At 36.5% G+C, this 72,089-nt stretch overlaps 3 protein-coding genes across 6 annotated transcripts; all 3 read left to right on the top strand.

The window, feature by feature from the left end:
* Nucleotides 1-18,030: 18,030 nt before the first annotated feature.
* Nucleotides 18,031-30,212, top strand: LOC108958171 (disease resistance protein RPV1-like). 2 transcript variants are annotated; one of them, XR_005549064.1, is made up of 6 exons: nt 18,031-18,745; nt 22,168-22,695; nt 24,100-25,210; nt 25,330-25,620; nt 28,821-29,246; nt 29,624-30,212. XR_005549064.1 is itself a non-coding variant. In XM_039308208.1 (5 exons), exons 1-5 carry the CDS (start codon nt 18,627-18,629, stop codon nt 28,974-28,976), a joined length of 2,205 nt encoding a protein of 734 aa, XP_039164142.1. In that variant the 5' UTR covers nt 18,031-18,626; the 3' UTR covers nt 28,977-29,633. The 2 variants fall into 2 exon arrangements, 1 of the variants encoding a protein (XP_039164142.1); XM_039308208.1 differs by having other exon boundaries at nt 28,821-29,633.
* Nucleotides 30,213-46,974: 16,762 nt separating this feature from the next.
* Nucleotides 46,975-59,496, top strand: LOC120291215 (disease resistance protein RPV1-like). Of its 3 annotated transcripts, none has more exons than XM_039308286.1 (5): nt 46,975-47,344; nt 49,655-49,765; nt 52,302-53,412; nt 53,613-53,888; nt 57,785-59,496. In XM_039308286.1, the coding sequence occupies exons 3-5, from the start codon at nt 52,402-52,404 to the stop codon at nt 59,132-59,134; spliced, it is 2,637 nt and encodes an 878-aa protein (XP_039164220.1). In that variant the 5' UTR covers nt 46,975-47,344; nt 49,655-49,765; nt 52,302-52,401; the 3' UTR covers nt 59,135-59,496. The 3 variants fall into 3 exon arrangements, with proteins under 3 accessions (XP_039164220.1, XP_039164218.1, XP_039164219.1); XM_039308284.1 differs by having other exon boundaries at nt 49,247-49,765; XM_039308285.1 differs by lacking the exon at nt 46,975-47,344 and having other exon boundaries at nt 48,574-49,765.
* A 10,149-nt stretch (nt 59,497-69,645) lies between these two features.
* Nucleotides 69,646-70,962, top strand: LOC120291780 (disease resistance protein RUN1-like). Its single transcript, XM_039309511.1, has 3 exons — nt 69,646-69,978; nt 70,089-70,150; nt 70,290-70,962. The coding sequence occupies exons 1-3, from the start codon at nt 69,646-69,648 to the stop codon at nt 70,960-70,962; spliced, it is 1,068 nt and encodes a 355-aa protein (XP_039165445.1).
* Nucleotides 70,963-72,089: the final 1,127 nt, after the last annotated feature.

The following is a 72,089-nucleotide window of genomic DNA, read 5'->3' as shown; positions in this document are numbered from 1 at the left end:
ATTTGAGATTACCAACATTTTACATTATGTTATTTATCAGTTAATTTTACTTACTTATCAACTTTTTTTACTTGCTTGGGTTAGAAAAGTACCAGCATCTATTTATATTTGTTAGATTACCAACTAGTTAAATAACTTACCTATGTTTATTTTCGTGGCTTACCAATGCCTTGAAAAGTTATCAATTCTTGAACGAAATTACGAAACTTGACTGGTATATCAACATTTGTCACGTTCAATCTTGCTTGGTTTTGAAAAGTATCAATGTTTCCTTATGCTTCTAAGGTTACCAACTACTTTGATAATCTACCAATATCTATCTAATGGTTTACCAATGCCTTTGAATTAGCCAGCTCTTATTTGAAATTATCAATTTTATTTTCATTGTCATACCAACATTCATCACTCTCATGTGGAAAAACAAGGTGCAGCAAAGGGTTAACAAATCAGGAGGATGACAAATTGCATCCTTATAATATATATAATATAAATAACTCAATATGAAAGTCTTGAAAGAGGAACCGCAAAGTTTCTGAAAACTCACCTCAAAAGTCCTGGAGCCAAAGGCCTAAATTTCACGAAGACTCAAAATATTGCCCAAAAAAAAGGAGAGCCAAAACAACAGTGTTTTTTACACTGTCCATGTTTTGACGTTAGAAAGCTAATTTATGCTGTCCCTCTGCATCCGACAATATATATAACTCAATATGAAAGTCTTGAAAGAGGAACCGCAAAGTTTCTGGAAACTCACCTCAAAAGTCCTGGAGCCAAAGGCCTAAATTTCACGAAGACTGAAAATATTGCCCAAAAAAATAAAAGGAGAAGCCAAAACAACAGTGTTTTTGACACTGTCCATGTTTTGACATTAGAAAGCTAACTTATGCCGTCCCTCTGCATCCGACGGTTGCTGCCAAATAATTCAAGACGGTTTGAAGGACTGCAGTTGGGATATTCCGATTATGAAGTTCTTCGAGAAGAGCAGCCATATACCAACCAAGGCTTGGAAAGATTCTCACACTCTTTCATCCATTACTTCACATTGCAATGGGTTAGTGGCAAGTAAAAGATCTGCTGTTTCTTTTAAAATGCGCTGCATGGATTCGTTCAACAATTCCGCCAATATTGCTTCAATCTTAGCATTGAAAATTTGAAAAGATTGGTCCCCCAAAATGAAGCCTCGGCAACTGAAGGCGGAATCGAATCTATGCAATTTCGTCTTTCACCGCCGTCCATTCTAGTGTTGACAAGGCCCTGATTTAACCCATATCATATACCAGCCTCTTTTTCTTTCCTTCCATTTATGCGATTAGTGTTAGCCCATATTTATGGAGAAATTTTTGCGATAAGCACTATAAAACTATAAAAAAAAAAATCATTTTCTTTAACTTATTAAATTTACTATAAAAGGTTGATGATCGCTCTAGAATAAAACTATAAGAAATTGACCATTTTTTTTTTTTTTTTCTTTTTGGGGATGATCGCTTAGAAAAAAACTTTTTGGATTGTGACAATAATGTTTTGGAATTTGTGAGAGAACGTGACAACATTTGTTCATTCCTTTTTTTTCACGGTTTAGGTTATTGAAAGGTCAATAACGAGTTGATTGACGATGCATTTGATTATGTGAAAACAGAGACAACCTTCTTTCTGGTAAATAAGGCATAGCATTTATTATAAATTGTTCATTGTAAAAGCAAATGGTTCGACCAACGTATAATGGACAATTTTTTTTTTTGGTCAGAATAGATAGTGTCTTTCATTCATATAATACGAGACTTACACGGAGATAGTGGGTGCGATTCCGAAAGAAAAATTTATCGCCAATGCTGATTTAGTAATTTGTTTTGCATTTTATAAGATCAGCTGCTTCATTGTAAAAGCAATTGGTTCTGACCAACGTATAATGGACAATTGATTTATAGCTTCAATTTTCATTTCCGCGTTGTGACGATGATTTAGTTGGCCTTTCCTTTATTTATGGACTAAGGCGTATTAAATTCAACTGCTATATGGAGAGCAAATGCCACTATTAATATATCGCGGCATTAATTACGTCACTCTAAGAGGGTCTTCTCGGCATCCATATCTCATCCCTCTTTTAATAATTTTCATCGCTTCAATGAATTCTCAAGTATATAGCAAGTGCAAATCCTGGGTTGATTCTAGCCTGAAAAAACGATTGCCATAAGGGCTTTGTTAAGATAAACTAGACTTTTGCTGATGCGAGATTGTTGAGTCCAAACATTACTTGCACATAGGACTGTCATCCGAGATGCTCACCATCTGTTCGAACATATGCTCAAGTTAAATCGGTGTTATCTGGCTCATTCTTTTGCGTGTGTACAGGTTTGTCAATTGCTAAATGTAGTTGAATCGTTTCTGAAAATGAACCACCGATGAGATAAGTCTTCCCAATTTGAGTAAAGCTATGTCGATTCTCATGATTATTCATTCGTCAAATAGACTTGTTATGCTCTCTGCGTTGAAGTAGATCAGTTCCGTGTTTGTGTCATGGTGCAGCGATTACTGGAAATCTTCCTTCTTGAATGAACAACAGTATTCGTTGAAGATTCATTGAATATGTTGTTAATAATTTATCTGATTCGTGGATGTTTGCTTTGAAATTGTGTTCTATGCATGAACAATGACAGTGTTCGGAAGCGGCTGCCGGAGAGGGAAGGTCAGGAGTTGATATCACAGTTCTTGTGAGTCATGTCCGGTGGTTGAACGTGGTGGAGCCGCCAACCGGAGGTGGTCGATGGTGGAGCGTTTTATTATCGGTTTAAGATAGTTTATGTGGATTGTCGCTGGATTTTTAATGTTCTTGAGTCAATAGGTGATTTTTGGGGTTGGGCTTAGCATAGGTCTGGGCTGATTTCGAGTTTTGATTTTTCCTTTTTTTTTTTCTTTTTTTTCGGTCGAAGGTTTTGGTTTTGAGTTTTGTTAGTCGGTTTAATATGTTTGGTTGGGCTTGTTTTAACAAGCCCAATCTTATTATTGGCCCACGTCTTTCTAATCCAACTGAATAATACATGCAAACTGGGCTCAAGGGGCCCAGTCCTTTATTTTCCAGAATAAAAAAATCGAAAATTTAAAAATTTAAAAATTTAAAAAATTTAAAAAATTTAAAAAATTAAAAAATTTTCCAAAATAAAAAAAAAAAAATTTAAAAAATTTAAAAATTTAAAAAATTAAAAAAATTAAAAAAAAAAAAAAAAAAAAAATCGAAAACTTACAGAAAATAAGAAAATAGTATAGAAGCAGGTTTATTAAGTTGTTTTATTTTAGCGCTACATGTAGCTTAGTTTTTTTTTTGTTTTTTGTTTTTTTTTAGTATGCCTTTAGAGGGTTTTAGTGGTTACCTTTGATATAGCTTAGGTTTATATAGGTTGATTTTTAGGCAACATATTGGACTCAATTTGAACTTAGCTCATGGGGATTGTTGTCCGGGAACTTAGTAACGTGGCTATGTGTGTAATTTGTATGATACTTTATTGGGTTTACTCTTGCACTTTACTTTTATTGTATGGTTTGTGATTTGTCTACTTTTTCTTAATTGCGCACTCATGCATGGACATCATTTAGTGACATAGGTTAATACAATGGTAAAAGATTGTCTAAATCATTTAGGTAACAAATTAATCAAGTCAATTTATTGAAAGTGTAATCAAATCCTCAATCATAGAACTCTAATTATATAGGAAGTAACATATGCTCCCAAACCTCATTTTATTTTTAGCCACTTTTGATAAGGATTTGGGAGAAATAGTTGATAATTTAATTTTTAAAAGGAAATAGTTGATTCCAAATTTCCAGTAAAGGTCATAGAAATGTGATAGTGGATGAATAAAAGCAAGACCATTTGAGATTTGAATGACTGATCTTAAACTTTTCCCTTTTATTGATGATTGGGAAAAATAGTGTGTCTATTCCATTTCAATTGATATGCCAATGAAGGAGATAATCTTTTGAGCATCCTTCCTGGAAATTTCCTCACGGGCTCTAAGAAATTAGTTCCTAAGGCCTATTTTTTTTTTATATATAAAAAAATAGGTTATCAAATTTTCTTTTAAAGGAAATTGTTTATTCTAGATTTCCAAGAAAGGTCATAGAAATGCGAAAATAGATGGGAAAAAGCAAGATCATTTGAGATTCCTTTCATGATTGATCTTAAATGGCAAAGAACACCTAGAGTACCAAAACTTGATATCAAGGGATACTTAGGGCGCGCAATCAGCCAAATAGTGTTTGATTTTGTTCTTTTATTCCTGGGAGTATATTTGGAATATAAATTCGTTTGGTAAATTTTTTTGTCTCAAGAACAAATTAGTTCTCGAAAATAGATTTGGAGTAGAATCGATGAATAAAAAAAAGTTAATTTTTTGTTTTTGGGAAAATTCCATAATCAAACCAATCGAAATTTTTCTTTTCTTTTCTCTTTTCTTTCCTTCTTGTTGTTCTTCCTTTTCTCTTCTTCTTCCACTACCGCCATCGCCACTACCGTCCACCGCTGCCGGTTGCTAGTGACTAGTTAGGTGACTTCCAGCGAGCTCGCTAGAGGCTCGCCAGGCTAGGGCAAGGTCGTGGAGGCTCACCCAGCCATCGACAAGACTCGCCTAGCCAAAGTGAGGCTTGAGCAACGAGGCACAACCTTGCTAGGGGTCAACAACCCTTCGACAAGGTCACCAATCCTTGTATGGTCGATTGCCAATCATCCCAAGGCCGATGACTGGTTGAGGAAAAAGATGAAAGAAAATAAAAAAAGAAATAAAATTATTAAAAAATTATAATACAATGGTTTAGATTAGAAATTTTGATAATAGTGTCAAACACAATTTTATCCCATGAATAAATTTTTTTAAATAGTTATCAAACACCTTTAAATGCTTAGAATTTGTTCTAAGGAACAGAATAAAAAAGAATCATTTTTTATCAGAAATTATTTCAAGGAATAGAATAGTCACTAAACGCACCCTTAAGTGCCAAAAACTACAAAAGCGACACTTAAGTGCCACTTTTTTTAAAAAATAGGACACCTATGTGCCAAGTCCGGCGAAGATGGCCACAAATCTCATGTGATATTTTTAATAATATAACTCACCTACATGGCATATCGAGAGCTGAGTTAGTAATGAAGAACCAAAACGTTGTCATTTTCTTCTTTTTTTTTTTGAATTTTAATATAAATATTAATTAAATTAAAATATTTATATTTTAATAATAAAAAAAAAAAGGAGGAGGATACAAAAGGTGAAGGCTGAGCTCTTGCCGCTACCTCTCCACCATCACTAGGAAGGTTGACGAACCCAGCCAACTAGTGGCAAGGGCCGCAAGCTCTTGTCGCCTACAATCTCCCATCTTTAAAAAAAAAAAGTTTTAAATTCAATTTAATTTATATTTATATTAATTATCTAACCACGTCAACAAAATGACACCGTTTTTGCATTTATCTAGCTATGTCAGCATGCAAAACCACTTATCTTGCCGAAAAATCACCGCATCAGTATTTTAGCCCAATTTTCTCACCATTGACAATTAACTGATCAATTTTATTCCAATTTTGACACTTAAGTATTACATTTTTAATATTTGGCACTTAAGTGTCCCTCCATGCCAAGTTTTGGCATTTCAAAAGTCCAAGTGTGGATCTTAAACTTTTCCTCTTTTGTTGATGGCCGGACAAACTAGTGTTAGTATACGTCGGTGTGCCAACCAAAGAGATAACCTTTTGAGGGTCCTCCTTGAAAATTGCCTTGTGGACTCTAAGAAATTCGTTCCTAACATCTATTTGTCTACCATTTAATTAACATGATTAGAAATTTCAAACCAATACTCGCATAACACATTCATCCAACAAAAGAATTTCGTCTCACAAAACATACTAAACTATTACACTCATAATACATTTATCTAAAACTAATTTCTTTGAAAAACACGTTATTAGCCCTTCTCCTCATCGGGGGCAATCAAACTTCTATTATTAGCAAGTTTTGATCACGTTGTCCCACAAATCAATTAAGCAGTGATTCTTGGCACAAATAATCTTGAGATATGATACTTTAATGCTATGAGCTAGGTCTTCATTTTGGGGATTCCAAGTTTTGTATATGTGTAGAGAAAGTGTTTGACAATCTGGTTTGACTATTTGTATAAAATTTCTAAGGACTAGCTAACCATAAAAACCACACATCATGCTCCCTCACCAACACCTCAATTATTGTAAAATTATTTTATCCAACTAATGAAACTATTTCTCATAAAATTTATTATGAAAGTCACTAATCAAAAACTATAATCAAGTCCAAATTTTTTAAAACTTAAGTATACGAAAGTATAATCAAGTCTTAAAAAGTACCAAGTCCTAAAACTTGTTATCAAAATACAGTTGAATCCCAAAACTTTCAAAAGTGTAATCAATAGAAAAAATTGATTAAACTAATTTGACAAGTTTTAAGATAAGTTTTAAGATTTGATTACACTTTTTGAAGATTTTATGACTCAACTATACTTTTGACAAGTTTATGATTTAATTGCACTTTTTAAAAATTTTGTAACTAAATTGTACTTTCGTGATAAGTTTAGAACTTTCAATACATTTGTCCCAATTCATAATATAGAAGAATTTTTTTAATTTTTTAATTTTTTTTTTGGATCAAGTGATTAGGACTAACTGATGCTTGCGATCACATCAATGCTCAAGTTAAAGCTAGAGTTGATGGTTCTAAATATCAAGCAATTACATGATCCTTTTCATGTATAGTTCAAAAAAAATCACGCAAACTTTAATAAATGTGTGATGACCGAAGTGTTGTCCGAGCCAAAGAGAGAGATTGATTTAAAAGACTGGATTAATTGTCCTCTAGAGTCTATCTTGATCCCCTACGGCATTCTTCAAAGGTGCATTGTCTACAAAGCTACTAGTTAAATCCGTTTTCTTATTTTCTTGTTTTCACTAATGTCAAAAACACATGAAACAAGTAATTCACAGAAGACAAAAAAGTACACCAGCTCACATACTATACACAACCTAATTGTTTGATATAATTTTATAACCAAATTGTTTTGATTAATGAACATCATGTTGCAACTCACAAATTTGAACATTTAGTGGTAAGGTAGAAAAAGAAGAATTTCGACCTATCCATCATAAAACAAATATCGTATTGTTATGATTTATGAAAAGAATTAAAGTTTGATACATACAATGCCGTCGCCTAGATCAAGATCCGTTGAAGATTGAAATCATTGTTAAAGAGGGTACAATAATTGATTTTAGACTCCCAAGAAAGGTTGTAGAAGCACGATATTGGACAAGAAAAAGTAAAGCTCGTCTGCGGTTCCTTCCATGATTGATCTTCAACTTTTCCATTTTGTTTGATGGCTGGGAAGGTAAGTTATAAAAGTCTTTTCCATTTTGCACGGTACACCGAGAGCGTAGATAACGTTTGGAGGGCACTTCTTGGAAAGCTCTTCGTGGGTCTAAGAATAAGTCTTTTTTTATAATTACCAAATTTCTTTCATGACTGATGAACCGATTCTCATATTATTTGCCAGACTTTTTTTTTTTTTAATTGACAACGTCTTACATTATTAATCATATAGAAAATTACCAATAATTATTGGGGGACTTCCCGATTTTTTTTTCCAGATTAAGTAACTCAATGGAAAAGTTAATAAATTAAAAAAAACCAAAAAAAAAAAATTGATAGCTAACTTGAATGAGAGTTGGTAATCAATTGAAAGCTTAATTGAAGAAAAGGTTGACAAATAAGAGTTAGTAAAATTAAGGCATAATAAAGAAAGGTGAATGAAAACTTGATTGAAAAAATAAGAAAAGTTGGTTATTTAAAAAATAAATTTGATAACTAATTTAGATAAGAGTTGGTAACTCAAAACTAATTGATAACTCAAATAGAGAAAAGTAGAAAAGTCACTCAAATTTATAGTTGGTAAAGTTAAGGCATTTTAGAGAAATGCAACTAGAAGTTGGTAGACAATTGAAAAAAATGACAATTAAAGTCTTAAGGCATTGCCCTTTTCATTTTAGTTTTCGAGTGAGGTTAGACTTGCGGCTCCACATGTCTACATTTCTCAGATATTTCATTTAATTCTTGCCCCATACGCCAATTGGTAGTGGGTTTCAGGCCATTTCTTAATCCTTCAATCATATCCTTACTATCTCTCACTTTTCTACCTGATCATTCCTCATTGACCCCTATTCCACATGTAGTTCTTGCAACTTCATTGAAATGTATCATACCGCGTTTTCCATCATCCAAGTCTTGTCAAATCATTATAAAATGTGGTGTGATTTTACATGGTCCAGCCAAGATGAAAAGGAAAAGGAGCTGTTTATGACCACCCTTTTCTTTTCATCTTGCTTGGTTTGGGAAAGTACCAATATCTCTCCATACTTTTCACAAAAACAAAAAGGCCCCACCCAATTTTGGTGCGAAATCTCAGAATAACAATACGTTGTTATACTGATTTTGGACATTGGCTAGAAGTGATTATTTTGTGTGATTTTTATCCTTCCATTACTTAAGCAAGATTTGTGCCAAAAAAAATGCTTAAGGAAGAAAAGGGAGATTTACATCTAACTACTAAAATTAAAAGGATGTCAATCAAATAACTAATTGATCCTCTATGTTGCTTTTCCTTGCACTTCCTCTTTCAAATAAATGATAACTACAAAGAGTCTATCCTTTTTCTTCTTCTTTTTTACGGATAAAAAGTCTATATATAGTTAGCTCTTTTGGTTCAAAATTTAGTTCTTTCAGTTTTTTTCTCGATCTTAATTTTTATTATTGAGTCTAATCTATTATTAATTTAGTTTAATATTAAATTATTTTTGTGGTGTAAAGGCAGGAGGCCTATGTGAAGCTGAAACGTGGCCCTCTCTTCAATTTACACATTTCCCACTTTGATCTTTATTTTTCTTTTCCATATACATAAACTTTAAGTCAATAAAAGATTAAATAAACAAATGATCAAACCTAAATGAAGATAAGTTAACAAGTTTCAAAAAATTATATTTGCCCACTCTTTTTTAGAAATGCATATCTATATAAATATTAAACTGCCTACGTTAGTCACCAATCCAGCTTTTTTAGATTTATTTATCCTGTTGCTTTTGACTAATAATAGTACAATAAAGTAACTCCAAAAAAGCATCACTTTGTTTATGACAGCAAAGATCAGGCCAATCTAATAATCTAAGAGAGCAGGTTTGCTTTTGACGCAATTTGCAACTGAGGAGCAATTCTTTTCATTTTTTTGGGGGGATTGTCATCTTGTCAAGTGTAACATTTTCTCTTTCTTTTCATCGGAAATTTCCATGACAACACGGTGCAAATTCTTTTTGTCTTTACCCCGCGGGTACATGGGTTTTACACAGTTCCCGAAGTTCATTGGCGTGGACATTGATGAGGACTGGCCAACCCACTTACCCATATTTTATAGTTTACTTAGACTTGGTGACTTCTACTAAAATTATGTCCACTTCAGGGTATATATTGGAAAATTTGTGCAAAGACACAAAGCATGCTACCAATTTTCAATCGATGATCGCTCTCTCCAATAAATCATTCCTTAGTTTAATTTCTTCCATAACATGCTTTATAGCTGTACTTAATGAAAAAGACATCATAAGTATTATAATTTTCAAACGAAACTAACCTTAATGCTAAAATTTTTAACTAAATTACTTTAGTGTCACATTGGATAAAAAATGATCGCTCAATTCTAACCCTATTTATGACATACTTACTGAATATAACTAATCCATATAATAACTCAGCCTATCAAATATGAGTTAAGAAATGGTTTTATGACGCATTTTGATATGTCTATGGAGAACCTTTCCTAAATTTAAGTAATAAATTGGACCTTCTATTAACATGTTTCGATCATGTCATCCTACCAATTCGTTGACCAAATTAATTCATGATTTTTGGCATAGATAATCTTAGAATATTGTACTTTACCACTATGAGCCAAGTCTTCAATTCAGGAATTCCAACAATTGTCATATGTATATAAAAAAAGTGTTTAACAAACAAGTTTGACTATTTCACAAAACTAAGATTTTGATTCTATACCTTTCCTCTAGCAGGTTTTAGACTTAGTGAAGTTTAACCCATACACTCATAGAGTCATGTCATAACTTATGCATAATTTAAATATGAGCCTTTGCACACTTAAATAAAATTATTAAGTATTTGGATTAAGTTTTGATATTGTCAAGATCCTTGAGATATTTCTCAACAATTGCGATCTAGCTCCATCGGCCATTGAGAATGTGTTCGCGCCAGAATACACCACCCTTCGTGGGCGAAGGTAGCATTCATCCAAATATATGCCAGCGGAAACTGCCCCTTTTCCTTGCCGCAAATCATCCACCACCAGAACTTCCAAGAACTAGCTACCTCAACCTCATCCAATACTCCACGCGCCCGCACGCACTAGGTCATAGACGACCCGACTGTCCAGATCCATTTTTATGCGATAACGACTTGCCTCGCCTCGATTTGTGTCCCTTCGTGCCACTGGTTAGTCTCTAATATGACCATAGCCAGAGCCACTCCATATCACTGCCATGTTAGCTCCACAGCGGTGCCATGTCAGCGATTGGCCCAAAGTCCACAGCAGTGCCTGAGGTGTTCACGACTCTGGATCGTTCCTTTTCCAATTTCGTCTGATTTCTCGTATATGTTGGCTTTCATAATTTGAGGTTCGTTTTCTGCATATGTCTTATATAAATGACTTTACCTTGGATTTATCTTGGCTGCTTGGTATGCGTATTACGATGGAGAAAATCAGGGACGGATTTGGAAATTTTTATTAGCGGGAAAACCTAACAGATACTAAAAAGTATATAAAATTCATTGATTCAAATAATAAATATAATAGTTTTGTGGTTGAAAGAATAGAATGATGAGTAAATAGATTTTGCTTAAACTTCACACTTAGACCTTCATAAGTATATGCCTACTTACTGCAGTTCTCATTGATGGAGGAAAAATAACGGAATAGTGAGAATATAACTGATTAAAGTGCTTTCTCATCAAATTCGTGAAGGCAATATTGAATTGTAATTTGAGAAATGACATAATATATATTTGTGGACAAGAAAAAGCAAAATCATTTGAAATTCCTTTCATGATCTTAAACTTTTTCTCTTTGTTGATGGCTGGGCTAACAGCGTTTGTCTTTTCCACACGGCGTACCGACCATGGAGATAACCTTTTGAGCATCCTTCTTGGAAATTTCTTCTTGGGCTCTAAGATATTAGTTCCCAATGTCTCTTTGTCTATTGTTTGGTTAATACAATTAGAAATTCCAAAAGTCACTCTCATAACATATTTATTAACAATTAATTTCCATCTCACAAAAAATACTATGTTACACCCACATTTATACAAAACCAGTTTTTTTGAAAAACATTTGCTCGTCCTTCTTCCAATTTGGGCTATCAATCTATAAATCTTGGGGAATTGATAGCTTATTATTTGATAAATATAAAAAATAATCAAGATCCATGAACTACTTTCAAGACCTTTTTAATCTGATAAATATCGAGAAAATATTGAGTGACAAAAATGCTATCCCGGTGTACTTTCAAGAGTTTGTTCTTGGCATTGAAGGTTAATAATCCAGTACTTTTTCACATCACAACATGAAAATAGTTTTAGAGGGACATCGAGAATTTTTAGAGGCTCTCCACATTTACTTTTAATTTGGTTGGTGAAAATTATTTAAATTGAATTAATTTTTTCCACAGCTCATGTCAATGAGTACACTCAAAACATTTGTTAAGCATGTTGAATGAGGGAATAATTCATTTTTCAAAGTAGTGATCACACGTAAAAAGTGAATCACTACACTAAAAAATATAAAATTCCTTTATTTAGTCGGTTAATAAGTGCGCCAAGAGCACATGAGTCATGTACTAGAGATTGTTGTTGTTAGCTGAATATAGGTAGATTAGTATACTTTTTTCCGTCTCGATTTACTCACCTTTTGTTCTTTCCCGATTCCAAAATGCGTTGGCAACTCAATTTTGACAGACAACTTGGTTAGTCTATAAGGGCACGTTTGGTAACGATTGTTCCCGAAAGTAGATTCGATCGGGCGATTCTTTTTTATTCTGTTCCCAGGAACTTATTCTAAGCATTTTAAGCCGTTTAGTAACTATCCAAAATTTCTGATTCTGGAATAGAATTGCGTTTGGTACCGTGCTCATTAATTCTGTTCCAAACCAATTTCTTTTAATTTTTAAATAAATTTTTTCTTTTTTCTTTTCTTTTTCATTTTTTCCTTTTCTTTTTCCTTTTTTTTTTTTTTTTTTTTTTTTTTTCTTTTTTTTTCCCCTTTTTCTCATCTTCTTCTTCTTGAGCCTCGCCGGCAACTAGGCGAGGCCAAGCCTCGCCTAGTGGCCGGGCGGCCTCGCCGGGCCGGGCGAGGCTGTAAGCCACCGGCGGGGCCGGGCGAGCCTCGCCGATGGCTAGGCGAGCCTCGTTGGTGGCCACTTTGGTGGGGCTGGGCAAGCCTCGGGGTGGGCGTCGCGAGGCTTGGCCTCGCCGGCCTCGGAGGCTCGGCCTCGCTAGATCTAGGAGGCCAAGCCTCGGCCCGATGGTGGGCAAGCCTTCGGCGAGCTCGCCGGTGGCTGGGCTTGCCGGCGAGCTCGCGAGATCTCGCCCGTGCAGCGAGCCTCACCGGCTCAGCGGTGGCTAGCGGCGGTGGTGGACGGCGGCGGCGGACGGCAAACGATGGTGAGCGGTGGTGGACGGCAGTCACGAGATGGCCGAAGGGAAGAAGGAGGGTTCTTGATTTTGATTCTCAAATTCGTTAATAATAACAAGAATCAATTTGTTTCAGAACAAAAATTTTTTTTTGTTCTTGATTCTATTTCCAATCTATTCCTAGGAACAAAAAAAATTTTACCAAACGTGATTCTAGGTATTTTACCAACCCAAACCCCTAGAGTGCCAAAATTCCGAGAACAAAGAATTAGAATTTGGCTCTGTTTGGATGGTTACCAAATAGGGCCTAACATTTAGTTAAAATATTAAAAATAATAATTTTAAAATTAAATTTAGTTAAAATATTAAAAAAATAATTTTAAAATTAAATTTAGTTAAAATATTAAAAAATAATTTTAAAATTAAAAGGTATCAATACATTTTGAAAATTACTGACATTTTTGAATTTAATTTTAAAATTATTAATTTTCTAATATTTTAACTAAATCTAATTTTAAATTTTTTTTTATTTTTCCAAAATTACCAATTATTTTAGTAAATCTACCAACATTCATTTTTGTGTGGCTTATCTATTTGTTAAAGTTTCTAACTTTTATAGGGAATTGCCAACTTCAATTTAAGTATTTTACCAACATTCTTGATAAGAAGTTACCAACTAATTTTAGGGTTGCATTTATTATTTGAGTAAGTTATCAATTTTTGCTTGATTTTTTATTATTGAAACTTATTTGTCATAGTTTACAAATATTTATTTTTCTAGACTTACCGATGTGTTAAAGTTACTCACTTCTACACAAAATTTGCAACCGTAACTTAAGCGTTTTACTAACTTATCTCTGACTGATTTGCTGAATAATCTTGGTAATATGAATTCTTTTTGAGTGACATATCAACTTCTATTTAGTTGTTTTGAAAACTATCTTGATCAGATACCATTTTGTATTTGCCGATATTACATAATCGTTCAAGTAACTAACTCTTCTATAGATATATCATCTCTTATCAACTATTCGATTAATATGAAAAGGACATGGGATGTTACAACAAATAAGTTGTCGATCAACTTTATTGTCACTGACAAGATTTTATAGTCATCAACAGTTTCATGAATTTACCGGCACGGAAACAAAATTTCTACCTTTTAACCCACGAGACACGAGTCATCCATATACCAATCGCTGGGAAGTTTCTCATGAGCATCAGTCATGGCTGTCATTGAGCGAAATGTCTGCCACCCGTCAGGAGCTTATGTCCTTTCCTTTTCAAACTCACAAAATAGATTTTGCAGGAGGCGGTTCCATTAGCTACTTTGGTCTCTTCAACCTCCTATAATCCCATTACATTTGCATTTCCGTAGAGACTTACGCTGTTCAAGTCACTAGACTTTAGGTTATATCGGAGTTACAAGATCTAACAACGGTTATCCCCTATTCATCAGGAAAATAAAGGGACTCATTGATAGAAAAGTGTAAAGAATCCTTTAGACAAGACCCGTTTAGATGGCGGTGAAATGAGAATATCGAAGGGGCAGCGAAAAGACTAGATCACGTAACCTGGCTATCTTGGAGTTGGTGTTGAATTTAAAAATAATATGAAATTCTGACAAACATCAATTTGATTCTTTCTTCTTAAGAAACAAAACATTCAGAAAACGCATATCGATGTTCCAGCACAAGAAGCCACAGAGGATGTGCCGTGCTGACAGACGCGCTGTCGGCCTTTCCTGACAGAGGTGAAGTTCCGCGAAGCCTGGCAGCTTCTCTCGAGATTTGCGGTTGAGTCGAGCTTTGCCGGCTTCAAGCCAAAAACAACGCTCGAAAAAAGAGAGTTGGGTAAACAGAGACGAAAGACCCGTTAAATTACAAAATGAAAGGATTAGCACGTGAAATATTTTCCATATGTATGAACATTAAATTCTGTTTAATAAGTATTAAGCATTTTTTATTTTTGTCGTTTGTTTTGGTTTTTTAAGTTAAAAAAAAAGTCCTTAAACCTTTCAAAATGTACAGATTAATAATCAATATATAAAACCATATACTATTTTGTCATAAATTTCTAAAACATAAAAAATATGCTGAGTTTTGGCGGGAAAGTAAATGACTCAATTTCGTATCTTAATTTATCAGAACACACACATATATGTGTGTGTTTATATCTTCATATCTTAAACATGTTAAATATGACATATTGTATAACACGAATGATAAATCGATTTTATATCAACAGTTGATTTATGGCTGTCAATGTATATTAATATTAACAATTCTTTCGGTTGTCAACAACGGCTCACATATTAGTGTCAATAACCATCTATTTCTAAACATGTGTTTATCTGTGTCAACAACTTGGTTAAATTTGGGTGCAAACAAGCATAACAAAGGAAGCTAATCGGAAGTCAGTAAAAAAAAAAGTTGATAATTAAAAAAATACTTGGTAAGAAATGTTGGTAACCTCATACTAGTTGATAACTTAAACATTAAATAGTTTATAAGCCACTCTAAGTAAAGTTGGTTATTTTTAAATAAAGTAAGCAACTTTAAGTCTTTGCATAAATAGAAGTTTGTAAATAACAAGAGATTGTAATTTTGAATGGAAAGAAAACCAACTTCATCTTGTGCTTTGTGTAAGAGTTTTTTACATTAATTGATATTATAATTTACCATATTATGGGTTGGTCTAAGGTGAGATAGGATGTTTCTTAATTAATCTAATATAAAGCTGGCTAGTGTGAGTCAAGTTGAGTCTGACCCGTAATAAGAGAGCCTAATTAGAAACTCTATAAATAGTGTTCAAGTCTCTCATTTAACCCTAATTCTCACAAGTATCATCACAAAAAAAGCGTTTACCTAGCGCTAAAGGGTGAGGGGCCCATCTCATTGAGCTAATAATGCAAGAAGTAATATAGAATAATGATTTGCGCGTAAATTATCGCTTTATTACTTCTACATAAAGAACGGTAGATTCCAAAATAGGTACCTGTGCTATTGTTCTAGTTATGTAGATAACGGGATTACACATTTTGCATCTTTCACTTTGTACATTGAGAATCCCTCATTGAAGAGTGGAAGGAACAACTTCATTTATGTGAGTCTAGGGCTTTGTCTTTGGAAATTTATACATTTATAAGGTTCTAAGGTTCTATTGCTGATTTTGTTTATTCAAGTTGAAAATGTTGTTGGTCTCACCGTGTTGGTTGGGGTGAAATAAATTTTTTGCGTTCCCTCAGGACAAGGTTTGTGTCACGAACTCCAATGCATGTGCTCTCGGATCACCTGCCACTCGAGTATATGTGGGTGAGGGGGTGGGTACTGTGGATGTGAATTTGAGCATTTAGAAAATATCCTTCACAATAGGTTTGCGGTCGCCACAACATGTTTTAGAATGCATGAGACAGACGGTGGCTTAACTCATTTTTGGCGGTTTGTCTAGATGACGGTGCAATGTTACCGCTGTAGAATTCTCTAATTAGAAGGATTTGGTCAACGAGTGCTCTCAATTTAACTTATTAGGTAATTTATTCAAAAAGTATGAATTTAGTGACACAATCAAAATGGTATTACCCTGTTCATTTTTGTTTTTGAGTTAGGTGACATGTGCTACCCCATATGTATAGAGTTATATTTCTTAAACATGTTGCTTTGGAATTTGGTGTTAATATGGTACCTTAAATTGATGGCGATTGAACAACCACTCCCACTTTCCCCAATATTTTGAGACCACTTCTTCTAAATTATCTCAACTTGCGAGGCTTTTCTTAATCATATCTCTGCCATTTCTCATGATCAATGCCGCAACACGATGGAAATGGAAACCGACCCTCACTTTCCTACCATTGCTCGTGGACCCCTATTCCACATGGGGTTCTTGCAAGTTCCTTGAAATGCATCATGCCGCGTTTTCCATCATCCAAGTCTGTAGAGTCACTTTAAAATGTGGTGTAATTTTATGTGTTGTGATTCTCTTTTAGAATTTTAGTAGAAGATGAAAGGAAAAAGGAGTTGTTTATACTTTTTCCTCACACTTGGACTTTATAGGACCATTGTACAAGTGATTTATTTTTGTGAGATTCCTATTTTCCCAACACTTATGTTCCAACAAAAATACTTGCATGCATAAAAAAATCCTAGGTTCCATGGGGTTAATACATTAAAAAAAGGACAACTTTTAGCGAATGGTGCCACTGTAGTTGGTGGCAAACTCGCTTTGGATACATATTTATTAACAGCTTATTTGTTGTTGACTCATAAATTTTGGCAACCCAATTAGTTGTTAATCACATAAAAAAAATTATGAATCAACCCCGATACCTAACAAAAAATCAATTATTGCATTTTGCATATTAGGTTCGTTTGTTTAACATAAAATGAATAATTTGAAAAATATTTTAAAAGGAAAATGATTGCTTGTGTCGTTTGAAATAATTAGTTAGTAAAAATACTTTTGTTGCTGATGACAATTTATGTCTATAAATTTTCACAGGCGATGAAAATATTTTGGTTCGTTTATTTTTGTAAAGTGATTTAGACAATCATTTTTTGGAAAATATGCTTCAAATTATTCGTTTTCTACGAAACAAACGTACCATTAATTACATTTTTTTCATGCATTATTTAGATTTTGGCCAAGCCCAAAGTAAGTGGCCGAAATTTATAAATGGAAGAAATGCCAAGGTGGAAAAATTAAATTTATTAGAGTAAATTCAGGGGGATAAAGACAATATCTTAATAAAATATTTTCCAAGGAAATGTCTTTCACAACCATATCACGGCAAGATTGAAGAAAAGAGGAAGAAGTATCGTGGCCTTGCACATTACATGAAACGACAAAAGAAAATAGTACATTAGGCTTTATTTGTTTAACAAAAAATGAATAATTTTAAAAATATTCATTTGAAAATTTATAATTTCAATCATTTATAAAAATAAATTAATTTTTTTATCATTCACATAATGTTAAGTTATAAATAAATGTCAATAATGAAAATATTTTTTTATTAATTAATTATTTTGAGCAAACTTAGTGATTTTTTAAGAGAATATTTTTTTTAATTTGTTTTAATTTTTTTTTTTGAAACGAAAGAAGTCGGAAAAGATCAGACCCAATCTAGTCGCTCGGTCAACGACGCAGAATATCTGAAGCAAATTCTGGGAGCTTTCCGTGAGGTTTGAGAGGGAAAGGAATATTGATATAATATGTAAACGTGAGATTGATAGCTCAAAAAAAAAGTAAAAGTAAAAGAGAAACCCTATAGAAAGAGATAGGAGCACTGGGACGGCAGCTTCTGCACAACCCTCAGACACGCAACACTTAGAAAGGACGGCTCACAATTTGAGAGACGAGAAGAAAAAGAAAGGCGACTGTTCATCGTTCTTAGGGTTTCTTGTTCAGCCGATTTGGTTTAATTTCTCGGAGTCGTTGCTGCTTTCGTCTGGCGGTCTGGTTTGCTTTCTCGTCGAATTTCTCGAGACCTTGTTTGCCGGTGTTGATCTCTGGCTCCTGTACTCCAACTAACGCTACCGCCGCCGCCCCTCACCAGTCACCGCGCTAGCTACCGGCTTGCCCATCGTCGCGCCTCTACCTCGCTTGCTGGCTCAGCACGTCCTGCTGCAGTCGCGACAGCAGCTTTGCCGACTTATTCTAACGCGACAGCAGCAGTCCCTGGCGGTTTCCGGTGACTCCAGGCGGCATCCCGGCTCCACTTGACGCCACCGCTTGCCGTTTTCTTTCCTCTGCTACGCTTTGATCGAACACACACCGTTGCCGCCAAGCAGAGTCCGGGCGACCCCAGCTTTCCAGTTAGACTGCCCAACACCAACAAACCTTTACCGTTGCATCTTTTGTTCTAGCAAACCTGTCTGCAATATGCCGTGTCCTTACTGGATCGCCATCGTTGCTGCTCTGGTCCCGACGTTCTTCCTCATGGGTCGACGTAAAGCTCCCCGCCCCGGCCCCGATTCTCGGAAACAAATACATGAAACTAGGTAATTTCTCGAACCAATTTAATTGTTTGCAATTCTTGATTATCTAATTTGATATTATTCGATTCTAATCTTGATTTGTTTGAGATTTTTAAGCATCTCCATGTTAGGACATTTTCTATTTCAATAATTTGATCCGGGTTATGGATTGCATAAACAAAATTTAAAATAATAATAATAATAATAATAATAATAATAATTTTAATTTTCCTTATACGTCAATTTTAATTCAATAAAAGATTAAATAAATAAATCATCAAACCTAAATGAATATAAGTTGACAAGGTTTCATAAAATTCTGTTTTCCCAATTTTCTTTTAGAAATGCATGTATAATTAAAATTAATATGCACCTAAAAATTGTCAACAACCAGCGTTTTGAGATTTCTTGTTGCTTTTGACTTGTAATAGCACAATAAAGTAACTCCAAAAAAGCAGCATTTTGTTCAATGACCAAAACGATCAGGCCACTCAGAGCATCCTTGAATAGTAGTAGGTTTGGAATCGAGGTGCAATTTTTTGTCTCTCTTTTTAATTTATTTTTTATATTGTCATCTTGTCAAGTAACTCTTTTCCTTTTTTTATAAATGAGAAATTTTAATCTCAAGTAGGTGCCAATTTTTTTTTTTTTTTTTTGGGTTAATATCCTAAAAAACCTCAAACTGGTACATATGTGACAAATTTATTCCAAACTATTTTTGACCATGAAAAACCCCAAACGGATACACCTGTGACAAATTTACCTCGATTGACCATACAAAAACCTCATTTGATATATTTATGACAATTTTACCCCTAAACTAATTTATTTAACCGCATAAAAAACCTAAAGCTGGTAAATTTGTGATAAATATACCATTCGCTAATTTGGATTAATACCACAAAAAAATCACAAAATTGTAAATTGTGACAAACGAAGTGTAAAATCCCAAATTGGTATACCAGTTAACTATTACGTGTCATTTAACTTAATAATTTGATAAAAAAATTAACGAAAACTAATATAGGGTAAATTTGTCACAAGTATACCAGTTTGGGGTAAATTTGTTAAAAGTATACCAGTTTGGGGTTTTTGGTGGTAAAAAAAAAATAGTTTTGGGTAAATTTGTCATAAATATATCAATTTAGAGTTTTTCAAGGTTTTTTAGATACACGTGCTTCATATTTACATTTTACTTAGACTTCGAACTTCCACTTTATGTTTGATTTGACTCCGATGGGCCCCAAGCCAACGGAAGTGAAAACTTATGTTTTTTTTTTTTTTTTTTTTTTTAATATCGATCTTACTTTATTATTATTTTAACTCTAAATCTTAGACTTTTCTTCTATCTCTTTATAAAATGTGAAAATCGAAATTCATATTTTAAATTAAATCGTTTTCACCTCACTTTTCTCTCAATTCTTTTGATAAATATGGAGATTCGAAACTCTCACTTTTCTCCTTCAAAAGGTTCCTTTTAAAAGGGGAAGAGTGAACGGGCAAACCCAAATGATTTAACTGGTGGCTTTGCTTCACCAACACAATATCTTACCCTTTTTTTTTTTCTGGTCATCTTTCTGGAAAAACAAAAAAGAAGGAAAAAAAAGGGTAAAAGCGAAAAGGTGACACATTCCAATTTCAGGACAATGCCATAGTCCATCACAGATAGTGGATTTCCAGCTTTACCCTTTCAATAGCATAAGGGAAAAAAAGAAAATAACCTAGTTTGGAGCTTGAATTGGTAAATTTTATGTTTTACTGTTTGTTTAATTAACTCTTTATTGCTGACACAATTATACATTTTTTTCCCTTGAAATATATATTTTCAGAACACATGAAAATTGATAAGTAATTTACATATAATTTTCTTATACTTGAATAAACATTTTAAATTTTAACAATAAAGTAAATGGTTTTGCTTTCTTTCTTTTTTTGGGTCAGAACAGTTTTGCTTTCTAAAGAGCACAAACAAATAAGTCTTAAGAAAACTACTCTGTTCATCGGGATTACCTCCTTACATTCTATTTTATTATATGTCATTTGTGAAACCAGAATATGCGTATACTTACGCCTATCAATAATTCCCTCAACATTAACTAGACATATTACTTTACCATAAGCTATCCAAAAAATAAAACTTAATCATCACATTTTATTTAATATAACTTTTATAGAGCAATACACGAACGTCAATTTGCCTTCCTAATTTTAGGTTTATTTAGACTTGACTATGGTGGTCCCAGGCCAGCCTTGGAAATTGGAATTTCACTGGACTCAACTATTATAAACTTGCTTGAAATACACGATACCGAATTTCCCATTCGCCAACCAACTTGTGGTGCTTAGGCCATTTCTTAATCCTTTAATCATATATCTACAATTTCTCTCGATCAATTTTGCAACATGACGGAAATGAAACTGAGCCTCACTTCATTTTGCGCATAACAAAATTTCCATTCCAGAAATTGATTTTTGCCCAAAAATTAATTTCTCAATTTCTATTTCCCGGACAAGTTTCTAAGCAAAGAAATCCGTTTGATAACGACTCAAAATTTCCATTTCTGGAAGAAATTCGTTTGATAACAAAATAAAATTTCTATTTCTAGTCCAAATACATAGGAAATCCTCAAATAGAAAATAACAGTCCAAATAATACTAAAACAACATAGGAAATACTAAAATTTCGATCGAGTTCGACGCAGAACGGCCAAGAACAGCGAAACCCCAACCAAGGAAAACAGGAACAAACAAATCGCGCACGAGAGAGAGAGAGAGAGAGAGAGAGAGAGAGAGAGAGAGAGAGAGAGGGTAGACCTCGAATCGGAGAGGAAGGAAGGCACAACCCAAATCCGAACGGAGACACGGATGGAGGAGGCGAGTTCGACAGGACAACCGAAGCAAATTGGACGGTCTGAGGACGGCAACGACGAGATGAGCGATAATCTGACCGGCAAGAGGACAGCGATGACGTCGGAGTCAACAGTGGCAAGAAGGATGGATTCGGAGTTGATGGCGAGGATGGACGGGTTGTTCGGAGTCGACGACGCTAGGGTTTGGTTGAAGCGTTGACAGGAGAAGGAGAAGCAACGCCCAAATAGAAAAGCCTGTGAACGAAGAAGGATGCCCAAATGGAGAAAAGAAAAAATAATTTATATTTTTACCTTGCCAAAAAAAAAAAAAAAAATTCTATTCCTATTTCAGAAACTGAAAAGTTAAAAATTTCAGCTTTTGATTTCTTTGATTTCTCTATTTCTGGAATAGAAATCTATTTCAGAAATAGAAAAATCAAATTGCGTTACCAAACGTATTTCTTTCAAACCTTTTCGGGGAACAGAGAAATAGAGAAATCAAGAAACATAAATTTTATCATGTGCGCCATTAACTACCTAACCGTTGCTCGTTGGCCCCCATTAAAGCATGTCATATTTTTTGTTATTTGCTTTCAGAATTTTAGCGGACGTAGCTAAGATGGAAGAAAAAAGGAACTCTTCTCTGGAAATGGGATCCATGAGCCATGGCTTGTCTAGAACTGAGTACCATGTGTTCTTGAGTTTTCGAGGACCGGATACTCGTGCTAACTTCACAGATTCCCTCTATCATACCCTGCTAGATAAGGGTATCAGTGTTTTCATAGACAAGCAGGGGATTGACGTTGGTGACGAGATCAGTCCCGAGATTTACCAAGCCATTGATGACTCAAAGATCTGCATTCCCATCTTCTCCAAAGATTACGCCTCTAGTAGCTGGTGCCTGCATGAGCTAGAACACATGATGCAGCGTTGGAAAACCAACGAACTGGAGGTGATGCCCATTTTCTATGACGTGGAACCCTGTGACGTGAAGCTTGAAACCAGAGTGTATGCGGATGCACTAACTCTGCATAAAGAAAAACGTGGGGCCGAGATTGTGCAGCGCTGGATGGAGGCACTCAGGGAAGTTACCGGAATCAAGGGATGGGACACCAAGAACACAGGGTATGTTAACTCACTCAACTCCATCTTCCCTTTTCTCCATGTTTCTTTTGCTTGAAGGTGAATTATGATTTAAAAAGCACAATTTTTTCTTAGTTCTGGACCAAAAATTATGATGGATGTCGCTGTGAATTCTACGGGAAAAGTACCAAAAAAGTCTTAAACTTATTGCATTGGTACCAATTCAGTCCTAAACTTTTCAATTGAACCAATTTAGTCCTAAAACTTTTACTATCGATACCAATTCAGTCCATCCAGCCAATTTTCGCCGGCCGACGCTGACATGGACATTGGCCGGTGACCAAATGTTGACGTGGCAATTTTTATGATTTTTAATTATTTTTTTGAATTATTTATTAATTTTTTTCTGTCTTCTTCCTTTGGCAAGCCTCGGTGAGGCTGGCAAGCCGGGCGAGGGTCGCGACCCCGGCCTCTCCCGCAGGCCGTGGCGAGGCTAGCCTCACCCGGATCGGTGTCGGTGGTCGCGGCCCTCGCTCGGCCTCACCTAGGGCCACGGGCGAGGCGACTTAGCCGGCGGGCGAGCCCGCTTGCAGCCTAGGGGAGGTTGAGCAAGGGCCACGACCCTCGGCGGCGGTGGCGGCGAGCGGCTCGACCTCGCTTAGATGCGGCCGAGGCTGGCCTCACCTAGATCTGGGCGAAGCCTCCTTATCGGCGGCCCTTGGAGAGGCCGAGCGAGGGCTGTGACCTTTGCTGGCGGTAGGCAAGGGCTTCGTGGTCCTCACCCAGTGGCCAGCGAGCCTCACCAGAGGCCCGCCGACCACCGCTAGGAAGAAGACAAAAAAAAATTAATAAAAAATAATTAAAAATAGAAAAAATAATTAAAAAATCATAAAAATTTCCACGTAAGTCGGCCACCAGCCGACATCCATGTCAGCGTTGGCCGGCCAAAATTGGCCGGATGGACTGAATTGATACCAATAGTAAAATGTTTATGATTGAATTGATTCAATTGAAAAGTTTAGGACTAAATTGGTACAAATGCAATAGGTTTAGGACTTTTTTGGTACTTTTCCCGAATTCTACACTTCATTGTATCAACTAAAGGATTACCTATCGTCCTAGATTGAATAGAGTCATATTGAATCATGTATTTATTCCATTGTTTGCTGGGTCCAGCGTCAATTTTGTAACTTCATGTTCTTGTTTGATCTTGCAAGTGAAAAAGTTTGCCCCCAATTTGAAAATTCACTTGATATTCATTGCTCGACATAAGCATGATAACCTATTGTCCTAGATTGAACATAACCAGAGAATCATGTATTTATTCTTTTGTTTGCTGGGTCCAACATCAATTTCTTAAGTTCATGTTATTCTTTGATTTTGCAAGTGAAAAAGTTTGCCACCAATCTTGTAATTCACTTGATAATGTTTTGTGTCCTAACACAGCCACGGAGAACTTGCCCATTTGATTGCTCGGAAAGTGTCGGTTAAGCTTAAGGTGTCCTCTGTGCATATATCCGATCATTTAGTTGGAATGGATGAGTCAGCAAATGAAGTAGTAGATTTGCTGAATGTTGAATATAAGGACGTAAGGCTCATTGGTATGTGGGGAATGGGTGGAATAGGCAAGACAACTCTTGGCAAGGTTGTCTACAACAAACTATCTACTAATTTTGATAGTTGTAGCTTCATTTCAGATATTCGAGAAGCATCGCAAGGTTCTAGTCTGTTAAATGTGCAGAGGCGGTTACTCTCTGACATCGTTGGTAATGTAGGGGTTGAACTTTCTAGCATTGATCATGGGAAGAATATGATCAAAAATCGATTTTGCAAAAAGAAAGTTCTTATTTTTCTTGATGATGTAGATCATGAGAACCAACTTATGGCATTGGTAGCAAAGGAAGAATGGTTTGGTTCGGGAAGTAGAATAATTGTTACAACAAGAGACATAAGTGTTTTCTGTAAACTCCAAGATCAATTTGAACATTGCTTGATTTATGAAGTTAAGGAACTCAACAATCTCACAGCTCTTCGACTATTTAGCAAGCATGCCTTTAGATGCAACTCTCCTCCAAATGCATTCTTGAGTTTGTCTGAGAAAGTTATTGCAAAAACCGGAGGGCTTCCTCTGGCTATCGAAGTTATTGGCTCATTGTTATGTGGAAAAAAAGAGGAAAGAGTGTGGCAAGATACATTGAAAAAGATGGAATATTGTCAGCAGAAGGACGTGAAGAAAAAGTTAATGTTGAGTTATCAGGCATTAGATCATCTGCAACAGCAAATATTTCTTGATATCGCTTGCTTTCTAGCTGGACGAGATAAGAGCTATCCATATTACATGTGGGACGGCTGTGGATTTTTTCCAAGTGAGGGGATTGATATTTTGCTTTTAATGTCCTTAGTGAAGATTAGAGAAAAGAATAAACTATGGATGCATGATCAGCTTAAGGACTTAGGCAAGAGCATTGTGTATGAAGAAAATTGCAAAGACCCCACAAAGGGTTCTCGAGTGTGGTGGGATTGGCAAGGTGGTCCGGATATTGTCCAACAAAAGAAGGTATTAGTCTAAGTGCACCCTCGTATTCTTTTTTCATTGCAGAAAACTTGGTCTGTTTTGCCTTTATTTTGGGCTCTATTTGGAACTCCTCAATTTGAACCAACTCTTTCTCAATTTAGGGAACCGGAACTGCTGCAGCGTACTATGATCAATCTGAGGTGCCTCTCCAAGACTTTGTTTTGACATCAAAAGACTTTATTGAAGCGCCAAATATTAGATTTCTTGAATTATCTGATTGGGCCCTCTCTGGAGACTTTGGGGATCTCTTTTCAGAATTGAGATGGCTTACTTGGTGTGGTTGTCCAAAAGAAATGCAGGCAACCAACTTTTGCCCAAAAAATCTAGTCATCCTTGACCTATCGTGGAGTAGCTCAATAGATGAACATTGGGCTGGTTGGACTCAACTCAAGGTATGTATGCGTGTGCAAATAATTTGGGATAACATGTTATATTTTCTCCTAGTCACACCAGCTCTTGTGTCGCACGTGGTTGTCAATCGTCATCCTTGATCTCTTTTTTATTATTATTTTATTGAAGTCTATTGGTTTAATTCATGAAACAACTCTTGGTCTTGAAGAAGGCTTATGACACCAATCCCTCATTCCGTAGGTTTGAAACTTAACCGTTGTGTTTTCACTAGAAAAACATCAAATCAAACAATCAATTTACATTTGTGTCGTAGATGTCATTCAAGAGATAATGCCACTTGTATATCCTTGGTGAAGACACACTTTGGTCAACGGAAAGACCCGTACCCTTGACCACTTTTATTCGTTGATTCAATATTGTGTTCATAGATATTTTGTTTTAATGGAAAGAATTTAACTTGTGCAAATTTTTCAAGTTGCATTTGTCATTTTTACCCAATCAAACAATTAACTTACTGAAAAAAGAAAAAATATGTTATGATTTGGTTGATGGTCATCAATCTACATTGCATTTTATAGTTTTACATTGATATTATGTTATTACTGTTTTACCATTTATGCCGCTTCTTCTCCAATGGCTTTCTTCAATTCAAATTGATTGTAGATGTATGATTAAAGGGTATTGTAATTTGTACATTCTATGTTACTAGTAACTACATTTTGGGTTGCACAATAAATAAATGTAATGATTTGATTAGATATTCATACATATGTCGTGGTTTCTATAATTTGTAGGGTTGTTAGATTGTCTAATGGAATAAATGTGATCGCTTAACGTCATTGACTAACATTACTATTTAAAGAACAATTTATAAACATTCACGTTTTTTCGAGTTCCCTAATCCCCCCAACCAGTTGTCACGAATAATAAATGTTTAAAGTTAAGTGAAATATAAGTAATGACCATCTATAATATACAAGGATGCGATGCAAAACAAAAGCAAACCACGGGGAGAAATTAGCAAATCAATAAAAATTGGCAAATAAATTTGAATATGCAAACTGATTTATTTTGAACATCAATACTGTTAAATGAACAATATACTCTTCTCAGCTTATGTGAAAGCTAATACGGGCCTTATTTTAATAAATGAAATACACAAAAAGAAAAAGTAAAGTGCAAATATAAATTAGTTTATAGTCAGAAAACATGTAAGATTATTTTCTATATTGAAATTTAGAACATATATTCACATAGGAACAACCGTAGAGTTTACAGCCATAAGTACTAGTGGTGGGGACAAAATTGCTAATTTGATGATGAAGTTGGAAAGGAATGTTATAATTATAGGATGTGTTGGCTCGATGGGGAAATAATTTGAGAATACATCTATTTTCTTTTATTTGTGGTTGGGGACAATTGGAAGAAATGAAAAAAGTGTAATGAGGAGTGGTTTTGGCTTAAGTTAGGAATGCATATATAGAGTATTTATAAGGTTATTTTGGTGGAATGCTTGCTTAGTCGATATATTTGCTTATCTCATGCAAAACTAACATAAATTAAACTTGTTGGATATACTTAATCATTTGATAGGTGGCTACAAGATTGAAAGTCCTTAATATTTCGCACTGCAGAATGTTGAAAGAAACTTCTGAACTCTCTGCATTTTTATCCTTAGAAAAATTAATTCTAAAGTGGTGCAAAATGCTTATGAAACTTTTCGACTCGATCGGAATGCTGAAATATTTAGCTGAGTTGGATGTCTCACAAACAAGCATTGTGGAGTTGCCAAATAACATTGTCAATCTAAAGAGTTTGAAATTGTTGAAGATTAACCACAGTCGCATGCAAAAGTTAAAAGTTACCCGATGCCATTGGGATGATGGAGAAACTTGAGGAAATTCATGGAGTAGGTTGCCAGTAGCTAAAAGTGACTCCTAATGATATTGTGGGACTACCATCCTTATAGATTTTGAAATTAACAATAACTCATGTGGAGAATGCACCAAAGCTTCCATAAAGTTTGGTAAGTCTATATCTATCCTCACATGTTTCAAAAAAAGATTCGGAGATCTCCAATTTAGTGAGTCTAAAAAATCTAAAATTATGTTTTTCCATAACATTCTAGGTGTTACCATTTATAAGATTAGTGTTAGTTATATTTTGTCCTTTTATTATTCGATGCGTGGGTAATTTAACAATAGATCCATTTTCTTTTATTTGTTGTTGGGGACAACTTTGAGAGAAGTGTGACGAAGAGTAGAGGTGTGCATGGTTCGAGTGGGCGGTTCTCAACCTAGAACTGGGAACCGCCCGCTAATGACCGGTTCCGAAAAATTGGAACCAGGATCCACCTGTTTGTTGGATGGATCCACCCGGAATCGGACCACCAGTCCGATCCGGTTCCCAGGTGGATCCATGGAACCAGTTCATCTTCGTATCGACAAACCGCTTTCACTTGCTTTGCGAAACAAATTCAGCATTAAGAAGCAACGAACCCCGTGAATTTAGCAGGGAAAGAAAATGCATCCGCACCCACAAATCGGAAACATAAAGTCGACGTTGCGGGCACATACACTGACTCATAAAATTACACCCAGCTAACTTCTATCCATCAAACATGTTAGTTGCATAAAAAATCCCTAATCATATCTCACATGGTACAAAGATATCTTCTTAACTCACAAACTTACAATTACACAACATCCCGAACTCAAACGAAAAATTTGGCAAAAAACCTAGCTAAATACCACATTCAAAGATCATCGAAATAGACAAATCAATAGCCTAATTAGGGTTTGTTTTAGTAATTTTTTTAATATTAAAATTAATTGGTCCGCTCTGGGTGGACGGGTGGACAGATCCGCCCATAGAACCGGGAACCAAACTGGTACTCACCGGTTCCCATATATTGGAATTGAGAACCAGACCGGTTCCCTCAAGAACCACCGGTTCCGGGCGGTTCGGTAATTCCTTTTTCACTTAACGAGTTTTTGACTCCCGGATATCCAGATGACTAATTAATTCTTTATAACGTATTCTATTTTTCCGGGCGATCCGGGCAGATCTCGGTTCTCTTGCACACCCCCAACGAAGAGTGGTTTCGGCTTAAGTTAGGAATGCATATATAGAGTATTTATAAGGTTATTTTGGTGGAATGCTTACTTAGTCGATGTATTTGCTTATCTCTTGCAAGACTAACATAAATTAAACTTGTTGGATATACATAATTATTTGACAGGTGGCTACAAGATTGAAGGTCCTTAATCTATCGCACTGCATAATGTTGAAAGAAACTACTGAGCTCTCTGCATTTTTATCCCTAGAAAAATTAATTTTAGAGGGGTGTGAAATGCTTACGAAACTTTCTGACTCGATCGGAATGCTAAAATATTGAGTTGAGTTGGATGTCTCACTCACAAGCATTGTGGAGTTACCAAATAGCGTCGTCAATCTACAGAGTTTGAAAGTGTTGAAGATTGACTACAGTTGCATTCAGAAGTTACCTGATACCATTGGGATGATGGAGAAACTTGAGGAAATTTATGGAGAGGGTTGCTGGCAGCTGGAAGTGATTCTTAGTGATATTGTGGGACTACCATCCTTGCGGATTTTGAAATTAACAGAAACTCGTGTGGAGAATGTACCTAAGATTCCAGAGAGTTTGGTAAGTCTATGTCTATCCTCACATGTTTCAAAAAAAGATTCAGAGATCTCCAATTTAGCGAGTCTAAAAAATCTGAAATTATGTTTTCCTATAACATTTTAGATGTTACCATTTATAATAGTCATGTTAGTTATATTTTGTCTTTTAATTATTTGATGTGGGGGTAATTTAAGAATAGATCCATTTTCTTTTATTTGTTGTTGGGGACAACTTTGAAAGAAGTGTGACGAAGAGTGGTTTTGGCTTAAGTTAGGAATGCATATACAGAGTATTTATAAAGTTACTTTTATGGAGTACTTGCTTAGTCGATATATTTGGTTATGTTTTGTAAAACTAATATAAACTAAACTCGTTGGATATACATAATCATTTGGCAGGTGGCTACAAGATTGAAGATCCTTAATTTGTCGTACCACATAATGTTAAAAGAAACTCCTGAGCTCTCTACATTTTTATCCCTAGAAAAATTAATTTTAAAGGGGTGTGAAATGCTTACGAAACTTTCCGACTCGATTGGAATGCTAAAATATTTAGTTGAGTTGGATGTCTCATGCACAAGCATTGTAGAGTTGCCAAATAGTATTGTCAATCTAAAGAGCTTGAAAGTGTTGAAGATTAACGACAGTGACATGCAAAAGCTACCTGATGCCATTGGAATGATGGAGAAACTTGAGGAAATTTATGGAGAGGGTTGCTGACAGCTAGAAGTGATTCCTAGTGATATTGTGGGACTACCATCCTTGCGGATTTTGAAATTAACAGAAACTCGTGTGGAGAATGTACCCAAGCTTCCAGAGAGTTTGGTAAGTCTATGTCTGTCCTCAATAGTCTCGGAAAAAGATCCAGAGATCTCCAACTTAGTGAATTTAAGAAATCTGGAATTATGTTTTCCCCTTACATACCTTGTCTGTCCCGGGTCTCCAAAAAGTTACATGTCCAGCCCATATTGTAAGTTAGAACTTTCAATTATCACCATGAAGCTCATATTTAGGTTGCTTTCCTTTGTCTAAAAGAACTTGAACTTGAGAATTGTGACAACCTGCGTTGTGTTGGACAGCTGCCCTCTGATTTGAGGATATTTACAGTTACCAATTGCAGATTTCTTGAAGTTGTGGACTTTTCCAACTTATCTAACTTCAAGAATCTCAAGGACCTCAAAGTATGGGACTGTTCGAGACTGGTTGAAATTCGAGGTCTTGAAAGACTTGAATCATTGAAAAGTCTTTACATCGAATGCTGTGGTCCCTTACTACGCTTACCTGATCTATCCACCTGGAAGGAGCTAACGGAGTGGGATGTTGATGCTCTTGTGACAAATTTGGCAAGAGGAAAACAAGTAGCTCGAAGTGATGATCTCCCACTCTAGCACTTGAAAAAACTTGTAGGATTGGCAAACCCTTATTATGTTGGCTTGTGTTTTATTTGATCCGTGATACTAGTAGGGTCCTTTTTTTTTTTGGTCGTGGGGTATTTCATGTGCCCGAGGCCTCTACTTCGATGAACAAAGGATACATACCCTGTTAGGCCTCTTAGAACTTTGTTGGAACTTTTTGGGCCTATGATATTATTGGGTTTTGACCACGCAATGCAAATCCCAAAACATTGCATCCTATGTAGAATAGCCACGTTCTTGGCCATTATGGAAGTCCAAACTACTTAAATTTCTATTTTTCAACGTCTTTGGAATTTCTATAACCTCTCAGGTTCAACAGTCTCAACTTGTGTTCGAGCAAAAGTCCTAATTTTTGAAAGCAAACTCATATTCATATCGATAAGAAAAAAGAAAAAGAAATAAATGTCGGATATTTTGGCTTATATATAGAAGTATGTGCAACGGCATCGTCAAACCATGCTTCGAATCACTCTCTCCATCTGATGATTTCTTAACTCAATTTCTCATGTGATAGGACTAATCGCTACACTTCAGACAAACAAGTCTTATCCCTATCATCGTCATCACTGACGCCATTCATCAAACTAGTGAAGAAGTCTCAGGAAAATTAAAAATTAAATAAATAAAATGTCAAAATATCACAAAAATGGTGGTCCTAGTCTACTACGTCCAAGCAAGGTTGCGCCTAGGGTCCAGGCAACTTGATTTAGTAATTGGCATGAATTTGTTGGGTCTTGGTCAAATTTGGCAGGCTCTCTGCTATTGGCTTAAAATGATAATTTTGCCATCCCCTCTCAACATGTCCCTGCAAAGATTAAGTTGCAAAAAATACTATGTTAAGTTACATCCCGATTAAGTTTGTCAACATCGTGCTACATTCATTTCCGCTGATAAATTTTTCCATATTTGGCTAATGCTAATTGAATAAAATAATGACGGCTTTTCCAACAAAAAAAAAATAAAAATAAATGATGACGGCCTTAAAACAAGGCAGATCGGGCAATTCATGAGGAGTCCACAGATCTCATGATATGGAGATTCACCTTAGGGTTTAGACAAGTAGGATTAAAGCGCTTAGTGTACAATACAAGTGTCATAATACAAGGCATCGAATACCGAATACGACGTCGCTAACAAGGATTTTATGAGCACCAATGTCGGACAATCCTTTTCTTGTCCAAACATCGCTTTCCTTATGCTGTACTCTCTCTTCAGTGGTAAGACGCCCAGTAAGGTAGTGGCTCTCCAAATCAAGCCACTGCTGATAAGTCGTCGGATCAGTTTTGCGACAGGCAATGCGGCCGAAGCCCTATTTGGCAATTTGTGATAAAACCTTCTACGAGAATCTTCAAGATACCAAACGGGGCCATTCACTATGTTGCCAAGAGAATACATTATGGGCCTTCACCTCTCCTCTGATAGAAGACATGGAACGCTTGCATTTTCTGATTCGAAATGGCCGGTTGTCCTCAAACTAGGCAATTCACCATTCATTTAGCTACTCTTTATGATGCTAATCTCTAAAGTTTCATATACAACACCCTGCTCCACGTTCCAGCACAAACGTCGAATACCTTGTCCTTGTACCCACAGTTGCAGAATTTAGCCTGTGTTTCAAAATACAATGTGGGGTATCGGTATTTTGTCGCCACTGACCACCAGTGCTCTCCTGAAACAACGTCGACTCCTGTGTAATTTGTTGCTGATCCTCTTCCCCATGCTGGTGCCACACATACATTGGAGATGGATGTTGAGTTAGCAAAGGGAAGGTTACTGGGGTTCCCTTTATCTATCTCCTGCTTCGCCCATTCTCGAGATCAATGTGTTGTAAATCTATTTTAGACTCTAAGATCAGTAATGTGGTCAATGTAATATAAAACCTCTCGTAGAAATTTCACGTTTGATGTTGCACACTATCACGCGTAAACAATCCACCATATGGACCGCATACTAGACTCGTTCTTACTTGGTCTATGACATTAATAGGGTATCACATTATTGGGGTCTGACCATGCATATGGATCCAAAAAACTGCATCTGACAGAGAGGAATGTCATAATACGGGGGAAATTTGTCAAAAAAGTATGGTCTGAACGGCAGGCTACGGACCTCATCTCGCACGGCACACAACCCCAAGCAAAGGCCAAGACACCTCAATGCATCTATGTGCCACTGGGCTGATGAGGACCGGCCCGAGACACTTCACAATAATGTTAATGAACCAATAGCCTTGCAAATGCCCACTATTAAGCATGCACACAATTTTGACAGCTTATTGAAAGTCATAAATTCTTTAAATAGTAGAATCTACAACCATTTATAATTATTTATTTATTAGTTTTTATAATTTATAATATATTTTTATTCTCACAGTAAATTAAAGATTGTCATCTAATTATTTTTCTTAATTTTTTATTTAACTCAAAAATGGTTTAGAAAAGTTCAAAAAGTCGAGGTGATGCACCCAAGCCATAAGGACCCATGAGGGCTGGCTTGAGGTTCATCAAATGACTAAGTCAAGACCAACAACTCACCAGCCATATTTGTTGGATTATTCGCCGCAAATAATTTCTTCATCATATTTGTACTCTTGGTAACCTCATCATGCACAAAGTAATACCGTATGTCGACATGTCTTGTGCTCTCATGATACATCGTACTCTTGATCAACTAGGTCGCACTTTGGTTATTACCAAAAATAACGGAAGCTCCCTCCTACTTCACTCCAAGTTCTGTAATCAAATGCTTCAATCAAAGATCTTCTTTTACCATTTCCGCTATTGCCATGTACTCCATTTCGGTGGTAGACAAATCAATTTTATCCTGCAAAATTGCTCTCCAACTAACTGAAATCACTTATGTAGTAAGAATCAACAACCGAATGTCCTATATTACAATCTTTATTAAATACCAGACCCACATTTGAGGTACCTTGGATGTACCGAAAGATCTATATCATGGCTTGCCAATGAGCTTTACTCGAATGTGCCTTATATTTACTCACAACACTAACAGACTGTGAAATATCTTGACGAGGGCAAACCATAGCATATATGAGACTATCTACAGCATTAGAATGCGAAACTCTGGACATCTCATCTTTCTCTTCTTTAGTTTTAGGCAATAAAGAAGTTGAAAGCCTAAAATGGAATGCCAAAGGAGTATTACCGGTTGGGTATTCTTCATACCAAAGCGTTCGAGCACTTTTTCATTATACTACTTCTGTGAAAGGTAAAACTTCCCAACTTGTTTATCTCTACGAATCTCCATACCAAGAATTTTCTTGGTAGCTGCAAGATCTTTCATCTCAAATTCCCTACTAAGTTGCCTCTTCAAAATTTGTATCTCACATATGTTCTTTGATACAATAAGTATGTCATCTACATATAATATCAAATAAATAAAAGAGCCATCATGCAATCTCTTATAGTACACACAATTGTCATGCGTAATTTGTGAATAGTCATGACTTAACATAAATCTATCACATCTCTTGTACTATTGCCATGTAGATTACTTGAAACCATATAAAGAACGTTTCAACCTGCAAATGTGATCTTCTTTACCCTCAACAACAAATTCCTTGGATTGAGACATATATGTTGTCTCTTTAAGGTCGCCATATAAAAAAGTGGTCTTAACATCAAGTTGCTCAAGTTTCAAATCATAAATGGCTACTAACACGAGTAACACGTGAATGGAATTATGTTTCACAACTGGAGAGAACAATTTACTGAAGCCGATCCCCTTCTTTTGACTAAAATGTACCTTGAATTTTTAATCTTCAACCTCTAAAATTTGCTCTTTTCTTTGAAGGCCTATTGGTACCCAAAAACTCTTTTGCGTTTAGGCAATTTCACAAAATCCCAAGTTTGGTTCTTATGGAGAGACTATATCTCTTAATTCATCACAACAAGCCACTTCTCAAATTTAGAATAAATAGTAGCTTCATGAAATGTAGAAGGTTCTTCAATACCAAGCTCTTCAATTACTGTAAGAGCATATGTTGCCAAATAAGCAAAACCATATCTTTAGAGAGGCTTAATTTGTTGTTTAGCCCTCCTTACAACCATACTCTAAGGTTGCTTAATTTTTTCTACTTCATCTTGTTGTGACCTACCCCTCGGGGGGAGGGATAGGTTTAGGGGTATTACCTAAAGGACGGACCTAAGGCCCATGATTAGGCGCGGGCTCTCCCAAACCCATACCTCACGTGACATTGGAGTATTCTAAAGAATTTCGCAAAAATGAGTTGCCATTAGCCTATGGGTTCTGCTAGAAACCAAGTGAGGTATGAGAGTATACCTCACTTCCTACGCAACTAGACAATCTAGGGTTGGAGACTTGATTATACTAATTAACCAATTAGTGCCATTTCGGTATCTAATCTTGTTCATTTTAAGATAAAAGATTTTTTTCAAGCAATTTGGATTGATTTCATACCTATCCACTAACATGTGAGATGATCATGCGGATGTGCAATCATTAAAATAACAATCATAGCTATCAAGATTCTAATTGCAATAAAATTCAACACATGCAATTAAACATAATTAAATATGCAAATTAAACACACGATATAATCAATATACGAGCAAATAAAGGCCTATATACACTAAGAGTGCAAGACATAGCAATTCCTAACCAAATCCTACACTTTTTGGATTTTTGAAATTTTTTGAAATTTTTTGAAAAATAATATTTTTATTTTTAAAAAATAATATTAAAAAATAACTCTACCGAGCCGGGTCGGGTCGATTTGACCCGGACCTGGGTTTTTCCGATCGGCTAGGATTGGGTCCGGTTGGAGATCCTACCCGATTTCGGTTCGATTGGGGGGGCCGAGTCGATTGGCCCGCTCGAAAGACAAGGGGTTGGGCCCAACCACCTCCGGTTGGGCCATCACTTAAAATGGGGTTGGGCCTGGCTTGTGGGCCTAACCCCTCTTTTGCAAAAATGGGCCCACCGCGGGCCCACCACAGATCGATAGCCCAAAACAGCCATGACCCGATCAAAATTATTCAAAGCCCTACGGCTCACGATCCGGGCTCGACCTGGCTTCTTCTTCGTGGACCCGGATTCTGTAGCCCTCAAATCCAGCAATCTGTGGCGCCGAGGGGGTGGCTAGAATGTCGACGGTGGCGACGACTCATCTAGCAACTACCGGCTTCTCGAAAAAAGAGGCGGTGATGGAGAGGCTCACCTGATATAGCAGCGACAACGTTGGGTGGCGGCGGCGGCGGTGGCGGCAAAGACGGCGTCAAGCAACATCGACGAGTAGAGGTGCAGCGTCATGGGTCGCAAGCATCGGCTTTCGGAGGGTAGCGGTGGCGTGGCGAGGGGGCTCGGATTGCTGGCATCGCAGCAGCAGTGGTGGCACGGCGAGGGTTGCAATGGCAATGGCATCAAGGTCGGAGGGCAAAGGCTTGGACGGCGTCAGGGTCGGACGACGACGGCTCGAACGGCGTCGGGCAGATTGCAAGGGGGCTCGGTCTACGATGGCTCGAACACATCGGGGTTGGAGGGCGGTGGCAGCTTGGACGACATCGAGCAATGTAGATGACCTTCCTCCTTCGGCTTTCCCCTCCTCCCTTTCCTCTTCTTGCTGTTTTTTTTCTTTCTCACGGTGCTCTCTCCTCTCCTTCCTTCTTCGAGCTCAAATCCAACGACAATGGAGGTTTTGGCGAGCGGGAATGGCCGCCCTAGAAAAGCGTCGCTCCTTCTCTCCTCTTCGATCTCCCTCTATGTGTTTCTCTCTCTATCTGTTCTTCGTCTTTTCTGCCTCTCTCCATTTTTTTCTCCAGGGTTTCTTGCGAGAAGATGGAGGATGGAGAAGGCAGGTTGGCGTGGGCTCGACCAAAGGGGAAACGGGCGGGCGCACGCGAGAGAGAGGCGAGCGGTGGGCCGGGCCAATGCCAGATCCAGCCTGACCCAACCTCTAGGAGTTTTTTTCTTTTTCTTTTTTTTTTTCTCTTTTTTGTTGTTGTTTTGTTGTTTGTTGTTTTTTTTTTTAGTGACTAATTCCTAATTTTGTATGCAATTGAGTCATAAATAAAATATTAAAATTTAGGTGTCAACAATCTTTGATAAATATGAGTCTTGTTGCTCGTTGTCACTTTGTGGTTGAATAGGAACATCTTCAAATATTTTTCGTGAATGTTCTACATGAAGCTCCACCTCTTTTTGAACATTCTTCTCCTAGATACGTGTAGATCCAATAACAACTTTTCTCTTTTCAAGTATGAATTATTTTTATCAAAAGTAACATCTCTACTAATTATAAACTTTGATAACCGAGGGTCAGAAAACCATAACCTATTTTTTTAACCTTGTCTACATAACCAATGAAAATACACTTCTTAGCACCAGGTTCAAGGTTACCCTCTTTTACATGATAATAAGCAAGGCATCTAAATGTTTTTAAACCATAATAATTAGAAGGTTTACTTGACCATATCTCATTAGGAGTCTTATATTCAATTGTAATTGAAGGAAAACGATTCACCAAATAACATGTCGTATTCACGGTTTCAGCCTAGAAAATTTTCCCAATTCTAGCATTAGAGTGTATACACCTAGCTCTCTCCAAAGTTTCCAAAGTTCATGCGCTTTGCCACCCATTCTGTTGAGTTGTATACCTAACTATTCGATTTCGAACAATCTTCGAATCTTCACAATACTTATTGAAATCACATCTGCAAAACTCAAGATCATTGTCCAATGTGAGACGCTTTATCTTCCTCCCAATTTGATTTTCTATCAACATCTTCTACTTCGTGAACGTATAAAAAACATCACTTTTGCGTTTTAAGAAATAAACCTAGACTTTCCTAAAAAAATCATCAATAAATATCAAAAGATAAACCATATCACCTTTAGATGTTACTTGTGTCGGTCTCCACAAATGGGAGTAAATATAGTCAATTGTGCCATTCGTTGAGTACACCCCAAGACTAAAACCAACTTGCACTGCTTCTTGGAAACAAACTATTCACAAAAGTCAAGTGAGATCGTATGCACCCCACAAAGTAAACCACGTTTACTCAAGATAGTCATTTCTCTTTTGATCTAAACGCATATACCACAACATTGATTTTTCAAAATCTGAAGATGATGATATATTTAAAGGACCCACAATAGTACTTCCATGTAGAACATAAAGGTTGTTATGCTGGTTACCTCTCATCACAATCGAGGAGCCTTTTGAAATTTTCAAAACTCCACCTCCACCTGTGTATATGCACTCAATAGAATCTAAATTACTCAATGAAATAATATTTTTCTTCAAATCTAGGATGTTCTTAACGTTTATCAAAGTTCTTACTACAATATTATGAGATTTTATTCGCACCGTACTGATATGCACAATTTTGCAAACCGCATTATTGCCCATTAAAACTAAACCACAATTGACTTTCTCATATATGTGGAACTAATCTCTATGTGGACATGTGAAATGAACATACTGAATCCAAAATCCATTTATCATCGACATAAAAATCTGAAGACAAAATAGTAAGAACTCTGTTTGCATTAGCTAACTCATTATTTTCACCAGACTAGCCAAATCGGAATTCTCCATCGGGTTCTTCCCTTGAGCTTTGAGCACTGGACACTCACTTTTACAATGTTCAAATTTATGACAATAGTAATACTCCAACTTACTCTTATCACTTGACCGAGACTTCGAATGATTTTTACTATTACTGCACTTCTATCACAATGATTCGATCTTCCCCTTACAATTCAGCCATTGACTTTATCACTACTTTTACTCAGATTCAACTTTGGACCCATCTCTCAGAATTCAATGATACCTTCACATCTTCAAGAGTTGTGGATTTCCTTCTATACAACATATAATTCACAAAATTTTCATACAAGCTCGATAGTGAGCATAACATAATTAGAACTTCCTCTTCATTATCTAACGTCAAATTTAGATTTTTTATATCCATAACAATCTTATTAAATTTGTCTAGATATTATTGGTAAGAGTACATTTTTGCACCTTTAGTGCATAAAGATGCTATTTTAAAAATAATCTTATTGTAAGAGATTTTTTTTCATGTAGAGGCTCTCAAGTTTATTCCACAATCCTAAAACTGTTTCTTCATTAGTAACTTCACGAAACACCTTATCAGACAACGACAATTGGATGGTGCTATGCACCCTCTCTTCCATCTCCTTGATCTCTGCCGTAGTCATATCATCGGGATAATTCCTACCTAAGGCTCTAACTGAACCTTCCGAATGCAATAACACATTCATATTGATCCTCCATAGCTCAAAATTGTTTTGGTCATTGAAGGATGCCACTTCAAACTTGATAGATGCCATCTTGAACAAAAAAAAAAAGACTGAAATTCCTTCACTTCGATACCAAGTTGTTGCCAAAAAAATGCCAAAAAATGCACCAATCTAAGCACAAGTAGCAAAGGATGAAAGTAAAATTGAAATCATGCGAGACACAAAATTTACATGGTAACCCAAAATGGGAAATATCACATAAAGAGAGGAGGGTTTCACTATCTTCAATAAAGAGTACGAGAGTACAATCCAAAAGTTCTGAAAACTACTTGGTGAGCCGCAAGATTTAAAGATCTATCAAGAAGATAAGAAAAAACAAAATGAAAAATAATATGGACGTTAGTGTTTTTGATATGTTATTAAACATATTCTTCAAAAAACCCTAAAACAAAAGTGCACAGTCTAAAATATCCTTATCTCTAATTGAAAGTTAAAACTCAACATAGCCCATCAAAATCAAGCAAATCTAGTCAATGCAAATTTAACGATAACGTGCTCCTATACTGAGATACAAATATGGACAACCAAAACAACATCTAAGCTAAGGCCTAAAGCTCCATTCTAATAGTAATGTGCATCAACATGAAAATAAGCAAAGATGACCGAAAAAAAGAAAAAAAAAAAAGGAAGCAACAAGCAAACCAGCGAGGCAAACTCATGGCCAAAGTTTGGATAAGGGGTTCAAGGCATGACAAATGACTTTAAACAAAGTAATTGCATGATCTAAAGATGAAATGACACACAATCAACACTATGACCAAGTGGATCAACTAATAGACCAAGGTGATAGGCTTGCGATGCCCAGTAAGGCAAGGCAAGCCATCATATTTGTTGGGGAGAATCGGGGCAACAATTTACTAATAACTAAACTCAATCCAAGATCAATATCTTTCCCACTAAACCAACCAAAATCAACTTAACCTCAACAACAAACAGCCAATATAACCTCGCAATAAGTAAATATAATGCAAAAATGATAAGTAGATAAGGCTGACAAAAACACTAAGGTTTTATATGGAAACCCAATGCGAAAAAAACCATGAACTGCATAAACTTCCATTAATCATTAAGAATAATAGCATACACAAAGTGTTAGTCCCTAGTTGTATACTAGAGGCTCAACATTAACAATATAGTCGTATTTCCTCACCATAAAAGTGGATTAATATAAACGGAGCAAAAAAACATTAATCGAGATTGGAGAATTCGAAGGAGATTCTCAATGAACAAAACCTATCAACTCATAGCCCTTGGTCTCCCACACGAAAAACATTACCTCTCTTTCTTTCTTTTTTTTTTTGATTTTTTTCTTTTTATTTTATGTACTAGCTAGGACCCGCATAAAGGTGGAACCAACCAACAAGATTTGGCAACAACACTGGGTTCGAACTCGAGGAACATAATGATGATACAAAAACAAGGATGAAACAAGAATAGAAGGACTTCTACCTCGAATGATGAGAAAGATAGGCGAACGCGCTCAGCAAACTGAAGGTCTTTAGGAGAGGATTAAGTGAAGGAGGCCCCACAAAAGTCCCGCCATTCCCCTTTTATTCCCTCTTGGATGGTCAACGAAGTTGCTGCAGAAACTGCAGCATCCTGCCTTCTTCCAGCTCATAAATTTTAGCTGAGAATTGTCCTTGGTGCAATTGAAATTCACGGTCAATTTAGCTGCAATCCCCAAGGCTTTAGCTCTCATTTCCAGCCCATTTCTCCTTCAATTTCTTGTCTAATTATCAGCAAATTGTGGGTGGCCTATGGAGCTTATTTAATATGAAGAAATGTAAGATTAAGTGGGTGATTAGAACGTGTGAACCGGAGGGAAAAGAAAAGGTTGATTTTATTGTGTTTTTGAAGGATTCGGGAACTCTAATGTCCTCGTTAATTTAAATTCTTAACGTCAGGTCCAAGGTACTAAAACTAAGATGCCTGTAGTTACTAAATGCAAAGAAATGTAGTAAGAACTGTGAATGCAAGACTATAAAAGATCGATGTTTTAGGCTAGGGACTGAATTCAGTCGTTGTCAGTGAATTCATCCCAATTTTTGATAAAAAGCATGAATAATTTTAAAGCAAAAATTTAGATATCAACAATTTTAATTTTATAGATTTTCCTGCAAGCACCTACCTTTACTGGTTCTAAATGTAACAACAATAAAATATGTAATGCACCCCATGACATCGGGTTGGCAACGTGTTATAGCAATTACTCATGTCTTTTCGTGTCATAACCAAGATGTTTCATTATAACTTCAAAGCATGATTTCAAAATAGTGGATGAAAATGTGTTAGCTTCGAGTTAAATCATCTCACACCGAATCCTGATTTCTCACAATAAATCCGTGTTGTGTTTGAATTGTATTCTCCTGTTGTTCATGAATGGTCTGATTTGATTACATGTTGATTTCACCATCCACAATTGAGTTTTTTAAATCAATCATAGACAATGACAACGAATGCACATGTTTGGGATGTTAATGAGTATATTTTTACTTGGTGTGGTGACATTACCTATGCAAGTCAGTTTGTTCTTATCGAGAAATAGGAGCGCTTTGAAGGAAAGAAATGACAAAAATTTTGCTTAAACTGTGGAGAGATGTTGACCATCGTTTTATGTTTTGTGAGCCATCACGAAACCCTGCAAAATTAACGAAGAGTTGGAGTAATTCTTGGGTTACGTAGAAGGGGAGATTTGATCAAATCCAACCTGACCATGCCAAATTTTAATTCCAATTTGGGCGTGGCACTTTATCATGAGGTTGATGAAGACTAAGGAAAATATTTCAAAAATGATCCTCGACCCTCAATTCAATCTTGAAATTAATGTAGATTCCAGCCTTTTGGTACGGAAAATATTTTTATTTGAAACAGTTTCCAATTCTCCATTTTCATTCTCTTGAAAGTGTGTTTGGTTCGTAAAAATGAAAATTAGATTGATTTCTATAAATATCTATTCCACGAATTAAGTGATATACACAACTTGATTAGTATAGATTGACATACATATTTATTAATAGTATAGATCATGGGACATCCTTTTTCATTTATATATCTAGAATTATATTACAAATTCATTGCAAGACGTCAAAGAATGATGGAAAATAGATATAAAAATGACTATTATTTATTGGTTGCTGAAAAAGTTTTATCCTAAAAAGTGCGTAAGGGATTAAGAAATTGTAACTTGTTTTATTTCGAGGAAGAGAAATGCCATTCTTAAAAATCCATTGTTTTGCAACAATTGAAACATTGATAATTATATAATTGATGGCCCAACCTTGAAAATGTTTACCTTTTGTAAAGAGAAGAATCCAATTGATGTCGGGCCCTTAATAAAATCAAGTCAAATAAATAATCACTTATATTAAACTCATTGAGTTGAGGACAACCACTAAGTCGAATCTTCTCACCAAATCTGCATATTTTATTTATTAACTAATTTTCACCTAATCATACGTCGCATCTTGGTCATGTGGGCTGTCTTTGTACTTTCTGTCCTGAAATTATGTGGGCAGTTGGGATTAACACCTATAAAGGTCCAAAATAGGAGTTGGTCATTTTGAGAGAGACATTGACTTTGTGAGATAACCATAGCAAAGAAAATATCGACTTTATAATTGTATGATATTCAATAAATTATCCCGACCAAGTTATGATTGGCATAAGTTTGGCCAGTCGGAGTTTTGGCATGCGCGAGATTGACACTGACAATTATGATGATGCAAGCATGGAAAAGGGAAGTAAAGACTCTTATGCCTCGACTCTAGAACCTCGAGACATGATGCGTGGCATAAACGACTGACACGCACATGGTAGAATAATGTCAAACGGTTAAAGTCGGGGAATAGTGCAGGAATGGTTATTTTCAAGTTATTCCTACAATATAAAAGCAATGGAGATCGTGGTCAGACACGTCTCATAAGCATATTGTCCAAAATGTGGTTGACAAGTCATAAAATATGAAAAGTGGCATGCTAGACGCTCATAACTATAAAGGGACTAAAGAAGAAGGGCAAATACACTCAATCAAATCGTAACATTTACCTTATTTTATCTCCAATTTTTTGCTCTATGATTATGATTTTAGTTTGCAGTGTCAGACTTTAGCTTTGAGTCATGTCTATTTCGTGTTCCTTTTTATAATGTGACCATCTAATCAATAATACATAGATCACATGTTATCACATTTGGTCATTTCAACCTGGGCCTTCATTGACGAGTCTTCTTAAGGAAGCAAACCCAAGTGCCCACATGTTGTGTATCCTTAATTGGTACAATATCTTTTTATTGCCTCATAACCGCCGATACCCTCTTCTTGTTGACATCCAAGCAATCCTGAAATCCGTATGAGAACCTAGATGAAGTCTTTTATTACTTGCTTTGGTCCGGATGAGTCTACTTAAGTGAGCGGACCTTGATTTGGGGAATCTTTGGGAAAACAGTACCAAATCTGCCACTTTCTTAGATACTGCATGTCTCAATGTCCGAGGCCAAGTCCTTTTGACAGTTGGAGTGGAAGGCATCTTCACTTCGCAATTCACCATTTAATAACAAGCAATGCCTTTTGGGTCTTCCAGTATATCGTTTCGTGCTACTAAATCCATCCCGCGACCATTATTTTCATGTCTAATGGGTGGCGTCCACTCCTACGTAGTTTGTTGCTAACCCTCTTTACCATGCTTGTACCACACACTTTGGAGATTGATTTTGATTTTGCAAAGGGAAGATTACTGGGGCGCCCTTTATCTATCTCCTGTTTCGCATCTTTTCGAGATCAACGTGTTGTAAACTGATTGGACTCTCAAGATGCTGATATGGTCAATGTGTAGTAAACCTAGTGTGCACATTACTGATTGAACATCTCACACCACCACGCATGAACAGTGATGTTTGGACCATTCACCTGACTTAGGCTTGCGTCTTACTTGTTTTATAATGTTAGTAGGTTCAATAATTTTGACCACGCATGTGGATCTGAAAAATTGTATCTGAGGTCGAGAAACGTCATTTTCGGCCATCTAAGAGTCCGCACCACTTGAAAGTTCATTTTTCATTGTCTATGGAATTTCAGTTGCCTCTCAAGTCACTGAAAGCGATCTCGCATTCATTTGGATTTTGGACACAGAATATATCCAATTTTCTGGCTTTTATTGAAAAGAAGGTGCAATGACATGGTCAAGCCCTGCGTCTAATCACTCTCTTCATTTTATTATTTCTTACTTTAATTTCTCCCGTCATAGGCCAAGAACGTGTAATGACATGGTCAAACCTGCATCTAATCACTCTCTGTTTTTTTATTATTTCTTCAGACAGATCAATCTTATCCCTATCAACTCAATCACCATCCATCAAACTACTACATTAGTCTAGGAAAATAGGAAATAAAACCAAAAAAAAATCAAAATCAAAATCTCAACAAAAAAAAAAAATCGCGGTCCTTGTCTACCACGTCTAAGCAAGTTCGCTGCCCAAGTAGCTTAATTAGGGAAAATTAATTGGCATAAATTAGGTATCTTCGTCCAGTTTGGCTTGGCATTTTAAGCACGTTTTTTTATTGGCACCCCGCAAAAATTATCTTGCCTGACTAAGATTTCATTTCCATATTGGAGCACGTTGAATCGAGTCAATTGCAGTAGTATCATGCCAGATTCTTTTCTCACAATAAACTTCTCCGTATAAAGTATTCTAAGTTTTTCACTTTCCTATTGTCTGAAATCGTCGGTACATGTGGCTAATGCCAGTTGAATAGACAATGACAGCCTTCTATGGAAGGCTAATGCTCGTTTAATTGCATTACTTTGTACCGTGCCACGTTCATTTCTCACAATAAACTTCTCCATCTATAGTATTCTACGTTTTTCACTTTCGTAATGTTTGAAATCGTCAATTCATTCGCTTAATGATCATTGAATAAATAGTGACTGCCTTCCAAGGAAGATGTATGAGGTCACTACGGAGAAGTGCATGGATCTTGCGATCCGGAGATTCACCTCGGGAAAACTCGCCATCTTTAACAATTCAAATGCAGGATTCAGACAAACACGATGAACATGTTTAATGGTGTTGGGAACATGTACTAAAAATCTTCACTACCTTCATCTAGAGGAGATTGTCAAGAGAGAACCAAATCCAAGTCTATCAATATATTTAGTTTGACCGATCTTCACTCAAAAGTTTAAATTAATGAGTTATGAGCCAATATGGTACATTAATTGCTTTACATCACATAATTTATCCGATGTAGGACTTTTCTAATACAACTCAACATCTTAACTAACGGTGATGTACAAGTATTCTGATACAAGGGCACCACGTCGCTAAGGAGGATTTTGATGATTAGCCGACGACGGATGTGCCTTTTCTTGACCAAACATCACTTTCCTCGATTCTTGCTGTGCCGGCTCTTCAGTAATCTTAGAAGACGCCCAGTAAAGTCCTCTCTCTCTCTCTCTCTCTCTCTCTCCATGTGCTTCGTTGACCTAAATTCTCCCTCCAACGGAGCTAGTTCCATTTCCAACATCTATATCTGTTGATTTGGAGCAACAATCCCGCAAATCCATGGTAAGATCTGATATACAACAGTGGAGGTTACATTTTTCAGGACTCATTTGCTTCTTGGACCCACCCTTCCAGCTCAGGCGTTAAAAAAAAAACTGGGAAAACCTATAAGAACATAACTGAGTCAACTAACATATAAGTTGTAACAGGTCTCGTATCACATGTGAACACAAAGTAGTCCATTCAAACCCATCTCCAACCATGGCTTTGAAGACTATATTAGAATTATCATTTTGACTAAGTATATCTACGAGTGACATTTCTTTGTCAGTCACTGTTTTTTGATCATTATAGAAACTTACACAAGCCACACCAATGGTTGTAGATATTCTAGGATGATACATCTGAAACATATTATTTTCATGTTGGGCAAATCTCATTCTAAGATCACTGGATAATAATGATGGATCACGCTATGTGATAGCTCGATTACTACAAAATTGCTGGGTAGCAAAATTGTATTCACGATCACAGCATCAAACTTCTCCAATTTGACCATCTTCTTGCTAAATAACACCGTGATTTTTATTCCCTGTCCCGGCCTCCGGCCTCTGGACCTTTTTGCACCGGCCTTTATCTTCTGAAATTTCTATGGTCACGCCTTCTTCTTCTTTTTTTTTTTCCTTTCCTTTTTTATTTATATTTTTGACTTGGGTTAGTGTGCTTTATGTTGTTCCTTTAGTTTTGTTGGTGTCCTGACTAACGATGCCCCACATTTTTAGTTAGAGTACGACTTCCACTGAATTGTGTCCACCTGACTTTGGTTAGGCCGCAGGCCAGCCATCGCCATTTCGCAGATTGCTGGCTGGATCCACCTCTATGTGGGCCCAGCTAACATTAAGATAAAAGAGAAGAAAAAGTCAATAGGTCAAAAGCAACATGAAAAGGAAGTCGCTACTTCGTGCCTGAGTGTGCCCAGGAGGAGGAGGAGGAGGAGGAGAAAAGAGAGAGAGCCCACCAAGAGCATCGAGAGAGCGTGGGGAAGAAAAGAAAAATAGGGCGGAATCGAGGTTCATTACTTCGCAGTCTTGATGCGAAAGTCAAACGTTAATGGTAGCTTAAGTTTGAATATATTGTTCGTGAGACCAACAATTTTTTTCATCGAGAACTTTCTCTAAATTGTCCACTTGCGATTAAGGTTTTTTCACTCTATTTATATTAATTCACTTTGTGGTGAGAAAGTTATTGATATTTGGTGATCCATTTAATTAATCATTAAGTATATAGAAAATTATAATAATAATTAACTCTTGACAAAAAATAATTTTCATTAAATTATATAGTTTATCAATATTTTGAGCATTTTCATTAATAGTAATAGAAATTTTTTTAAAGATAAAATTATTTTAAAAAAAAAAGAGAGAAGGAAAAAAGAAGAAGAAAAGACCGGGCGGGCCATCATTTCTTTTACTTTTTCTTCCTTTTATTTCCGCCCGAGCTCGGCCCGGCCTGGCCTCTTCTCTTTAACTTCTTCCACCGGTCCAGATTCCTTCCTTCTTCCTCCATTCCTCTCTTCCCTCATGCTCGTGGGCGGCAGAGAAGAGAACGACGTACAGAACGGAGCAGGGACTTCACGGCGTGATCGTCCTGTCGGGGGCCAGGCTGCAATTGGCATGGCCGAGGCCATGTGCGCCGGTGGCCATTTAAAAGGAAAGAGAGGTGGAGAGAGAGATGGTGGGGTTCGGACGGAGAGAGAGAGAGGAGTCCGCCAAGAGGGAGATTGGGCGTGAGAGAAACCTAGGGAGCGAGACCGAAAGCAAGGAGTCCTCCGGCAGCTCGGCCACGCCGGAGCATCGTCCGACGACTCCCGGCCGCTCCCTTGAGCCAGCAGCCTCCGGTAAGTCACGGTTCCCTTTCGATTTCACTCGGATTGGGTCGTTTCCCAAGGATTCCGGCTGGGAGGCGTGCGAGACGAACGGGCGTTGCCCGATCCGTCAAGCTCGCCCTCCATTCGTCATCTCCGAGCCGGGTAGGAACATACATTGGCCGACCCCCGGTTTCGCCCTCTTTGTGTGTGCCCCTGTTTTACCTTGCTTCGGGCGTGTCGGGCCGGAGCTCGCGTCCGTCCGGCTCATGCGAGCCCCAGCCCCCGTCACCCCCTCGTTTTGTCTCCACTGTTCGGGCGTGTGGTCGGTCGAGGGTTCCAGCGCAGGTTTGAGTACTGTCCCCGACAAACGGCGGTTTGTCGGGGACAGTCGGGAGATGGCGGCTGAGGCCTTGGCAACGCCGCGGCGCTCCAGTGGCCTCTGATGGAGACGGGCGGCGTCCCTTGCTGCGGTCGTCTCCGTCGCGGCAAGCACGCTGCGAAACAGGGGAGAACGAGCCAGGTCGGGCTAGCTTGGCCAAGTTGGGCTGGTTTAGTGCAATTCCTACTTTTTTTTTTTTTTTCTGTGGGCCGGGCTTAGTTTATTAGTTTCTTAAGGGTTTAGCTAAAAATTTTGGGTCGGACTGGCCCGCACGTCAGGCCCATTCCAGCTGAGGGCCTCGCAACCCGGGTCGGTCCCACCCGAACCGGATCGAGGATCCGACACCTGGGTCCTTCTAGGATTAAAAAAACAATTTAAATAACTTAAAAAATATTCCAAAAAATTTATTTATTTTTTCTAAATTAGGAAAAGCTTAAAAATAGTTTTTGAGCAATTTTCTCTTAAAGTGTGTGAAAATCCTTGAAAAGAAAAAAAAAAATTGTTTAAAATTGAACAAGTCTTAAAGGTTTTAAAATAGGGTGCAAGTGTTCTTAGGATAAATGTTAAGGTGTTGTTTGTGCATTTCTATTTCAATTACTCTTGAGTGCACATTTTCAATATGTTAATTGTGGTTTTCCTTTAGCTTGGTTAGGAATGGTATATTTCCTATTTCTTAGTTAGATTCTTGTTTTCTCTTGCAATTTATTTAATGCTTCATTGGTTGCTAATTGATAGGGTAATGATTCACACTCACATGATCATCTCACACGTAAATGGATAGGTTTAAAATCAATCCAAATTGTCTAACAAACATCTTCTTAAAATGAATAAAATTAGGTACCAAAAAAAAAAAAAAAACACTTCTTTGATTGCATAAAAAGTGAAGTATACTTTCATACCTTACTTGATTTTTAACCGATCCCAATTGACTAGTGACGATTCCTTATTAAAAAAATCATTATAATGTCAATTTGAAACTTAAATTGAATACCCAACGTCACATGAAGTATAAGCTTAGGAGAGCCTATGTCTAAATGAGGGTTGTAGGCTCAACTTTAAGGCAATAATCATAAACCTATGTTTTTTTCTTCTTCAAATGGAAAAGGTAGGTCTCAATAGAGTTACAGTTGTATTATTAATATTGAGCCTCTAATATGTGATTAGAGAATAATATTGTATACATCGTACTATTCTTATTGACTAGTGGAAGTTTTTGGATGATTCACAATTTTCCCGCATTGGGTTTCCACGAAAAACCTTGGTGGTGGTGTTGGTTTTGTCTCCTTATCAATTCGTTGTTATATTCTTATTTTAAGGTTGTATTGGCCGGTTGTTTTTGGGCTAAGTTGATTTCAGTCAATTTAGTTTTAGGGGAGACATTAATTCTAGATTAGGTTTAGTTCATGGTGATTTGTAATCCGGTTCTTCCCCAACACAAGTAATGGAAACAAAAACTTGATTTCCCATAATTCTATTGATATAAACTTGCTTGAAGTGCATAATATCAAATTTCTTATCACCCCAAGCTTGTAATCTTTTGTGAATTTTTTAAGGGTTGTAGACGCAGCTATGATGAAAACAAGGAGTTGTTCAAAAACAGGATCCACTAGCCACTACACATTTGGAGCTAAGTTCGATGTGTTTTTAAGTTTTCGAGGGCCGGATACTCGTGCTAACTTCACGGATTCCCTCTATCATGCCTTGCTAGATAAGGGTATACATGTTTTCATCGACAAGAAGGGGATTGACATTGGTGAAGAGATTGGTCTGGAAATTTTGCAGGCCATCAATGATTCGAAAATCTGCATTCCTATCTTTTCCAAAAGTTATGCTTCTAGTAGTTGGTGCCTTCGCGAGTTGAAACACATGATGGAGCGCAGGAAAACCAACGAACTAGAGGTTTTGCCCATTTTCTATGATGTGACACCTGCTGACGTGAAACTTGAAACCGATGTGTATAGGTATCAATTAACTCAACATAAGCCAAAACATGAGACTGAGATAGTGCGCCTCTGGCGGAAGGCACTCAAAGAGGCTGCTAAAATCAAGGGATGGGACACCAAGGACATAGGGTATGTTAACTCCCTCAACTCCTTTTTTCCTTCTTTCTCGATTTCTTTTACTCGAATACTAGTTATAACTTGAAGCAATTTCTTTTTTTTTTTTTTTCTTTTTTTCTTTTGTTCTCAGCCCATTCCGCATGTTCTTTTAAAATGTGATCACCAGAAACCAATCAATGGCTTCTTAAAATATCAAAGACAAATATTGAACCTAGGAATTCTAAACCTATTTAAATTTGAAATTTAAAACCTAAGTGAAAGTGTAACACGGGGAATCTTCAAAACCATAAGGACTTATTGCTTGATGTTGAATGATTCTTGTTCAAAGTGCTTGAATTGTCTTCAGAGACATGTCTTGAGTTGTGGATGATGTTGAGTTTTTTTGTCTTGAATTCCATCTCTATCTCTAATGGACTCATATCCTGATCTTCCTCTGTAAGAATCCCAAATTGCCTCTTGATTTGCGTGCTACATGAGAGATGATTTGGAATTTTTTTTAATCTTTTTTTTGGTCGGTTGTATTATATTTATACTCTAACTTTCACTCTCAGACTTTTGCCATGTATCATTGTAGCACGTGGGAGTCAAAATTCATACCTGAAACTAAATCATCCTTACCCTAACCCCTAAGAAGGTGGGGATTCGAACCCCCCACCTCTCTCTTCGATATTGAAAGGGTGGCTACCGGAGTAAATCCCAGTGGTTCTGCTTTTGATCTTTTAGCTATAAGTAGTTTTGGCCAATGGAACTTTCAAACGTAAACTTCCTTTTATGTCTCAAGTCATCCCTCTATCGGAAATTCACAATTGATATGCCATTCAAATATTCCATTGATGGGTTTTGTGGATAAATTGTATTATTATGAATCTTGACATTTTATCGAATGGACCTTATCGAATTAAGTATATTGCGAGGCTTATTAATTTCTCTACATTTAGGCATTAATTTTGGGTTTGGCCATAAGTAGGGGCAAGCAACAATTCAAGTTCAACTAGGGAAACAGCTGGAATTGGACTTAATAGTCCAGTTCAAAGTCAATTCTCAGAAGAATCGGACAGGTTCATGGTCCAAAGCCTAAGAACCAAGAGGATTCAATTCATTTTCCGATTTGAGCCTCGAAAGTACCAATTCAACATGATAGAACTGTCAATGGATCAGTTCCTTAAAAACTCAAAATGGCCTGAAAAGCCATGAATGCCATCTATTTAGCTTGGACCAATGACACCCAAGATAGCAATCCAAAATTTATGGTTCTGTGCGGGTGTGTTTTTGTTTCACTATCAGTACCATCTTCTTTGCCTCTTTTCCTTTTCTGCTAGTTTTTTTTTTTTTTTTTTGATCAGTCATACTCCATTTTTACTCTAATTCTCACTCTCAAACTTTTAGCCTGCCTTCTTGTAGGGTTTGGGAATCGAAATCCACTCTTGAAACTAAATTGTCCCCAACCCAATCCCCTGAAAATGTGGGGATTTGAACCCCTACCTCTTTCTTTCATGTTGAAAGGGTCGCCACTGGACCGCCAGATTTGTTTGAACTTTTCACTTTTGCAAATTCAATAGTGGTTGTTGGCGTGCTCTACTGGCACTGAGAACTACCAAACTTCCTAACAGCATCCGTGGCTGCCCTATATCTCTCTCTTGCTCTCTTCAGGTAGTGTGTGCTCAATGGTGGAAAATCATGTCGCCATAATCAACATCACATGTTGTATCATCATGGCAAGGCGACCTCATATTACTAGATGTATTTGTTACTAATGTGTCTCTCTACAGCAGTTTGACACACTTAAAGGACTATACTTGTAGATTGTTTACTTTTTCCATCTATTTTGGTACCGTAGAGCATCTTTCCGCAAATCTGATTTAATACATATTTTCTACCATTTCAAAGGCTCAGTTTTTCTATTTTGATTTGAATCAAAACTTGGAAGGACCCATTGAAATAATGTGTTCCAAGCAGTTTGAACACAAAGCTTCATAGCACAAACTAGATGCTTTGGTCAGGTTTTGGGTCAATCCTCCTAGGTTTTCTTTCCACCTCTATAGTATTCAGGTACCTTGGTTTTTGGACAGGTATGACTCTAAACCGCTCTATGCATATTTAGGGATAAATGTGTTGAAAATTCTAAAACTTATTACAAAAGTACAATTGAGTCCTAAAACTTACAAAACCCAAATAAAGCAACCAGTTTGTGTTATGAGGTCCAAGCCAGTTGCAGGATTGACTAGTTTGGTTCCAAATTTCCCAAAAACAAAAATAAAAATCCTAGTTCCAGCTATGAATCGGGCCACCCAAACCATGCTCCCTTATGCTTAATTGTGCAATGAATATTAGAAGGAATCATGTAAAACTTCTTGCTCTCTGTCATCACCTTCATTAAAAATTTATTGTATCCTATCACTATGATTGAATCAATTCGGAAACTCATGCATTATCTTTGTCCCTCTATGTCCCACGTTTTGTGGCTTACATCATCGAATGATCTTGTCTATACACATGCTTGTTTTTTATATGACGGTCACTTAATTATGCTATTTCTACTTACATGCAGCCATGGAGAACTCACACGATTAATAGCTCGTAAACTTTTGGTTAAGCTTAAGGTCTCCCCAATACATCTATCTGATGATTTGATCGGTGTCGACCAATCAATGGATGCAATAATAGATTTATTGAGTGTTGAATCCGAGGACATAAGGCTCATTGGAATATGGGGAATGGGCGGTATAGGCAAGACAACTCTTGCCAAGGTCATTTATCACAAGTTGTCTACTAATTTTGAAAGTTGTAGCTTTATCTCGGATGTACGACAAGCATCAGAAAGTTCAAATTCCGGTCTTCTAAGTTTGCAAAGGCAACTAGTACATGATATCCTTCAAGAGAAAAGTATTGAGATTTTTAGCATCGATCAAGGGATAAATATGATCAAAGAACGATTTAAAAGAACAAAAGTTCTTATTTTCCTTGATGATGTAAACCATAGGAGCCAACTAATGGCACTAGCAGCAAAAAGAGAATGGTTTGGTTCAGGAAGTAGAATTGTGGTTACAACGAGAGATAAAGATGTTTTGTCCAAATTTCTAGATCAATTTGACCATGGTTTGACTTACGAAGTTGCAGAGCTGAATAGTGAAGAATCTTTACAACTTTTTAGCAAGCATGCATTTAGAATGAACATTCCTCCAAGTGACTTTCTTAGTTTGTCTAAGAATGTTACTGCAAAAACTGGCGGGCTTCCATTAACTATTGAAGTGATGGGTTCATTTTTATACCAAAAAGGAAAAGCAACATGGGAAGATACATTCAAAAAGATGGAACGCCATCTTCATGAGGATGTGGAAAAAAAGTTAATGTTAAGTTATGAGGCTTTAGATGAAGAAAAAAAGCAACTATTTCTTGATATTGCCTGCTTCCTAAACGGAGAGAATAAGAGAGATGCAACTTATATATGGGATGACTGTGGATTGTTTCCGGATGAAGGGATTGATGTCCTACTTTTGATGTCCTTAGTAAAAGTTGGAGTAAAGAATGAGTTATGGATGCATGACCAGCTTAAAGACTTAGGGAAGGGCATTGTACGTAATGAAAATTGCAAAGATTCAGGAAAGCGGTCTCGGGTGTGGAATCATGAAGAAGCATTGGATATGATGATAAGGAAGAAGGTAAAGCTAAGTGCAGCACCTTGTTACTTTTTTATAGCGTAAATCTGTCTAAAATTATTCTTTTTCCAGTTTATTTCGTACTTCACTAGAAGGTCACCAATGAACAGACTCCATTTTGGAATTATATGGAACCAAAACTGGTGCAGAAAGCTATGCACACTTTGCCTAGGTTAATGAGAAACTTTTTGCCATCGTTGCAGGGAACTGAGACTATTGAAGCGATTTGTGCAAACTTTGACGGAGTTCTTTTGACACCAGAAGAATTTACGAAAGTGCCAAATATAAGATTTCTCGCAATGATAAATGGAAACCTCTCCGGAAATTTTAAGGATCTCTTTCCAGAACTAAGATGGCTTTCTTGGAAGAATTGCCCTTTATATTTGCAAGCAACCAACTTTTGCCCCAAAAATCTACTCATCCTTGACCTATCGCGGACCCAAATGACAGAAGATTGGAACGGTTGGATTCAACTTCAGGTATGGTAAATTTTTACGTTACAATATACGTGTACCTTTTTTTCCCCACACAAGCTCGTGCATTGCAAGGGGTTGAGAATTGTTTTTTTTTTTTTTTGGGGTTTTAAATTGAAATAAAAGAAGAAATCCAACTCTTTAAAAACGTGCCTAAGATACCAATTCTGCACTGCAGATCGCAACTTCTTTGAATGTTTTCAAAATCAATCACTAAATCTAGTTAGAGGTATATTGAATTAAACAATTACTTTACCTTCTATTTATTAAATCTCGCATGGTAAAATTGCAACTAAACAATAGTTGTACCGTATTGTAAGTGTGATGTAGAGTGCTATGACTTTAGCGTTTAGTAATACATATCTTACTACTGTAATATATCAAAGTGCGTTGAGGCATAAAATGCTAAAGCTCTAAAATAGCTACAGCTATGAAGTATTTGCAAACACATTATGAAGCTACAACACCCATTTTTGCAATTGAATCTACTATTGGAGCTAAGATTATGACTATACTGAAACACATCAATATTGAAGAGGAGGAGACTCACCGCAACTCTCACCGCAACTCCATCACTCATTTGTCACACCCCAATTAATGGGATAAAAAAGTAAGGCTATAATTTTGAAAATCAACATCACACTTCTATATACATATCACAACCAATCATATATACAATACAAACTAATTAATATATATATAAGTTCTACAAAACAAGGGGTGGGGGTTTCACAAGACTACGGATCCTCGTCATCTCTCCATCATCATCCACACTCCAACTAGAGCCTTCAATAAAATACACCGGGGACTCTGATTCTTCAAGATCTGGGTCTATCGCATATACTATTGAACCTCTAGGTAGATCTGCAGTACCCTTCCCAAAAACCACCTCCAGAAGATACGAGGTAGAGGTATCTCGGCCACTCCCGGGCGATACCATGAGACCCCTCTCGATGGGGCACCTTGTGGGTGAGACCATCCCGAGAACCTTACCGGGCGAGCCTCTAGGGCTACCAAAATGTAAGATGTTTGCTCGTAACCTTCGATGGGGCATCCCACTTGTGGGTGAGACCTAACTAGGAAGAAAATACGCCCTAAAGCTTAAGCACAAACACTAGAAGTTGTCTTATCAATAGTCGATATATAGTATACAAATCAAATATGATCAATCGATTTAGTCGATTTTATGTCAACGAGACCATTCCTTGGTTATATCAATCAATACTATATATAAAGTTTGATCATAATCAAGACCTCAGCTGATAGATAGTATAATATATATAGTATACTAAATATGCTCACCAGAAGCTACCTCAATAGATAATATAGCTCGCCAGAAGCTGCCGCAATACTGATATAGTATATCAATCAAATCACCATTTTTATCATTCCTAATAAAAATAATCGTGTGTGGGTATACAGTCGGTCTTAGACAAAATATAATTTTCTGCCACTTGAAAATTCCACCAATTTTTTAACAGTTCACAAATCCACTTTTGGCACTGTAAAATCGACGCCCAGTGATTTTCCAATTAATTACTGAAATTAAATAAATTTAGGAATAAATTCCCAAAATTGCAAATTATACACAATCAGCACAAATTAAAACTCAATTAAATAAACAGATCACACCATTGCAATCAGTACAAAATTCTGGTTATCGACTATCCCGATCTAATTTCAATTAATTAATTAATTACAAAAATTAATTATTAATACAAATAAATAGAACTTAGGCCCGTGAAGCCTAATTAAAAGCCGAGACGAGTCCGGAAAACTTCCAAAGTACTCTAGATAAATACTAGAACTGTCTAGGCCTTAATTGCACTATTCTAACCACCTAACATGCAATAATACTTAATTAAATTGTTAATCTACTATAACTATCCATATAATCCATAATTAGTCTAAACTAATCAACCATTAAACGTCATTAACTTACTAACATGGATTAGTGAATTAAACTCATTTGTTTAATGATCCGCTCGGATCAAAACGACGGGGACGCGGCGAGGCTCGACTAACTCCAAATAAGGCTTGCCAAACGGAGTCGGGAAAGCCTTGAAAATGGGCCCGACAGCAACTGGAAAACCCATTAATCTTATTTCTAGTTTGGGCCAAGAGAAGCTCGATCAATGGCTGACTTGAGTGAGCAAAGACTAGCGAGGCTGTAGCAGGGCTTCACGGCAACAGGCTGGCGGCAAAGTGGGTCTAGCAACGACAAGGGAACTGCGACTAGCTCCCAGGGATGTCTTGGGCTCATGGTTGAGGCGGAACAACGGCCTAAGAGGCATTGGTTTGGCGCGCGAGCAGGTGGGCAACAAACAGCTCTAGGGCGTGATGGTGGTGCAAGTGGCGGTCCGATGGGTTGGCGGCGACTTCAGCTGGTTGTTCACTCGATCTTCTTGGAATTTTGAAACTTCAAGGAGCTGGGGAGGGAGCTACTCAACAGTGGGGAAGAAGGAGGGAGCAAGGGGACCGCTTTGGCTTGGAGGGGGGCACCAATGGCTTCATCTCATCTCTTTGTCCCCCTTGGAGGGCTCCACCACAACCCAACTGGCTTGCACAACCATTTTAGACCAAAAACCCCATTCTAGAAGCCTTGAAGAGGTCCACAAGTTGGGTCCATGGGGGCATTCGAATTTCACACATTTTCCTTCAAATTGGACCCTAATTTCTCTTTGAATCCATCCAATTCGGCTTCTATAAATTCCGTCATCGAACTCACAATCAAATTAGTATTTTTCCTCACCAATTAATCCCACTTGCATCCCAATTTCGTAATAAAAAATGGTCATCTGATTTTTCCGGTCGAAAACGGCCATATCTTGACTTTTTCCGCCAAAAGTTCGTTTTCAGAAAAATTTTCGGAAATTAAGTTGATGTTCCTAAAATGACTTGTGATATGACAGAACTTTCAATTTTTGAAATCGGATTCAAATTTGGGGTTAATTTTAATCTGTCACGATTTTAGCATAACCTGAGCTACCGGGTAGCTTTTAGAAGTTTTTAGTGCAAATTACCCATGGTTGATTTTCTTCGAGCCACAATGAACCTCTTTGACATATTGGCGACTCTCGGTTGTCATGAAAATCTCAAGAATTCATATACGGACATAGGGTACCAAAATGATAGAAAAATCAATCTAATGATGGTCAACGAGAATTTTATAATTTAGTGGAATCACCCACGTTTAGCCACACAGTTCAGTCGGACTAATCTATCTCTGATTTCTAATCGACTTATAACTATGCTGTAATGACCTCAGTAGATGAGCACGGTCGAGTAATCGATTCATGGTTGAATTCTCAAGTCTATTGCATTAAAATCTCCTAATACCTTCTTCAGATAATCTAGTTATCTTAAGAGTGATCCATTCTAAAAACAGCACTTTAGGCGCATTGATGAAAGGCTTGATTAATTTAATTGAAAGTAGAATTAAAAAATTCGGAATGTCACATCATTGGCTTAAGTTTTTGGGGTAAAGATAAGTCTTGAGCTCCCTCTTAGCAATCTCTTTTGGCAAAGCACACTCCCAACAAATAATTCTTCACTTAGGTGTTTTGCATGCATCCTTTAACAAAATCCTAGTATGAAAATATAGTAATATGATTCTTAAAAAGCTACTGCCCTTATTTTAATGTGTTAAAAGAAACATTAAACTCCATATAGATTTATTATGCTCAAATAATATATAAAGTACTTCTAAGTTAAATTTGATGATAAAATATATATGGTTATCAATTAAAAAACGGGACCACAACTATGTGAGTGGAATGCATATGCACGGGGTACTTGTAAAGTTACTTTTGGCGAAATGCTTCCTTAGTCAATTTATTTGTTTATGTTCAGCAATTTTTTTTTTAAGGCAAACTCATTGAATATGCATAATCATTTGATAGGTGGCTACGAGATTGAAGGTCCTTAATATGTCCAATTGCCTTGGGTTAAGCACAACTCCTGACCTCTCTGCATTTACATCCTTAGAAAAATTGATTCTAGAGGGATGTAGGAATTTGCTACTAATTGATCGATCCATTGGTCATCTGAAATGTCTGAAACACTTGAATCTAAATGCATGTTTTCTTCTCCAAAAGTTGCCGGTTGAACTAGGTTCTCTGGAAGCTTTGACTGAGCTGCTCATAGATAACTATGTATTCTCTGGAAGCATTAATCAAGTCCCAATCAAAGCACTTGTAAATCTTGAGTGCTTGGTTGTTTGTGGATTTCCCAGGCTAAGGACACTTCCCAACTCGATTGGGATACTGAAATTTTTAGCTAAGTTGGATGTCTCCTACACGGCCATTGAAGAGTTGCCAAAAACTATTGTCTATCTACATAGCTTGAAAGTGTTGAAGATGAACGGAAGTAACATGAAAAAGTTACCCGAGACAATTGGATCGTTGGAGAAACTTGAAGAGATTTATGGAGAGGATTGCTTGCGGCTAACTATCATTCCTAGTGATATTAGTGGACTACCTTCATTGAAGATTTTGAAATTAACAGAAACTTGTGTAGAGGATGTACCAAAGCTTCCCCAAAGTTTGGTAAGTCTATGTCTGTCCTCGAGGGCCACAAATAAAGCTCCAAAGATCTCCAATCTTGTGAACTTAAAAAATCTGGAACTATTCTTTTTCAGCAATGAGTTCACATTTTTAGGATCCAAAGGTAATTATGATAGGTTCACATTTTTAGGATCCAAAAGCAATCCTTATGGGTCAAGGGTAACTGTTTTAGGATCCAAAAGTGATCCTGATCGGTTCGCATTTTTAGGATCCAAAAGTAATCCTGAAAAATTTGTTCGCCCTAAAACAGTGATTGACCCCTACCTTCTTCCAAAAGTGGGAACTTACAGCCCATATTGTATTTTGGGACTTCCAAATATCACCAACATGAGCTCATATTTGAGTTGCCTTTGCTGTTTGAAAGAACTTCAACTCATCAACTGCAAGAACCTGTACCAGATTGGACAGCTCCCCTCTAGTTTGAGGAACCTTACAGTTCGCAATTGCAATCTTCTTGAAGTTGTTGACCTTTCCGACTTGGAGAATCTACGGGTCTTGTTGATTACGAATTGTCCCCTCCTTCAAACATTGTCCAACTTATCTAACTCTACAAATCTCAAGGACTTTGCAGTTTGGGACTGTCCGAAACTGGTTGAGATTCAAGGTGTTGATGCACTGGAATCACTAGAAAATCTTGCCATCGAGACTGCAGTTCCTTACCAAGCTTACCTGATCGATCCAACTTGAAGAAGCTAAAGAACTACCACATGGAAAATGCTTTCAAAGTTAGCGAATCCTGAATTTTGAGGCTTGGAGGAATTTGTCATCAAAGCAATGAATGTAAAGCTTATGATTTTCTCCTCTCAATCATAGAAAACACACAGTTCCGTCATCACTTTGAGAAGACAATTGGTATGAATGCTATGAAACGAGAATACTTTCCCTGTGATTATATTCGGACCATCGTGAAGTCATAAATTTATTTATTAGGTACTGGTGATTCAACTTATATTTCAGGATAACCACTTTTGTTGTGCATCGAAAGGTTAGTCATTTCTTTCCTGATTTTTTGTCCAACGGTTTGTTTAATACAAGGGCTCATTTTACGATGGTGACTGAGTTACGAACTATGCAGAGGCCACAGAAAAATGTGAAGTTTATGTTTTGTTAGGTTTCTAGCGGGTGTTCTCGGCACTCTTGAACGAATTGCAATTTTAATATGTTTAGACAATACCTCTCAGACATTCAATCTCCTGCACAAGACTTGAAAAATCATGAAGCACTTGATCTCTCCAAATCTAGCTTACTTTTTGCAGTGAAGTAAAGTTCTATGAAAATAATCATCAGTGCAGCAATTTCTATTGATTCAAGAATATCCTACCACGGCCTGGTGCAAGTAATTTTTTCAAACATGGATTCGTCAATGTTCTTAATAATATGAAGTTGCTAGGAGGAACCCATATGTACATATATACACACGCCTTTGAGTATGTATAGAATAAGACCAGCCATAGTAGGAATCTAATAATTTCCTTTTTTTCTAATGTATTACACGATCAAGTTGTTTGTCATTCATTCACAACCACAGGAGATAAATTATCCTATACATATGTATGAATTTCAGTATACTAATTAAGTACAAATGTTTGTCTTTGTCAGAAGAAGTATAAATGTTTTACTCTCATTGAATTAATTCTTTATTGTTAACTTGTTTATGGATGCAATCATTTTAAGTTGGTGTGCCGGTCGTGTCTTTTCAATCTTTTTATCACGATATTATGTGGAGACTGGCCGTTTGGTTTCGGAAAATATTTTAAATTCGACAACACTTTCCAGCTCTCATTTTCCGTTTTCTCGAGAACGTGTTGATTCGTAAAAGTGAAAATTAGATTAATTTCATGAGTATCTGTACCATAAATTAGTGTATATCTACAACTTACCCAATATGGATCAACATATATGTTCATTAACAGTATAGATCATAAGACATCTTTATTTGTCTATGTATTTGAAACCATATCATTTATTTTATAGTTGAGGCAAATTTCTAGATTTTTGGAAAGAGTATAAAAAGTATTAATCTGAATCGATATGTTACATTTATTTCATAAAATACAAACATGCAATAAGAAGCAGCATTCTTATTAAGACTAGAACCCTTAGGGAAGAAAATCGATTTATGAATGAAATCTATTAAAAAAAAAAAAGCATCCAGATATTGGGGAAACAATCAATTTACCTTTTTATGTTGAGTCAAGATCAATTAGGAAAGATATAAAGCATTTGGTTGAATTCTTCTTTGGTGTCAATGTAAATGTGGTAAAATTACATTAAGAATAAATTACCAGAGAAACTAGTGATAATCAATACGACATCAAAGATTTACATAGTTCATTCTTGAATGTCGTAATCACTCCATGGAGAGAGCCAATTGTCAAGAAGTCCACTATAAATCTAGAGAATGCAGAGTTTACAGTCACCCAGTTGCTCAAGTATTTTCCGATGGTAGATCACATCCAGAGCAAACCCACAAATTAATCTTATAGTCTCTCATAAAAAAAAAAACTCACAGAAAGTATATCCCAACGCTTCGTTGTATTGGATTGATGTGGTAATATTCATAACATAGCATAATAACAAACAGTACAAACTAACGTTCTTATTTAGCTAGGACTTAAAAGGAAGAAAATATATTAATGGATGAAATCAAATATCCATTAAAGACAAACATAGGACAAAAATAAAGAAATAAGTCAAGCTCTTCTTTGGTGTCGAAGTAAAATTTTTTAATAGCCTTCAACTCTCGATAATAGGTAAAAGAATGGGACCTAATCTAGGAAATAAAATGCATTACAGACATATGATCCTTACACCTTAACCAAGTTAGTCGATTCCTCTTCTTTAAAAATAATTTGTATCAAAATAATAACTATAGAATGGCAACACATCTGTGCACAATTTCTACTCCAAGCACATGCAATAGAGCCATAGACAGACAAGTATTTTGATCTATTGACATCATTGTTGTAATAAAGATCGCAACCACAGGAATCACTGCTCCAAGGCATTTAAGGGGAGTTCATGAGCGTCTCTAGCGATAAATTGATTATCGATGAAATGAAAAAAGGATTTAATTCTTATATAATCAATGCAAATCGAAATATTAATCATTCAACCAATTTTTTTGTCTATAAAAAATGACTCAATATTAGTTGTGTACCAAACTCTGAAAATTTCATTGGTTCACAACGACAAAGCCCAAAATTTAAATCGAATGTATGATGAAAATGCTATATTGCCAAGATTGATTTGGATAAATCCATTGCGGGACATCAAAGAATGATTAAAAATACAGTATTAAGAATTCTAATTTACTTCAATTCGAGAAAGAGAATTGGTATTCATAAAAATACAGTATTTTGCGACAACTTTAAAACTGTGGCAAATTTGTGGACAAAAGCAAACTTTCCAGATAAAAAGAAATTAATTAAACAAAAATTCTTTCTTTGGTATTATTATTGATTAGAAGACGTATTATGTATGAATCGATATTAGTTTGATACTAATAATAGGATCCGTTTCAGTATGATAAGGATAAGGATATTTCCATGATTGCAATTTGTTAATGATGCATTTCGTATACATTTTTGCCATATATGATATATGTATGGTGTTTAAAACAAAGAATTACACTTATGTATTCTAATACCTTCTGATCTAATACATGAATACTAATTCAATAAATGTAGTTTGACAAGTCAATCAAAGTAAGTGGTTACAAAATTTAAGTGCCACATGGAGGGGCAAGCATATCCCACAGACAATATAACTGGTTCATCATACCTTTTGAGTTGCGTGATTGACATATAATTATTTTCTTCATATTAACAAGTAACACCTCATAACACTTCTTATGCATATCAACTAAGGAAATATTTGATCTTTTTAAAATAATGACCATGCGTTTTATTAGACAAGTTAATGCAGTGAAAATTACATCATTCCCTTATTTAATGGGTTGACGAGTACTCTACTAATATTTTCTAATGAAATCATTACAAATTATAATTTAACATTTGTACATTTTAATGATATTACCAATAATTTTTCAGTGAAGAGAGACATAAATGTTTGAGAATAAATATCCTGTTTCTAATGATGATAACTCATGATAGGCAAGTATTTGGACTACGGAAAACAACACTAATCTCATAGACAGATGGTAGGCCTAAGCATGGAGTTGTTTGCGTTTGGTAAAGTGACAACCAATTGACGTCATGCCCCTAATCCAAACAAGATTAAACCCATGGAGTTGATGACAACCACTAAAATTTGTCATCTCACTAGACCTGCATATTTTATCCATTAACTAATTTTCAAATAATCAGTTGTTATATCTTGTTCTGGCTGGCTATCTTTGTACCTCTTTTCTTATGTGAGGAGTGGGGATGTATTAACACCTAAAAAATCGCCAAAATAAGTATCGGTCATTTCCATTTTAAAAGAGACATTGACTTTATGAGACATCAATCATATCAAGCAAGATTGTCACTTTATAATTTTAAGTCTTAGCGCAATTAATTCCAACAAGGTTGAAATTGGTAAAGGTTTGACCAGCGGAAGGTTTGGCATGTGCGATATCAACGTTGGGAAATTTTACGATGCAAGCTTGGGATAAAAAAAAAAAAAAAGAAAAGAAAAAAAAAGGAATAGAGATTGTTAGGCCCCACAACCTCATAATCTTTGACGCGACCCTCATGGACGGGAGTTGGGGAATGACAGGTTCAAAGGTTTTTCAAACCCTACATTGCGCGATGTTGGAAATTTCATTTTAGTTCAATTAAGTCTAAAGGAATTCTATCATGAGGAATAATCACTAACCTATTAGGCTCAATTAGATACCAAGTGAAGCATGAGATGATACCTCAATTCTTACACAATCAGAAATCTAAGATCAAGAACTCAATTACACTAATTATCTAACTAGAACCTTTTTGATATATAAACTTGATCATTTGTTAACTAATTGTCACATGCAATTTTTTTATCCAATTATGAGTCCTCAAGTTCTTGTCTGCTAAATGTCCATGCAATGAACCACCGCCCGCAAATCACAACTCAGAAAAAGCAATATTAAAGGATTACAAATAATTAAGTATGACTCTAAAACGTAACCTAACCATTCAACTAAAATATGCAAATCACAACTCAGAAAAGCAATATTAAAGGATTACAAATAATTAAGTAAACTTGATACTAGTTGGGTAAGGAACATAACATGGCTTTGTTATTAAACTTCATAATAGCAACCCCGTGAGCTATATTTGAATTGAGCCAAATTCCTTGCCTAAAAAATCAACCTACAAAAAATCAAATTATGTCAAAGAGATTTGCTAAAAAAAGTTTAACTATATATACTAACTAAACGAAATTAAGCAAAATCTAATTCTAAAATCTAACAACCTAAATTGCTTCCAAGCTAGGCCCTTGGGGCCCGATGCGAATATGGGCTGTTGTGGACTCCAAGTCTAGGCCATGGACACAAATCGGGCTTTATTAAATGAAAGCCCTTTTCTATTTATAAACTTTCAAAAACCCATTTTGAAGAAAAGCAACCTTATTAGACCAGATTCAGCCTAAACCTAATTATACCAAGTAGAGCCCAAAACTAGTCCAAACAAAGCTAAGCCCAAATCTACCAAAATAAGGACAAGCCCATCAAAATCAACTTAAATCTATCTCCTACCATAACTAAATGAGCCCATCCTATTTCCTCCACCGTTTGTCTTCTTTTCCCATTTCGTTTTTCTTTCTATTTTATTTTTTTTTCCTCCTCCATCATCTTTCACGCGTGGCTTCCTATTCCTCAGAATTCCCAGTTTCATCCTGCTACAGTAAACCTGGAACGAATCCAGAAAATATCTCAACTTCAATAACCGGAAGGCCTTCGTTGATCGATCATTACATGAGACGCACAATACAAAACAGAGAAAAGATGGATTCAGCAATACTCTCAGAAACGATGAGATATGGCAGAAATCATCACACTTAATAACCACCAAAATGATGTCTATTAAGTAAAACATATATGCACCCAAAATGATCCACAACCGAAGATAAATTCCCTCATGTCAAATAAGTGGTGGGCGAAATTAGTGGGATTATTTAGGTATAAGTATATCGGAAGTTTCAAAATTTATCACAAAAATGTAATTATTCTAAAACTTATAAAAACAAATGTAATCAATTTCTAAATTTTTGTCAAATTGAGTTGCTGACATAGCTTTTTTTTTTTTAATAACGTGACTAAATCATGGAACATAAAATTAAAATGATATTTGATCTAAATGATCTTCAATATAAATTTTATTAATTAAATTATAAAAATAAACTATATTAATAAGAAAAGGCTTAGAAACTAGGAGGGCCGCAGGCCCGGCGACCTCCGCCAGCCATCCCTACCACATTGGCCCTTCTCAACAATGATAAGGCAGCAACGGCAAAGGCTTACTTTTTTAAAATTTAATTTAAATAAAATTTGTATTAAAAATTAGACATGCACCAAAATGAGCCTCGACACAGAAGATAAAGAAAATAATTAAAAAAAAAAAAAACCACATAAGCATTTAAGTCAAATTGGACAGAGTTAATGGACAATTGAACCAACTTAACAAGTTTTAAGACTTGATTGTAAATTTTAAGACTCAATTATACTTTTATATTAATTTTAAAATTTATAGTGCACTTATCCCGATCATTTATACATAAAATTTAGGCGACAACTCATGCTAATCTATCATGATTAACATTACTGGAAACTTAGATCACCAACTCGATCACAACTTCAACACAGACATAGCAGTTTTTGGGACAAATACCATCCAGGACCAGAGGTTGCGGGTTTTCTTCCACAGATTACCGAGAATACGAATAGGCAATTCTTACCTTACCAAGGAGAGATCTCGATTGCGGCTACTGGTTGAACCCGCATGAGGAGGTTCTGGATGGCATCTCCGATAAAGAAGAGCATCAGTAACTTTACGGCAACAGATAAGCTTGGCTGAAAGGAGTTTTCGATCGCGATTTCCAATCAAAACGATGACCGGGGACTTCATAGTATTTCATCGGCATAGATTTACGCCGACGGTAAGACTCGAGGGCAAAGATCCTCAGGTCTTCCGGCTGAAGAAGGTGGGAGTTTTTCTTAGAGTTTTTACGTGGTCATGCCAAATGCTCTAAATGGTTAATTAGCTCCATCCGTTCAAATTTCTTTAATTGGATGCGAAGTTTCTAAGTACTACTGTTTCCAAATCATATATCTAAAAAAGATCATAAATTAATGAAATTCTAATTTTTGTCTGTTAAATGTCAAATTTATTATAGGCGTATAGAATTAGGTCTTCTTTTTTTTTTTTAGATATCTAAAAAAAAGACCTAATACTATACGCCTATAATAAATTTGAGATCTATATGCAAAATTGTTACGTTTTTGTAATTTTTGGTTGAGAGTTGATTTTTTTCTCTTTTTCTTTTTATTTTTTTAAGTTTGACAAAAAGGCAACCCAAAAGTTAACTCTGGTTTATTGAAAAAAATGATGCTAAATTGCTAATAGAATGCAATGCTTCTAATTTCTACATGCAACTGAGACACTAAGGATACTTGACTGATTTGTTTGTCAAAAAGTGAGACTCGCCGCAATCATGGATCTTGAATCTCAAATTTCCTAACTTGAACTATCAAGAAAAATTTAGATTTTAACAATTGCAAAACATGAACATCATAACTAAACACGTGGCAGAGGTGATTGGCATACATGCGGTTAGCACACACGTGGCAAAAACGGTTGGGTTAATGCCAAACCAGTTAAAGTTAGAAAAATTTACGAGAATTGTTATTTCCTTGTCAACCCTAATTCTTAAAAGAAGCAATGGAAATTGTGGCGAGGCACATGGTAGAATTTGGTTAGCATACATGAAGAAGCAGTTAGCATGAATATCGAACCAATTATTGAAAATTGACACTAACTGCGTCCAAAAGATGATGGACAAGTCCAAAACGTGGAGCAAAACGCAGGGTACCAGTAATTTGTTGCAACGACTCTATAACAATGCCAACACCAATATAATTGGTTGGTAATCATTTACCATCCTTGTACCACACTTTAGAGATTGATTTTGATTTTGCGAAGGGAAGGATATTAGGGTTACCTTTAACTATCTGCCACTTCTTTTTTTGTGATTAACATTTCGTACACCCAACATATATAAGTAACATTTGGACTCTCGGGTCGATAATATGGTCAATTTGCTGTAAAACCTAATACACACACTACACGTTCAATTTTACACGCTATCACACCTAAACAATCCAATTTTTTTGGATTGGTCCATCTCAATTCAGATTCGCGTCTTACACTGCCCGTTATGCTAGTATGATATTTCATAAGCCCCGAATTTGCTACCTTGCTTCCTCATCCATTCAAAAGAAAGAAAAAAAACGCGAGGGTATAATCTATTGGAGACACTTCACTTTCTGACCGAGGAAGAATCCGCATCGGGTCCATCTCTGAAATTCTTATTGGGCCTATTATATATTTTGGGGTTTGACCACGCACTGTCGATCCAAAAAGCTGCAACCTCCATTTAAAATTCCATTTTCAGCAAGTCTCAGGAAACATCAGCAGCCTCTCTCAAGCTCAACCACTTCAAATCGCATTCGAGCAAAGACCCAAGTCATCGAAAGCAACCTCGTATTCATTCACACCGGAATTCCTAGGCTCATGTTGAAAAGTAAGCGCAAATGACACGGTCAAACCGTGGGCATCTAATCGCTCTCTCTCTCCGTCCTGATCATTCCTTAATTTAATCGCGGGACTTCGGACAAAGCCAGTCTTATCCCCGTCGTTCATCATCATCATCACCGTCCCCATACATCGACATAGTTTACAAGTCTTAGGGAAAATGAGTAATAAAATATATAAAACGTCGAAATCTCACGAATTTCGTTGCCCTCGTCGACCACGTCCAGGCATGATCCGCCGCCCAAGCAACTTGATTCCTGGAAAAATAATTGGCGTGGGTTTGTTGGGTCTTGGTCAAATGTGGCAAGCTGGCTCGTGTTGGCTTTAATCACAATTTTGCCACCTCTCTCAATGGGTGGCTGCAAAAGGAAAGGGGCCAAAAGTTTTATGGTCATTCACATTGGTGCTACAATATTTCGTTGAATTATTTAGTATCACTCAAAAAAAAAAAATAATGACTTGAAAATCTGACATGACAATTTTTTATTAGTTTCTTCAACAGCCGTAACTTGTTGGCATGCCTAATCAGCATATATACTACTAAATGACGTCATATATATATTTTACCCCAAATAAAAACCTTAAATCAAACAATCAAGCATTTTCCAAAATTTGAAACCTTAATTTGATTTTCTTTTAAAATCGACAGTTGAATCTTGCAATGGACATAAGCAAAAATAGAGTAGACAACATACATATGGAGATCTCGGACAATCATCATAATTGATGATGTTATGAGAGAATCAAGTAGACGTGTGTCAATTTACACGCATGACAATCACGGAAACACTGAAATAGAGCAAAACAGAGCAAGGAGGACCAAGCGAGCTTGAAACACTTCAAGTTTCCTAACCGACAAATAGAGCAAAACAGTGAGATGTAAACTCTTGGACCTAAGCTCACCAAAATTAGAGCAAGGAGGCATTGGCCTCAAATCAGGGTTCAAACCAGAAACCAAGGATTCTCGAAGCATTTTCGTTGGCAAAGAAAGACCAAGCGAGCTCGAAGAACTTCAAGCTTCCCAACGGTGAATCGCAATAGCAATGATGGTTATTAATGGCCTGGAATCTATGAAGGAGATCTGTAAATGAGAGAGCTCAATGAAAGAATTTTCTATTAGCTCTCTACAACTAAAAAAATGACTCTTACTTTATGTGACCGAGCTCCCTATTTCAGTTGTGGCAAAGCTTGAGGTGGCTGAAAATGGAGATACAACAGCGACTCTCAGTGATCGAAGATAGCCAACGCTGTCTAGAGAGTAACATAGATGAAGGAGCCTTGTCATATCCGATTCCAAGAGAATTCTTTCCGTCTATTTTGAGATAGGCTTCATGGGATGTTGTTTAGGCTAGCCTTCATGTAATGTGTTTAGGCAAGCCAATCACATGAGAAGTCCATGGTGGACTTATATCTAATATAAAAGAGGTCATGTCAAACTAAACATTTTATCATAAAAGATATCTAATAATTTTGATCGGAATTTATTGCCATATGCACTTAAATGATTTTTTTTATTTGACACTTAATTGGATCACTGAAAGTTTTAATACTAAAGTAAATGTCATAAGATACTTTTGGGATTTTTAGTATCTTTATGCTCGATATAAATATTATGTTTATCTTGTACGATTGAAATTTCATTTCAGTAAAAGACTGCATTAAATCAAGTTCGATTAATTATGTCACTGTCACGCTACATTCGTTTCTCTCAATAAATTTTTCGCCTCATTTGGCTAATGTGTTGCGGCGACGTACGCGAGCAATGGCTCCTTCCGCTGTTTCTGGTACAGAAGATCCATGGACGTTTGTCTTGAGCACGTCGCAGGATGGTGGGGTTTCCCACATTAGGGTAGGTCCATTCGCTGCTGTGATTTCGCCTGCGTTTTTGTCTACCTATCTTCTGAGATTATGATTAATCGCCAGGGCCGAGTGGATGAGTTGCTGGGGCCCGCCCCGGGGGGGTGGTGCGCGGCGGTAGGTTCGGACTTTGAGCTCCGAACACTGGGTTTTTCTGCGCTTTCTGATCTGCCACAGCAACAGAGCAAGGAGCTCGAAAGTGACTGACGTATAGTTGAACTTCGTGAGCCACGCTTCGATTCTTGTCACATCTTGATTATAGGCCATACTCTACTTTACTTCTTCCAAATTATGTCGACTTGTGAGGCTTAGGCCATTTCTTAATCCTTGAATCATATCTTTGCTACTTCTCTGGATCGATGCTGTAACACAATGGAAATGGAAACCGAGCCTCACTTTCCTTCCTGACCATTGCTCGTTGACCGTTGTTCCAAATGGAGTTCTTGCAACTTCCTTGAATTGCATAACAACGTGTTTTCCATCAACCAAGTCTTGCAAAATCGCTTTAAAATGTGGTGTGGTTTTACATGTATTTTGACGAGAAAAGCATGTCAAATCTTTTTGTGATTTGCTTTCAGAATTTTAGCAGACGCAACTAAGATGGAAAGAAAAGGGAGCTCTTCTCCGGAAACTGGATCCACAAGCCATGGCTCATCAGGAGCTGAGTTTGATGTGTTCTTGAGTTTTCGAGGACCGGATACTCATGCAAACTTCACAGATTCCCTCCATCATGCCTTGCTAGATGAGGGTATTCGTGTTTTCATAGACAAGAAGCGAATCGACGTTGGTGAAGAGATTGGCCCAGAGATTTTCCAGGCCATCAGTGACTTGAAAATCTGTATTCCCATCTTCTCTAGGGGCTACGCCTCTGGTATATGGTGCTTGCACGAGCCGGGACACATGATGGAGCGGAGGAAAACCAACGATCTAAAGGTTTTGCCCATTTTCTATGACGTGGAACCCTCTTATGTGATGCTTGAAATCGAAGTGTATAGGGATGCATTAACTCTGCATAAAGAAAAAACAGGACTGAGATTGTGCAGCCCTGGGCAGAAGTGCTCAAGGAGGTTGCTAGAGTCGAGGGATGGGACACAAAGAACCAAGGGTAAATCAACGCACTGAACTTAGTCTTTTTGTTTCTTTGCTATTTCTTTTGCTCGATTATTGATTATATTTTGAAGAGCATAATTTTTTCTTTGTTCTAGATCATAATTAATTTGATTTTGTTGTGTGTACTGATACAGTCATGAAGAGCTTGCACAGTTGATTGCTCGAAATGTGTTAGTTAAGCTGAAGGGGTCCTATGTTCATATATCTGATGATCTAGTTGGAATAGACAAATCAGTACATGAAGTAGTAGATTTGCTGAATGTCAAATCTGAGGACATAAGGTTCATTGAAATTTGTAGAATCGGTGGAATAGGCAAGACAACTCTTGCCAAGGTTGTTTATCACAAACTATCTACTAATATTGATAGTTGCGGTTTCATTTCAAATATCCGAGAAGCATCAAAAGGTTCTTGTTTGTCAAATTTGAAGAGGCACCTAGTCTTTGATATCCTTGGCAACATAGGAGTTGAACTTTCAAGCATTGATCATGGCATAAATATGATGAAAGATAGATTCAACGGAAAGAAAGTTCTTATTTTCCTTGATGATGTAGATCATAGGAGCCAATTCATGGCATTAGCAGCAAAGGCGGAATGGTTTGGTTTGGGAAGTAGAATAGTGGTTACAACAAGAGATAGAAGTGTTTTAAGTGGATTCCAAGATCAATTTGAACATTGTTTGATTTATGAAGCTAAGGAACTCAACAATCTTGAAGCTCTTCAACTTTTTAGCAAGCATGCCTTTAGAAGCAACTCTCCTCCAAATGCATTGTTCAGTCTATCTGAGGAAGTTACTGTAAGGATGTGAAGGAGAAGTTAATATTTAGTTATGAGGGGTTAGATCATCAGCAACAACAAATATTTCTTGATATTCCCTATTTTCTAGCTAGAGATGATAATAGCTATGCAGATTACATGTGGGATGATTGTGGATTTTCTCCAAATAAGGGGATTGAAAGTTTACTTTCAATGTCCTAGTGAAAATTGGAGAAAGAATCAATTATGGATGCATGATCAGCTTAAAGACTTAGGCAAGAGCATTGTATACCAAGAAAATCGTAAAGATCCAACAAAATGTTCACGGGTGTGGAATCATAAAGAAGCTCTTGATTTGATCAAGAGAAAGAAGGTACAAGTCTAAATGCACCCTCCTTTGCTTTCTTAATTGCGGAAATCTTCCTTGGATTGTTTTCCCTTCCTTCAAACATCATTTGGAACTTACATTTAACGGACTCTTTCCTCATTTTAGGAAACCGAAATTTTTGAAGCGATCTATATGAACTTTGGCAGGTTTATACAAGCCAATGTTTTGACATCGGATGAATTTACGAAAGTACCAAGACTAAAATTTCTTAAAATGGCTGGTGGGAACTTCTCTATAAACTTTGAGGATCTCTTTTGAGAATTGAGATGGCTTTCTTGGAAGTATGGTCAATGCTGAGTGTGTCCAACTTTTGCCCAAACAATCTACTCATCCTCGACCTATCAAAGAGCTGAATAGACGGACTTTGGGGTGCTTGGACTCAACTTAAGGTATGTGCAAATAATAAAGTATAACATGTAATATTTTTGTTTAGTCACACCAGGTCCTGATTTATGGGGTTGGAAGTATGGCTTTCTTATTGCTCTTTTTTCAGTTAAATTTTTGTTGCCTTAATTCAAATAAATCTTGGTCTTGAAGAAGGCCTATGACACCAATCCTTCATTCCATAGGTTTGAAACGCAAGTTTTCACTGGAAGTACATTGAATCAAACAATGACTATACATATATGTCATAGATGTGATTGATAACATAATGCTAATTGTATATCCACATTGTACACACTTTATTCAATGGAAAGAATGTTACCATTGATCAATTTTGTATCTTTATTTCAATATTGTACTCAATAGATATTAGGTTGTGTAGATGGAGAGGATGTAACATGTGTAGA

Source organism: Eucalyptus grandis, chromosome 3 (genome assembly GCF_016545825.1).
Source record: "Eucalyptus grandis isolate ANBG69807.140 chromosome 3, ASM1654582v1, whole genome shotgun sequence".
Taxonomy (NCBI): domain Eukaryota; kingdom Viridiplantae; phylum Streptophyta; class Magnoliopsida; order Myrtales; family Myrtaceae; genus Eucalyptus; species Eucalyptus grandis.
Note: the sequence above shows the minus strand (reverse complement) of the source record. Positions and strands in the feature narration are given on the sequence as shown.

Bases quoted from the DNA above. Each gene is read 5' to 3' on its own strand.
- LOC108958171 (XM_039308208.1), top strand. From the start codon at position 18,627: ATGCCGTGTCCTTACTGGATCGCCATCGTTGCTGCTCTGGTCCCGACG. The intron at 25,211-25,329 runs GTATTAGTCTAA...TTCTCAATTTAG, and splicing joins ATATTGTCCAACAAAAGAAG to GGAACCGGAACTGCTGCAGC. The intron at 25,621-28,820 runs GTATGTATGCGT...ATTATTTGACAG, and splicing joins CTGGTTGGACTCAACTCAAG to GTGGCTACAAGATTGAAGGT.
- LOC120291215 (XM_039308284.1), top strand. From the start codon at position 49,263: ATGATGAAAACAAGGAGTTGTTCAAAAACAGGATCCACTAGCCACTAC. The intron at 49,766-52,301 runs GTATGTTAACTC...ACTTACATGCAG, and splicing joins TGGGACACCAAGGACATAGG to CCATGGAGAACTCACACGAT. The intron at 53,413-53,612 runs GTAAAGCTAAGT...CCATCGTTGCAG, and splicing joins ATATGATGATAAGGAAGAAG to GGAACTGAGACTATTGAAGC.
- LOC120291780 (XM_039309511.1), top strand. From the start codon at position 69,646: ATGGAAAGAAAAGGGAGCTCTTCTCCGGAAACTGGATCCACAAGCCAT. The intron at 69,979-70,088 runs GTTTTGCCCATT...GAGATTGTGCAG, and splicing joins GGAAAACCAACGATCTAAAG to CCCTGGGCAGAAGTGCTCAA. The intron at 70,151-70,289 runs GTAAATCAACGC...GTACTGATACAG, and splicing joins TGGGACACAAAGAACCAAGG to TCATGAAGAGCTTGCACAGT.